Here is a 72089-nt window from a genome sequence, read left to right as displayed (position 1 = left end):
TATGGCAGCACCAAAAATAGAAGATAACTCTTATCATTCACGGATGTCCTCCTCATCCCCAGCCATGAATCCAGGTGGCTGAAGAAATGCCTTTTTTCTCTTCCCACTGTCTATTCTCTTCTTCTGTTTTGTCCTTTTGGACAGAAAATTAAATCTAAAGTTTGCTGTTCCATTTAACTGTTCGCTAATGGTTAAATTTAATTTTTTAAACTTGGTTTCTCTAGATAAAAATATCAATCTCTATTGTGCACTTGGTTTGAAACTACCCCAAGGGGCAAAGATTATAAGCTTCCCCAGTCTTTAGATTGACATTTTATGATTGCAACTGTGGGGCTGGAGCTTTAGGTCAAGACTCTGCTCTGGTGTTAGGGGCCAGGGAAGGAAGAGCTGGGACTGTGACCAGTGTTTCCCTGAACTTGAGGCATATGAAGGGGCATCAAGGTGGCGCAGTGGATAGAGCACCAGGAAGACCAGAGTTCAAATCTGGCCTCAGACACTTAACATTTCCTAGCTGTGTGACCCTGGATAAGTCGCTTAACCCCAATTGCCTCAGCAAAAAAAAATAAAATAGGAAAGTTGAGGCATATGAAGATCAAAACTAGAGTGGTTGGATCTGGCAACTATTGAAAATCCCATTAGTTGCTGAAATGAAAAATAAGGTAGCTCTCTCCCATGGTGCTTACCATATATTTCCTAAAATCCTGAATAAAATGGCCTTTAATCTCATTCATAATCTGAAAGTATGTGATCAGATGGGAGCTGGGGGTAAAGGGTGCCATTTTAGAAGCACATTATTTTTTTCTCTTCATTTGTATAGTTGTATGTCTTTTATAATTATATGACCAGAGTGTCCTTTGAATATGGGAAGCAAATGTAATTGATTGACAAAAGAAATCCTAAGAAATCATAATCTTAACATGTATTTTGAAAATAAGAAGCTACTATTAAAAAAAATTCAGTGCCTCATCTGAGTCCCCTTAATGCCTTATTTCTGAAGTGTCTCCAACTTGCAAATTTCTTTAGCCTTATTTTGATCATTAGAGACATGACCAGAGTTCGTATTTGGAATCTATTTGGAAGTCTCTGATATTGTGTGGCTTTGGGTCTCACAAAGAGAAGAACTTAATAATCATTCTTTCTCAAATAGTAATAGTAATAAACTGTTTGTATAACAATTTGAAAATTGCAAAACATTTTACAGACCTCATTTCAAGTGAATCTTTTTTGAAACAGACATTGATTGAAGCTTTTCCAAAATATTTTCTGTTGCAAATTTGTTACACTCCAAATATTTGTGGGTTCCATCACTCCAAAACAGGTTCAGAGGCTTGATATAGTATTGATCTTAGGGAAAGCAGGAAGAGGTCAGACAAAGATCTATGTACTCTCTGCCATCCTGGCTCTGTTCCCCTCAAGGAAATAATAAAACAGTCTGAGTTGAAGGTTGAAGATCTCTTATAATCTCCATTTTAAAACTGAATTTGATAATCATCAAAGACTTTAAGGTCTTTTCCCCATACTCACAGAGTCTGAGTCACCAGCAGGATATGAGCCCATGTTTTCTGGATTCCAATTTTCTATCCACCACCTCATGTGTTCTCCACTCATGGATATTTCCCACCTCTGCCCCAAATTCACACACACACACACACTCTCTCTCTCCCTCCCTCCCTCTCTCTCTCTCTCTCTCTCTCTCTCTCTCAAACACACACACACACACACACACACTCACACACATTCACATACACACACTCTCCTCCCCTAGCAGACACCATGGACCTCCCAGGAAGTCCTCTCTCAAATCATCAGGCTTCCTGGTCCATTTCCTTCAATAAAGTATTGGGAAAAGGTTAAATGAGGGAGTGGGAAACCATACCATTGAGAGTCACAAAGATGAATGGGAATTTGGAGATTATCAAATCCAACATCCTCCTCTCCTCCCTAAACACTCACACCTGGAATGCCATCTCACTCCACATTCACCGAGTCCACATCATTTTATCATAGAAAAAAAAAACACTCAAAAGACAGAGGAGGCTTACAGAAGGTCACACATGATATTTGTTACATTCCCTACCTTGGCATCCAGAGGAGATCTCCTACAGCATGGCTATCCTCAGTGTTCTATCTAAAAGTGAAAGTTCAAAAAATATACTAATTCAACTCAATATTGTGAAATAGCAGAAGCCCATTGGATAGGGGTGGGTCAGATGACAAGCCTTGGTTACTGTCATCAGGTAGGTGGAGCTCTAGAACAATTTCTGGAAGTAGAAAATGTGAAAGATCTCTGCAGATGGACTCTGGGCTGGAAGCAGTCTTGTGAAAAAGGTGATGTGCAGGAGTAAAAAGCTATTGTGAAGGGAAAAGTGAGGCTCAAGATAACGTACAGTGGTTGTACAAGGCAGTATTAGGGACAGTCTCTGAAGAAACCTTAAATTGGTGGTGTCTGGTGCCATGGGTTATTCTTCAGTCTATTCATTGTGATCTCTCCATCCTATTTGTGCTCAATGATAAAATGGCCTCTGGTTTGTGACAGGCTGTAATTGACTGGAGCTGAAGGAATAAATAGCATAGAAACGGGGGGGGGGGGTAGAAAGGGAAGATACTCACTTATTGAAAAGGTGAGCTGCTCATCCAAAGCATTCAGTTTCAAGAAAACAAACATGTATTAGGTGCTTTCTATAGGAAGGGCTTGTTTTTCACCGATGGGAGACATAATAGAGGGGGAGAGACAAAGAGACACGCAGGGAAGGGGAGACAGACAGACAGACAGACAGAGACAGAGACCTAGTAAGAGGAAGAGACACAGAGAGAAACACTGACAGGTAGATTCAGAGACCCAGACAGACAGACAGAGTCAAAGAGAAATAAAGACAGAGATAGAGAATTATGTTACAATATGTTAAATGGATAGGGGAGGTCAAGCAATGAAATGAGAGACTATGGAGAGAGGAATCTCTTCTAATCTGTGGAATCAGGAAAGGCTTCTTGGAAGCAGAAATGACTGAGCTGGGTATTAGGAAGATAAGCAATGACAAAGATGGTTCTCAGACTACAATAATGCAAACTGTACCTTTACTCAGTCTCACTAAATGATGCAGGAATCAAGGACTTTACAAACCTTAAAGTGCTATTTAAACGCTAGTTATTAGAAGGGGCAAGAAGTGAATAGATATAATGTTGGACCTGGAGTCAGGAAGACCTGGAAAGCAATTTGGGAACACAAATTTGCCTTGGCAAAATCACATCATATACCCTAATAAGTTGGACACAGATATGTGATTTAAATATTAAAGAGCATGTCATTAAAATGCTTATATGTTTCACAGTTATAGGTGGGAGATGGAAAGAGAGAGGGAGAGAGAGAGGGAAAGAGAGAGAAAGAGAGGGAGAGAAAGAGAGGAAGGGAGAAAGGAAAGGAGAGAGAGAGAGAGAGAGAGAGAGAATGCAAAGAAGAGGGAGGGATATAGAACAATAGTCAGTCAGAGAGGACTACACTGATCACCAAAGAAAACATAAATAATCTTTGTTACATGTAATTGACATTGTGTTATGTAAATAAAATGACCATCACAAGGATTTAAAAAAAGGGAAGAATATGCATCATGTTATTTCTTTTCTAAGATTATGATAGCCAATATGTATAGGGAACCAATAGAAATATAAGAGGCTAAAAGCCATTTCCTAACAGATAATTGGTCAACAAATATGAGCAAAAGGATAGTAAATGATCAAATACTGTAAAAATTTGTACCAGATCAAATTTCCCCTAGTAAATTGGCAAAGATGACAAAAGTTAGGAGAATTCAATATTGCAGCAGTCGTAAAGAAATAGTCACACTGAGGCACTGCTGGAGGGTGTACAATTTGGTGTAAGTATTCTGAGAAACAATTTGAAATAATGTTACGAAAATGACTAAAATGTCTATACCTTTAATACAGATTCCTCCACTAGGGAAAATGCCATAAGGAAAACAAAGACAGAAATATAAGTATATTTATATTTACCAAGATATTTATGGCAGTGTTTTGTAGGAGAAAAGAATGGGAAATAAAGGAGATGCCAACTGATTGTGGATTGGCTAAAAAATTGTTACACAGGAATTTATTGGAATATTACTCTGTTTTAAGAGTAAATAGGAAAAATTACCCTGGCATGGATTCTGTCAATATAAAGTTATTATAAAATAAAATAAAATATTAAAAAAAGAAAAAAAAAAGAGTAAATAGGAAGAATATCAAGAAACATCAGAAGAAATAGAGATTGATGCAAAGGGAATTAAGGTGAACTGAAAGAAAACTGTATATACAATGAATACAGTAAAATAAAAGGAAAATAACCATAAATAATCCTTGTTTAATTTTTTAATGTAAATTGGTCTAAAAGAAGAGATAGTGTATTTCTAAAAGTGAGGGGCATTTCATCTGTTGGGAAATTTGGTTAATTTGCTGGTTAGTTTTCCTGTGCTGTTTTTCTTTCTCTTATTATTTGTTATAGAGAATACTTGTTAGGCAGACGAAAGAGATGAAATGGGAAAATAAAGTGATATAAAATCAAAAGATAGCAATTTTAAAAAATTAATGGTCCAAATTGATTATTATATGCCTTCGACAATAAAATATATTTTCTCTTTCTTCAAGTGGTTCATAGAGCCTCTTATTTTGCAGTATTTATTGAAAAATTCTAGGCCACATTATTTTCTGTTTTGTGGGATTCAAGTTTTCATTTGTTTTACATCTCTTGGGGAAGGCTATGATTCTTAATTTGTTTTTGCACATCAGGTCCACTAGGTTACACTATAGTTAATAAAGTTGTAGAGATGGATTCTAGCATATATGATAGCACTGTTCAATTAAGTACTTAAAAGTCTGCCCATGTTAAAAATGAATTAATTTCTTCACTACCTGGGTTCAGTAGATAGACATTATTTAGAATCATATTTAGGGCTGATGTGAAGACAAGCTCCCTTTCAATTAGAGCTGTCCCAGAATTGGGATGGGGAGACTCAAGGAATAATTGAAGCAATTGAAGCCATCAAGCAGAGGCTGGATGGCTGTTTGTCAGGCACACTGGAATTTGTATTTCTTTTTCCAAGACAGATTGTCTCTTATCACAGAATTACATAATTAATTAGAGTGAGCAAGGCTTTAAGAGACCACCTAGTGGATCTATGCATAGAAAACCATTCTTACTACCGAATACCCAATAGGCTTTTGTTTAATGATCTTTTGCATTGGTTCTATAAGGCAGCTCATTCCACTGATGGACAGTTTGAACTTTTGAGAGGTTTTCTCTAGCATCAAGCTGAAATTTGCCTCTTTGTAGCATTCACTCCCTTTTCCCTACCACCACACCATGTGGTCAGATAGAATAAGCCTAATCTCATTGAGGTCTCTTCTAAATCTGGCATTCTGTTATTCAAGAACAACAATACTAACTGATTAGGGCCAATTATTTAATTTTTGAAAAAATAATGCACTAAAATTTTATTGCTACTTGTTTGAATACTCATAATATTCTAACTACACAGAATGAATGTTTTCAAAACTTAAGAATCTAGCGGAAGACATCAGAACCATGTGGGAATAAGATAAAGTATATATAACTCCCATTATCCTCTCTGTTATCAGAGGTGTCCTGAAGGTACCTTCAATGAGCCTACCAAAAATACAGCTTACATGCCAATGCTTCTATTACACTGCAAAGATCAGTCATATTAATCATCTGTGTAATAACTGAAAGAAATTTGATTTGCCCTTAGCCTAGAGTGCTAGATGAGAGACCTGACTGCAAGTACTGAGTAAAGGTGATGAAGAATCAAGTAGGTAATTCAGAAGATCTTCAAAGACCACCAGACTGCAGGGATAAATCAGGTCAGGTTTCAGAGTGCATTTGGTGACCAATGTCAACAATCATCTCAGAGTACTATGTCCCTGAGGAAAACATGAGACCTGCAATTCCTCAGGATATATCCCAAGACCTGTTCAGAGTCCTGGAACTTTTTGCTGAGAAGAATGAAGGGTGAACAAGAGAGTGATCAAAAGAAACAGAGATTTAACGTGGAGTTATAGGTACTGAGGCAAATTCCCTGGGGGTGGAAAGGGTAGGGATATGATGTATGTGTTACTTAGAAGTAGCGTCTAGGATATAATAACTACTCCTATGCATTGTTGATACAAAATGGAAATATTATTTTCTGATACTAACTGATATCAACCGTTTCCTTGAGATAGGAGAAGAGAAGTGCAGTCTTCTTTTCCCCTTTGGGAAACTTCCCTAGGGAAGGAGCTTGTCTACCATGAAGCACTGGGGGTTGGAAGCATGGTGAGATTGTGGACTAGGTGGTACTAGAAGAAGATATGACAGAAAGGGGAAGCAACACCCCTTCCATCCCAGGGAAGGATGTGGGAATGAGGGACCTTGTCCTGATTGTTAGGTGCTAGTTCTAGCTTTAGGCAAAAAGAAGGAAAGAAAGAGTGAGCAAGAAGGAGAGAAGAAAATTGGTAGAATGACAGAAAGCTTTAAAAAAGGAGGCAAAGAGTAGCGATAGGAAACAAAAAAAGATTGTGATATTATTTTTTATCATAGTCCACACTGTCTTCCTTAGATGATTTCAGGTCATGTGCTGAGACTCCTCAATTACTTTCTTCCTTGTCATCCTTTTTTCCCTTATTTCATTTTTGGTTGCCTCCCCCTTCCGACCATTCACCCATTCCCTCCCAAGTGGAGCATCAGTGACTCTGAAGGTGAAGCTCTTAATGACCCTAAACTTTTTCTCCAGGGCAGTCTGGCTATTTTAGCCAATCAAGCCATTCAAGGGGATAAGCCCCAGTTACCTAAATTCCTCTCTTGTGGAGATAAACTGACTATGGATTAAAATTATCTTTAGTTCAGGCAGCACAAGGATTCTGCTCTCAATATTGGTGAAACTTGTGGAAAACATCAGTATCATAAGAAAGAAGGAAAATATCTAGGAAGAGTTTCTCAAATTATTATTCTTAAAAGGGTGATAAAGATCACCATGAGGCTGCAAGCAAGTCAGTCAATCCAATCCTTGAGAATAATCCCTGCAGAGTTGACCAAGTCTTATTACCTCTCAGAGAGTGCTCCAACATAAACTATTTAATTTCCTTTTCTAGTTTCCCTTCCCTTCTATAGGATTTCTGGAACCACATGTCTGTTCTTCTACCTCCAGTCACAGCTTACAGTTGTCTTTCTGTATCACCCCTGGATTAACTGATACACCAAATTATACACAAACTGTTCCATCCTTAGGAACCCTCCCCTCTCTCCACCACCAAATTCCTCATGACATATCTAGCTCAGTATCCAGGTGACAATGAAATCCACAGGAAAAGAGAAATCCAAATGCTGCTATGGTAACCTAGGATGAGTCATACCTGCCTTTGAAAAGGAAAAAGAGATACTTGGGGTAAGGATTGTTTAGATATTGAAGTGAGGATAGAATGAGTGTGGATAGTTGATACCCAATGAATTTTTCATGAGGACTTCCATTCAATATTATCCTTAGAGTGAGGACACCCCAGAATGAGGAGTCAGGCATCTGATTTTGGGAAGATTTAGGAAACCTTTGCTGATAAGGAACACCAAGCCCACCTGTGCTCATGTAATTCTATAAAGGAAAACCTTATATGAAAAGGTAGAGAGTAATTATCTTATACACATGAGAAATGCAAGGAATTACTAAAACAGAGGAATTAGATAGGGGAGAAGGTTTACTGGTTCTATAGCCCTACTCTGGTCAAATTTATAAGAATACAAATCATTCCTCATAGGTCAAAGGATATGACCAATTTTCAGATGACAAAATTAAAGTCATCCATCTTCATATGAAAAAATGATAATTCACTATTAGAAATTAGAAACAAAAATTAAAATAACTCTGAAGTACCACTTCACATCTCTCAGATTGGTTAAGATGACAGGAAAACATAATGATAAATGATGAAGGGGATGTGGGAAAACTAGGTCATTAACACATTGTTGGTGGAGTTGTGAAATGACCCAACCCTTCTGGAGAGCAATCTGGAACTATGTCCAAAGGGCTTTCAAACTATGTATATCCTTTGACCCAGCAGTGCCATAACTAGGTCTGTATCTCAAAGAAATCATAAAGGAGGGAAAAGGACCTACATGGACAACATTTTTTGTTGTAGGATTAAATCAATGCTAAACTAGATTTAACCATTGTCTCCTCACTTCCACTTAGTACCTTATTTCAAGTCCTGGCCCATTACATCTCCTTCTACGATTAAATTACTCATACTTAACCATGATAAATTAGATGACTATTGTCTTCCACTGACTTAGTACCTTGTAAGAATCCTTTGTTTCAAGTTCTGAGTTCTGGCCCATAACAGGTGAACCTTCCGGACTTCTCACATTTCTGGTAGGACAGTTGCTGGATAGTTAGTATGATGGGGGGGAGGGGGGAGGGGGGAGAGAGGGAAAGGAGGTTTGATGGGTAGTCTGAGTCTCCTGATCAACAGTTTGGATGGTCAACTTGAGTCATCCCCAGGGAGTGAGCACCACCCAACATCAGTGCACAGTCGGACTGGAGGGGCCACGGGGGCTCTAAAGTAGAAGCAGGGAGCCAGGGTGGGATCTACTGTCAGAGGGTTCTAAACCTGAATAATAGGTGGCAGAAAAGGAGGGACCTCCCTCCAGGTCTCTAAAGATCATAATCCATGTGTTTGGGGACTTATGGGTTTCCTGATTAGAAAGCAGAGGGAAGAAGAGGAGAACTAAGGAAAACCCCATGGTGTGGTGCTGGAATTACACTTCTGGAGAAAGGATGAGGGGGATCCCTTAGTGAATGAGGTTGCCCCTATACAGACAAATAGGGTAATCACAAACCATACTAACAAAGCAGTGATTACAAGGATAAATCCTCCCAGGATTTTTCCACCCAGTGTTTTTCACAGATTTGAGGAAAATCAAGTACCAGAGGAGCGGATCAGTAGCAGTTTCCGAAGATGTTCACTAATTTCCACTTTCCATTCATTGGGGACTGCTGACTTAACTTAGTTATAATGAAAGTAGGTGGGGATTAACCACCTTTACAATGGTGGGAGTGGTGAGGATCACAGTATGAGGTCCTTTCCACCTGGGCTCCAGACTGGAGGTAGAAAATCTCTTTATCAGAACTGCTTTGCCAGACTGGACTGGATGAGCAGGTTCAGTAAGAGCAACAGAAAAAGCCTCTCAGAGGAGGTGTGAGAATTCTTTCTGAGTTTTCTGCAGGGCCTGTAGGAACATGACAAGGGAGGAGTTAGAGACTGCAGCAGTTATGTCCTCTCTAACCAAGGGCAGGATAGGTAGTGGTCTCCCAAACAGAATTTCAAAGGGAGTTAGACCCACTCTGTGGGGGTGCATCTATTTCTAAGCAATGCTAATGGCAGCAGTGACACCCAGGAGCTTTGGGTCTCTAAGACAAGCTTTGTAACGAGCTCCTTAAGCATTCTATTCATTCTTTCCACTTGCCCAGAGCTCTGTGGTCTGTATGCACAATGAAGTTTTCACTGTCTCCTGAGTGTCTCGCTAATGCCTTGTGATATTCTGGCAACAAAGGCAGGGCCATTATCAGACCCTATGACTACTGGAAGACCCAGGTGGGGCATTGATTCATTTACTATCTCTTTGACCGCTGTGAGAGCTGTTCCATTCTGTGTGGGGAAGCTCTCTGCCCACCCTGAGAGGGTGTCTACAAAAACTAACAGGTGTTTGTACCCAGGTGTTGAGGGCTGTATCTCAGGATAATCTCCCTCCCATCTCTCCCCTGGGATATGTCCCGTAAGCCTTATTCCCACACGGGCCTCTTTGATTCTTTTTACACTTACTAGGGTGCAGGTGTTACATCTATAAATATAACTTCTGATCAATTGGCTGACATCCTTTATGTAATATTTGCTCAATAACTGTTGCATTTTCTTTCCACCCAAATAAGTGAAATCACGCAAGCCCTTCACCAGCATTCTGCTTAATGCTTGTGCAATAAAGTTTTGTCCTGCATGTACCACCAGGGACCCTCCCTCTTTCCTCTCTGAGATGGGAAGGTTTCTTCTGAAGGAGAATATATAGGTAAGGGAGGAAGTGGGGATTGCCAGAGGCAGGGAAGAAGTGGGGGAGGTGGCTGCTGACTGAGCCACTGCATCCGCAGCCCGATTTCCCACTGCTTCCATTGTCTCACCAGAGCGGTGACCTGGGCAGTGGAGAATAGCAACAGAGAGGGATAACCAGACAGAGTCTAGTAAGGAAAGTGCTTCTGCCTTAATTTCCCTCCCAGGGGAGGTCAGCAGGCCCCTTTGTTTGCAAAGAGAGGAGTGGATGTGAGCTGTTGGAAAAGCAAAGTGATTGTCAGTGAAAGTGTTATCGGTTTTCTTTCTGCTGTGCAGGGCCTGTGTTAAGGGGATAAGCTCCGGCTTCTGGGCAGAAGAGCCAGAGGGAGGGAAGGAGACCACAGGGTAGAGAGGGAGGGATAGTCCACCACTGCTGCCCCAGAAACACGGGCGTCCCCACAGCAAAACTGCTCCCGTTGTCTGTGAAAAGCATCAGCTCAGGGTTCCTCAGCGGGGGGTCAGACAGGCCCGGCCTTGGTGACTGGGACTCCTCAAGGAGCTGGAAGCAGCCATGCACGGGCCGGGTCAGAGGCAGGATCTGGGAGCCAGGTGGCAGGGCTTGGGGAGCACGTTCGGAGAAAGTGGGGCGGGGATGGTCGGAAAGCAGGGCCTGATAGTGGGTAATGCGGGCGTCAGAGAACCACCGGTCAGGGGCGGACCTGAGCAGAGCCTCAGCAGAGTGAGGGGCAGAGATAGAGAGAGACTGGCCCAAGGAAAGCTTGTCAGGCTCCTCCAGCAGGAGGGCGCTCACAGCCACAGCCCTAAGGCAGGGGGGCCTCCCAACTGCCACAGAGTCCAGGCCTTAGAGAGATAAGCAACAGGGAGATGCCCGGGGCCAAGCGTTTGGGTCAGATCGCCCTTCGTAATACTCCCAACCCCTGACACAAAAAGATGAAAGAGCTTTGTGACATTAGGGGCCTTGGTGAGGGCCATCCTGAGACAATCAAAGGCAGCTTGTTCAGGGGATCCCAGACAAGGGGGCCCTGCCCAGCTGTGGCAGAATGAAGGGGTTTTGCTATCTCAGCAAAGGAGGGAATCCAAAGGTGAAGATCATCTACACACTGGACCAGAGAGAAATAAGAATGTTCCCGGTGGAAGGGTTGGAGGTCCAGATGGAGAGCTTCACCAATCAAGGTAAGGGAGGTTTTAAAACCCTGTGGGAGCCTGGTCCAACTGAGCTGCCCTGAGAATCCCCTTTTGGGGATCTACTGGAGAAAAGACACTGACTAGCCAGTGCAGTGGGGTATCAAAAAGAAAGCATCCTTTAGGTCCAGAGCAGTATATACAGTGTGAGTAGGAGGCAGCAAGCTGAGTAGGGTATATGAATTTGGAACCATGGGATGGATACTTTCAACCCATTTATTAACTTCCCTAAGATCCTGAACTGGGCGAAAGTCCTGCAGTCCCAGCTTTCCTGGGATGTTCCAAGGGGACTTGCAGGTTACAAGATACCAGCATTTCTCAATCGGTTAATGTGAACACAAATTCCCAGGAGGACTTCCCTTGGCACGGGGCACTGCCTGACAGACACAGGAGAGACAGTGGCCAGAAGCTGCCCAGGCACCGGTGCATGATGAGCAGCCAGGTCTGGAGGGTTATTTTCTGCCCACACCTGAGGGAAATCTGCCTGCACCTGAGAGAGAACAGGGGAGGGAGCGGGAGCAGGAGATGCAGGGGAAGCCACTAAAATATGTGCAAACTGGAAGGGTAGGATGACAAGAAGATGCTTTGGACTGGGAGGATTTAGGGTCAGAGAAGCCTGGTCTTCAGAGAAGGAAATGGTTGCTTAAAGTTTTTGAAGCAAGTCCCCACCAAGAAGGGGATATGGGAAGTCTGGCATGACTAGGAAGGAGTGGGTGACCCTACCGAGCCCTAGATGGATTGTATGTTCAGTAGTCCAGGGGCAAGAAATGATTTTACCAGTAGCACCTTGTAGAGGGGTGGATTTTGGAGATACTGGATCCAGAGGTTTTGTTAGAGCAGAGGAAGTGGCTCCATTATCAACCAGGAACTTGAAGCAGGTTGTGGTCCTTTTAAGAAATTGTATTTCCTATTGATATAAGATTCCTTTCAGATTCTCAGCCTCTCCTGGCTAAGGTATATCCTCCCCAGACAAGTTGCCTTTCCAGGATGCCAGAGCCTTTCATTCAATTACGAATCCTGGTCAAAAGCATCCCTTTGAATTCTAATAGGAGATCCGGGCTTGTCCCACCTCCCCACCCGCCCTGGATCTGATCCAACTTGGGTTCTCCCAGCCCAGACTGGTTCTGATCCAACTTGAGTTTTCACAGCCCCCACTGGTTCTGATCTGCTTGGGTTTCCCAACCTCCACCATGACACTCCATATAATAACTTCCATCATTGAAAATCTTTGCAGATAGACCTTGGCAGCTCCCTTTGCTGCCAGGATCTTCTGACCACTGAAAACTGAATTCTCAGTGCAAAATACCATTTTCCATAGATCTGGAATAATATTCTTTTCCAGTGTTATCCTCTCTTTATCTTCACCTATTTCCCTAACCAGACTTTATGCCTCTCTGTCAGGATTTCTAACTTCACTTCTAGTCCTCATAATAAACTTCTTTTATTAATCTAAGTTTTCGGGTCTATAAATTCCTTTACAGAAAATCTCTGCGCCGCCAGAAAACTCCCTAACCTTGTGCTGAATCCCAAGAGGTTGCAGGGGAGCCAAACCTCTCCCTTTGGTTCCCTGAATCCCTACTCTGCCACTAGACCTTATCATTTAACTCCCTAACCACCAGAAACCCTAACCTCATTCTGGTTCCCTAAATCTAGATCTTATCAAAATGACTCCCAATTTGTAAACATACCCTAGATACTCCAGGGTCTAGAAAAAGAGAAAGAGAACCAGGGCTGCCTCAGTCTGGCCCCTCAAGAGAGAATATACTCTCAGGTCGATTTCAGATCAGACATTTGTTTTTCCAATGGCCTGTTTCCTTTTACTAGGCAAACTAGTCCAAGCCCAATGACTGCCATCCACAGGGGCGTCAGGGAGGACCCTTAGAGGAATTACTTGATTTTCTCATGGCTGCTACAACTGCCTGGGCGTACTGCTTACCCGCTTCCTTAGTCAATGGGTTTCAGGTATTAAAAACTTTCAGAGCTCAACTAGCTGAGATATATTCATGCCCTCAAACCCCTCCTGCTTCTGTAGCTTCCTACATGTAGGGGGGCAGACTGACTCACAAATGCAATATTCACACATCTATAATTCTCGGGAGCTTCAGGGTATATAGTACTATGAGTTCAGTAAGTCTCATATAAATATTGTAGGAATGCACCAGGGGATTCATCCAAACCCTGAACAACTTCGGAAATCTTAGTCATGTTAATAGGTTTCCAGGCTGCAGCTTTAAGACCTTGGAGAAAGAATCTATACTAAGCAGAAAGCACTGTGCGATCAATGGTGGTGGGAGTTAGAAACTTAGGAAGGCCTTTCAGAGGGAAAACTAGCTTCTATCTAATTACGACGCTCTTCTATTGATCCCCCACCAGGTCCAAGCACAGCTTTCCTAGCCTCCCGTTTAATCTTGTCTCTCTCCTCAGTAGTGAAGAGGGTGGTGAGAAGCTGCTGACAGTCATCCCACATGGTTGGTGAATATGAAAAACAGATTCAAGGAAGTTAATCAAAGCTTGTGGTTTCTCAGAAAAAGGGGAATTCTGATGTTTTCAGTTGTATACATCATTCCTAGAAAAAGAAACATAAGCTAGGAAGGGGACTCCCTCTGAGCCCACCATTACCCTTAGAGGTAGAACAGGCTTTGGGAGGACTGGAGGTGGCTGGACAGGTCTTAAAGCGTTGTATGAGACTTTATCTCAGGTACAAGAAGGAGAGAGGTAAAGGCTTTGAAGGGGAAGGTGGAGTGGGAAACAGTGCAGAAGAAACAGGGGAGACAGGAGACAATGGGGCTGGTTCCAGTACTTCTGTGCTGGCTTTATGAAGCCCCTGTTTTCAGGGAGGAGGAGAAGGGGAGTCCAGGGAGGCAAAAGGGAGTGGAAGAGAAGCTGACAAGGGGACTGGTGCTGAAGAGCAAGACTCAGGAGGTTTGAGTTTTTCAGGTGGCAATTCCAATGGAGATGAGGAATATCCAGGCAAGGGTAGATTCAGGCTCAAACCCAGATAAGGAGGTGAGGAGTGGGGAGGGGGATTATCTAGGGGATCTTCACAAGTGTCCTACAGGACTTTCTTCTCCGATTTTCCTTGAGCAATCAATAATCTATGACCTTTCTTGTCTGTCCCCGTGTATTAGGTGACCAAAATGAGAATACCATTTTTCATGGTCACAGCCCCCAGCCAGGAAAGGGGATAGGAGACGATTTGCAGCCAGACATCATTAGAGGGGTACTGGCCTGGTTCACCAGTGATTATCCACTGCATAGCCTTCACTATATTTTTATCATATGTGCCTTCCAGTGTCCATCCATCCCAAAGGAAGGCCTCTCCTTTTGGCAAAACAGTTTCAGTTTATCCTTTCTCCACGATATTCCAATAATCATGATGTTTGAATGTTTCAGAGAAATCATTAGGAAGGTAATCAAATGGAGCTCCTGCCTTTGAAGAGGAATTTCCCATGATAAAGCAGCTGAATTGACAGATAGCCTTATACCACTGGGTGTGAAGTCCTAATATCTTAAGAATGTCACGGCCCCTTTCTTATTGTTATTCTTCCAGCAGATTTCTTTGAAGACGGCTTTTTCTGACAGAACAGTCAAAATGTTCCTGTACCTTTTGTGACCAATTGCCAAATTTCTCAATCACAGTTCTTAAAACTTACCAGAACTCCTTAAATCAACAAAACAGACAGACAAGTCACAAACACTGACCACACAGACACAACATTTAACACTACAAGCTAGGAACGTGCTCCTGATACTGCCGGAATGCCGTGAGGGGAGCTTTCATGTTGACAGTCTCTCCCTCTCAGAAATTCAAATGGAGCCTTTTAAATAGGCTTCCAAACTCCAGCTTGATGCGTTCTCTGGCTACACGGAGAGTGCCCAGATGTAAAAAAATACCCAGAACCCAGACTTGTGTCCTAGGACACCCAGAGTTGTGCCAACAGCTCAGCACCCAAAACCAAACAGTGCTTAAATAAACACCCAGATTGATTGTCCAAAGACATATTCAGACCAGACATGTGTCTTAATAGACACCAGAACAGATGCTACCACAGCAGCATCCCACTTGGTACCTCCCAAATTATCTATGGTTTGTCAACCTAGTCTATCTTCTGGAGACTTAAGGAGCTAAGAAAACAGACAGACAGAAAACCACTTACTCTGCAGGAATTTTAAAACAGACGCTCCTATGGCCAGGTGCAGGTGATTACAGTAAGTCTTGCATGGCTGAAAACTGCTCTTTTCATGGGAACTCGAGAACAAGCCAGAAGGGTTAGCCTCTCCAAAAAAAGAGCCCAGTCCTCAGTCACCCTGAGGCTCCAGGTGAAGACCTGAAGGTCTCTATTCTCTAATCCTGCTCTCAGATCTCATATCTCACAGGGAACCTCCAAAATGTAATTCTGGAGATATTGAGGCAAAATAGAGATTAGAGTTTTAAATATTTTATTAGTGGAGAACTTGACTAGTTGACTGGATTAAACTTTTGTCTCAAAGTATCCAGCAGGGATCAAGGGATTCAAGAGATTCTTATAGGGCTTCAGTGATAAGGGACAACAAAAGCAAGGTAGGGATAGAGAACTGGTGAGCAGGAACTTCCAGGAACAGATCATAAATTTGGTTCTGACAGGTTGGAGGTTAGGAAGGATCATAAATTCTGATAAGTTGGAAGGCTAGGAGCCAGGAGACAGAAGATATGCTCACCTATCTTGAGATAAACTATCTGCATTTTATGACTCTCTGGAATGCTAGCAAACAGGACCCCCAGCCCTAATTATCTCAATCTCAGGGGCCAGGAAGGGGGGTTGCCACCAGGGAGACTGAGGCAGAACAATTCAGGGAAACTGAAGCAGAACAATTTAGGGACACTGATGCAGGAAATATAATGAAACTGAGGCATAAAAAGAAGAGAAAGAGAGGAGAAAGAAAACAAAGTGGGTTGGAGGAAAATGCAAAGTAATCATAACTGTGAATGTGAATAAGATTAGCTCACTCATAAAATAAAATAGATAGCAGAGTGGATTAGAAATCAGAACCCAAAAATATAATATGGACAAGAGATGAACTTCAAGCAGAAAAACCACTCCAAGGTAATCCCAATAAACTTTGGATAGAAAACACCATATGCAACGAGAAAGAGAATTATGGAGATTGAATGTAAATCAAGACATGCTATGTCCACTTCTTTTTTCTGTTTTTTTTTTTTTTCTCTCCTGTGGTTTTTTCTCTTTTGTTCTGATTTTTCTCTCAAGATGATTCATAAAGAAATGTGTATTTTTAAAAGTTAACATACATATATAATCAGAAAAAATAAGTAAGTAAAAAGAAATGTTTGTGGGGAGAGAGAGAGAGAGAGAGAGAGAGAGAGAAAGAGAGGAGCAAAGTCTAAGAGGCTTCAGCTAAATTTTAAAAGTTCAAGAGTAGCAGGGATAACCTCAGACAAAAGTAAAATTTGGTCAGTTATGTCTTACATGTTATGATCTCGTGTGTGTGTGTGTATGTGCGTGTTTTGTCAAAGATACTGGAATGGTTTGCCATTTTACAGGTGAGGAAACTAATGCAAACCTTAAGTAATTTATCCAAGGTCACACAGATAGTAAGTGTCTGAAGCTCTAATTGAACTCAGGAAAATAAGTCTTCCTGCCTCTGGGCTTAATATTTTATCCATTGTATTACCCAACTACCCCAAAGTATAAATAGAACTAATTAAAAGGGATAATTGTAGAGGGCCAGGAGGTAAGAATCCATTTCAGGTTTTGAAACTTACACTCTCTTGGCTCACTGATTTCCCTTCCTAATTTATAATAACAGAGACAGACCTATTTAACACATTGATAAAGATGCTTGTGACAGAAGCAAAATGCAAATTCATCTATATAATAGATCAAAGACATACTTGGAACTTAGGATAGGAAAAGCAGTCTACAATGAAAACTAAAGGCATTTGAGAGAAAGGTACTTGAGGACATTGGAATGATCATTTCACTCTAATGTGTATCATGTATAATGTGTAGCAACTATTTACATTTCTGTTAAAGTAGACAAAATCTGGGCTTAATTATTTGCATCTCAGTAGATTGAGCTGTTAGAAAGGATACAGGAATATCAAAGAACATAACTTGTATTGTATCTATAAGTATTGAATACACACACACACATATTTGTGTGTGTGTGTGTGTGTGTGTGTGTGTGTGTATGTTTGTCTCTCTGACCAATACATTTGAATATTTCATAAGGAAGTCTTTCACCTGGCCCCTGATTTTCACACCCTTATCACTACTGAAGAAGGACTTCAACAGATAATCAAGGAAAATACATTTATGGTGGAGTAGAGAGCTGGTTCAACAATTTCAAACTCTGCTCAAAGGGCTATAAAACCATGTATATACTTTAGCTCAACAAACCACTATTAGGTATCCCAAAGATCTCAAAGAAACATGAGAAAGAGCTATAGGTTCAAAAATGTTCATGGCAACTCTTTTGTGGTGGCAAAGAATTAGAAATCAAGGAGATGCTCATAAATTAGGGAATGGCTGAACAAGTTGTATATACTGTGATGGAGTACTATGGTGCTTTGGGAAATGTTGAGGGGGATAGTTTTTAGAAATACATGGTAAAAACCTATGTGAACTGATGAAAACTCAAGTGAGAAGAACTGGAAGATCATTATGCAGATTATAAGCAATTTAATAATAATTACCAACTGTGAAAAACATGGCTACTCTGATCAATTTAATGATCAAAGATAGTACACAGGATGAAAAAATTATATGCAGCCCCAAAGAAAACTGAAGAAGTCTTAGTGCAAATTATAGTATAATTTTCTCACTTTACTTAGCTTGATTTTTTTGTCTTTTTAAAATATGGCTAATGTGGAAATCTTTTTTCAAGATTTCACATATAAAACCGATACATATAATAGCATACTTGCTTTCTCAGTGACTAGGTAGATGAGGGTTAGGAATGAAGGAGAAAATTTGGAACTAAAAATTTTAAAAGAAAATAATGTTTAAAAAAATTGTAAATCTAAAAAATACATTTTAGAAAATATCAAATAAATAAGAATTTGATTTCTGTAGAAGATGTCTTTTATCTGTAAGAAATGGCCCCTCCCAGTCTTAAGGGAATATTTCTGTGTGTTGACGGGGGGCAACCTGTTTGATTTTAGAATTTTAAATTCTAAATTGTATTTCTTTTTTGAGATTGTATTTAAACATTATTTTAACACATTTTTACAAAATTTGGAATTCCAAATTTTTCTTTCTCTCCTCCTCTCTTTCTTAAATGATAAACAGTTTGATATGTTATAATTGTACAATTATGTAAAACACATTTACACATTAGTCATGTTGTAAAAGAAGAAAGAGAACATAAGAAAAAACCCACAAAATAAAGTGAAAACAATATACTTCTATCCGTATTCAAAGTCCCTAAGTTCTATGAATTTCAACAACATTTTTCATCATGAAATCTTTGGAATTGTATTCTTTGTTTTGCTAAAAATAGTTAAATCAAGCAGAATTGATCATCACACAGTATTGCTGTTACTGTATAATGTTGTGGTTGTGTTCATTTCACTTTGCATCATTTCATGTAAATCTTACCAGCTTTTTCTGAAATCTGGCTGCTCATCATTCTTTACAGCACATTAGTATTTTATTATGCTAATATGTCCCAGTTTGTTCAACCATTTCCCAATTAATGGGCATTTTATCAATTTTAGCCACCATAAAAAGAGTAGATATAAATATTTTTGACATGTGTTTTCTCTTTTTTATGATCTATTCATGGTAGACCTAGCAGTGTTACTGCTGACCAAAGGATATACACAGTTGGATTGCCCTTCAGGCACAGTTCCAAATTGCTCTCCAGACTAGTTGATTCACTTCACAACTCCCACAATGCCTTATTGTCTTAATTTTGCCACATCCCCTCCAATATTTATCACTTTCCTTGTCTGCCATATTAGACAATTTTGTAGGCATGTGGTTGTACCTTAGATTTATTTTGATTTGCATTACTCTAATTAAAAGTGATTTAGAGCATTTCTTCATATGACTATGGATAGCTCCGATTTCTTTGTCTGAAAAACTGCCTCTTCTTATCCTTTGGTGAATGACCAGTATTCTTATAGATTTGACTCATTCTTTATATTTTAGAGAAATGAAAACTTTATGAAAGGCCTTTACTTGCTGCAAAGACTATTTTCCAGATTACTGCTTTCCTTCTAAGGTACATTGTTTTCATTTGTGCAAAATCTTTTAAATTTGATATAATCAAAATTATCTACCTGACATTTTGCAGTGGTCTCTGTCACTTGTTTGATCGTGAATTCTTCCCTTCTTCATAGATTTAATGGATAAACTATTCGATGCTCTCTTGATTTGCTCATGGTATCACTCTTTATGTCTAAATCATATACCCATTTTTAAACTTAGATTGGTATAAAGAGTAACATTTTGAGCTATACCTAGTTTCTGCCATATTGTTTTTCAGTTTTTCCAGTAGTTGGTCAAATAATGAGTTCTTATCCAAGAAGCTGGGGGTTTCACATTTATCAAAGTATATGTTATTATGGTCACTTATTAGCATGTCTTGTGTACCTACTCTTTTCCATTAATTCATCCCTCTATCTCTTAGTATCACGTAGTTTTGAAGATTGATGCCTTGCAATGCAGTTTGGGATCTTGTTCTGAGATTTTCTCAAATTAATCAATTTGACATTTTCTTAATATGTATCCTTGTTGAGTATTCTTTTCCTGCTATGGCTAAATCAATCTTTTGGTTAACTGTTGAAAAGCTTACAAGTATTTCATTTTGTTTCAATGTTAAAATAGTCTGAATCAGGCTAAATTTGGAACATATCCATTAGAGATTCCCCAGCAAAGGATAAATGACTATTTATTAGATATTTTTTCTTAGATTTTACTTTTCAGGTATAGATTGAATTATATAACACAATTACAGAATTTCAGAGTTAGACAATATTTCAGAAGCCATTTAGTTCAATCCATATATGCAAAAGAATCTGCATAACAGCATGACAATTAAGTCTTTGATTAATCTCTAGTTAAAGGAAATTAAGTGGTGCACTGGGCTCAGCATCAAGAAGACCTGACTTAAAATCCAATCTCAGAAAATTCCTAGTTGTGAGTCTATGAGCAAATCACTTAATGTTAATTGCTGTTCATCGAACAGCTGGACCTGAACTTTATTTAATATTCTATAATTATTATATATATTATCATATAATTATTATTAAATTATCTGGGTTACCTGCCTCCCTGGGAAACACTTCAATAATATGTCAGAAACAAATAATATGTCTAAGTGTAGGCATAGACATACACTTCATATCCCATACCAAAATGTAATCAAAATGGATACATGATTTGGGCATAAAAGGATGATATCATAAACAAATTAGGGGAACAAGGGATAATTTACCTATCAGATCTTTGGAGAAGGATGAATTTATGACCAAAGTGCATTCTTCCTCAGGGAAGGAACCTGACTATCTTGAAGTTTTGGGAGTTGGAGGTGAGTATAATAGGAAATTGAGGATATTTCAGATAATTCCAGACCCAATTTCAAAGGTCTGTTAATCATTAGCACTCTGGGAAGGAGAACAAAAGATTTGCTCTTCTAATAGAAATATTTGACCTCCTGAACCTCTACTTAACTTCTTAGAAGAAGCCAACTAATGAATGAACTGGAGATATTCTAAGGGTTCTATAAACTGGGTAATCTCTATTTGTTGAGGAAGTCTGAGGTAAACCAAGTCTCCTTAGTTATTCTAGTTTAATGGATTACTTACCTCTAAACAAATCTCCTCTTTGTGAGGAAATTATATGATTTCTTATAAAATCATTAAATAAGGTAGATTGAATTTATAGCTTAGATTCAGTCTATCTGGGGAATTTGGGAAATAGAGTGCTCGTAATGCATAAAGTAAAACAGGTGTAAAACTGTCAAAATGAGCATCATAAAATTCAGATCAAAATTTAACAAGTCCATGTTACTTCCAGATATTAAGCAAGATAATGAGAATAGACCAGATTTGCGGAGGTGCAGGGTTTGTTGTCATGATTTCTTATGGCTTATGACTGTATAATCTCCCCTGACTCCTGAAGGGGTGGCCTCATTTTTCCTGGGGAACCCCAGTTTATTGGATGTCTGGTTTTCATGACATTCCTGAATAAAGCTTCTATTCTTCACTTTGAGAGACCTCTGAGAAGTCATTTTGACTTAGGATCTGCCGACCATACAGAAGGATAGTGAGATTGTGGACCAGCTGGCATTAGAAGGGAGAAAGGACAGAAGGTAGGAAGCAATCCCCTTCCCTTTCCAGGGGAGAATATAGGAATGAGGGGCAGAATCCTGTGTAGTTTGGGTGCTAGTTCTAGCTTTAAATGGAAGAAGGAAGCAGAGAGTGAGCAGGAAGAAGATAAGCAAGGAGAGAAGAAGAGAAAGAAAAAAGATGGAGGGAGAGAGTAGAGATGGAGAAAAATATCTTGTTCTTCAAAATAGCCCAACTTTGTTCCTTACCTGACTCCAGATCAGGTTCTAAGCCTCCTGGTCTCTCTTCTTCCTTGGACCCTCCCTTTCCTCTGGCTTCATCTTTGTTAGCCCTTCCTCTTGGGACCCTCCCATTTCCTAGCAAACTAAGCATCAATGGCTCTGGGGGATAAGCCTTGAATGATGGCCAGGGCAGTCTAGCCATTTTCTGCATGCTAGCAAGTCTAAAAGAGAAGTTCCAGGTACTTAAACTACTGTTTTGTGAAGATAAGCTGAGTACAAGTTAAAAGTACACTTAGTTTGAATGACTTAGTTATTTTCATCTTGACAACAATTGAAGATAATCCCAAAAGAATAATAATAAAACACACTATCCACCTTCATAGAAAAACTCATACTGGCTGAATTCAGGGTGAAACATGGTATTTATCTCTTTATTGCTTTTTTTTCTTTCATTTGAGTCTTCTTGTACAAAATGACTAATATGGAAGTGTCTTACATAGTTGCACATGTATAAACTATTTCTGACTGCTTACAATCTTGGGGAGGGAAGAACAGGGAGAGAGGGACAGAATTTGGAACTCAAACTTTAAATAAGAAGAGGAAAAAAAGACTTCTGAGGTGGAGCCAAGATGGTGGAATAAAGTCAGGGAGCTGCTCCAGTTCTCCCAGTTTCCCTGGAAAATCACATGAAACCAAGCCTCTGAATAGAGTCTAATGGAATTTACTTAATTTTCAGCTCAACATAGACTGGAAAAGAGTTCAAGAAATGTCAGTCTCATTGGGGTGAAAAGTATGTTCAGGGCAGCTCAGATAGACTGGGAAAGTTTGGTGAGAGGGTCTTAATGAAAGCAAATCACACTGAAGACCCTCAGCCCTGACTCAGTCTAAGAACAAATCAGTAGGGTAGCTTCCAATTCCAGCTCAGAAGGCAAACTCTGGGAAACAGGCTGTTTGCTGAATAGCGCAAAGTTTCCCCCTGCAAACCCAAGGGGCCTTTGTGCTCAAAGCCAAAGTTCAGAACTGCACAGAAAGGTTGGGACAGGGCCCCTTATTTCCGAGAAGCAGAGCGCATTTTTGAAAGAATAAGGGGAAGAAACCACACAAAAAATAACCTAAATATAGGCATCGAAAATATAATGTCCTCAATATTGGCGAAATTCACTGAAAAGAGCAGTATCATAAAAAAAGAGGAAATATAAATAGAGAAAAATTTCAAAATAATCATTATTATGAGTATGTAGAAGGTCAAAATGAGGATCCAAGAACACCAGTTCATCCAATCCTCCTTGAGAATAAATCCTGCCAAACAAAGGATAGACACTTCTTAGAAATTGTCCAAGGTAGACTATATAGTTTCCTTTCCCAGATCGCTCCTCTAAGAAGGGGAAAACACTTGTCTCTTCTGCCACCCCCAGTCATCACCCTGAACTCACTCTCTCTACCACCTCTGCATTACCTGACACACTGAATTATACACCACCTATTCCATCCTCAGGAGCCTTTCCCCTGCCCAGCCCCAAATTCCTCAGGAGATCTCTGGGTCACATGTTTCTGTGGAAAGCTGAAGAGAGTCACAGTCACAGCTGTCTTTGAAAGGGAAAAAATGGATACCTGGGGTCAATCCAAAGATTGGAGTGAGATGTTTATGAGGACTGCCCGTTAATATTGTCCAATTACTCTTCCCCTAACCATCCCTGCTCCCAGGTCACCATTACCTGGACAACTGTGCTTTGTCCACAAATAACAAATACAAACACCCATTTCCATTGAATAAGTCACTGACAGGATCCCATGCACGTGCCACATAAAAGCGTTTTTCTGAAGATTTTCTGCAAGAGAACAAGGGTCAAGGGCATAACCACTCAAATGCTCAAAATTATACTCTGGACTGTCAGCTTTGGCTAAAGGAGCTCCCCAAAAACAGAGAGTAAGAGCCTTCTCCAACTAAATCTGTCTCACAGAAGACTGCTGGCCCACCCCTCCCATTGAAGACACAGAAGTAGAGAGACATGAATTGAGATCCCATAGTCCCTCAAAACGTAGCTCATCACCACTTTTCTGTGCTTATGTCTTCTCATACAGAAAACATCCCAAATAAGAAAGAGGCCAGTAGCCTCAGGGATAGAAGGTGTTATTGGGAGTTCTAGGGATCCAGAGACAATTCCTTAGCTCCAGTCTCAGATCTCTGAGGAAAGAAGATTTTTCAGTCTCTGATATGTCTTATAATGCCACAACTTCTCGATCTGTATTAGTTTATAGGCAAAACACTCCAGAAAACCCCAAAAGGTGTTGATTACAGGGATTTATGGTACTATTATTGGCTTAAATTAGTTAGGGGAAGTGTGGAGGCAACTAGTGCTCATATCCCTCTCAAAACTGGCCTTTAGGGCCCTGCTTTATAAGGAAATATTGAAATAATGAAAATTATACTCACGTTTCATTTCAAAAAACATGAACGAACAATATATATATGACATTATCCAAAAGCCAGTGATGTTCCTTATCATATATGCCACCTGAGGATCCATTGGTTTTGTCTCTTCCTTACCTGAAAGACATCATGTAACTCAGGAGAATCTGCCTCACATACTCTGTCCTAGCACAGGTAAAAGAATTACATGTTAGTTTTAGAATCTCCTCCCCAAACAGGTCAATTATAGGGACATCCTTCTCCAGGAGAGGGGAATTGATGGCCCTGTTCAAGGAGGAGGATGGACATCTGAGCATAGGGAAAACAGGGACCATGGTCTTAACTACAGGTTTCCCAACACTAGCTCCATCCCTAGGTCTCTCAGTACCCTGCTACTCCCCCTTCCATTCCTTGCATCCATTCCTTGTCCACACTCATTTGTTCATTCATTTATTCATTCTTTCATTTATTTATTTATTTGATTTTTTTTTTTGCTGAATCAATTGGGGTTAAGTGACTTGTTCTCTGAGATCAGATTTGAACTCAAGTTCTCCTGACTTCAGGGGTGGTACTCCATCCACTGAGCCATCTAGCTGCTCCAGAGCATATGTATTAAGAATAAAGTTAGACTTCAGAGGGGGCTACAAGGAGTGTATTAGTGATGATGACGTACTTCTTTCTATACTCTACAGAGTCAGCTAAGCACTTAGTTAATAACCATTTATTACCTTCCATGTGCTAGACATTGTGCTAAGAGTGCTTAGCAAAGTGACTGACACAGAGTAGGTACTTAATGCTTGTTTCCTTCCCTCCAGTGGAAAATGAAAATCTACCTAAATTCTTTCCTCAATAATAACAAACTCCCTCAAAGTCATATCCCCTTCCCCTTCTCAGTGACTCTAAATCCCTGGTCATCATGCAAACCCCAGTCTCTACTCCCCCTTCCTTCAACCCCATACAAAGTCCTATTCTACAGTAATCCACTCTTTCTACTGTGTTCTCTGATATGCCTGCTCCAAACATATCAATCTTGCTTTCATCTTCAAACCTTTCCTTTCCCGCTCCTTCTATCACTTGACTCTTACTGAGACCTGCCTTTCTCTTGATAACAGAACTCCCTGGCTACTCTTAACAGCCCTGGCTGAATTTTCTTTTTTTCCTTCAATTTACTGATCAAGATGGGATTGTTGTAATACTCATTGCCATCTCCAGATTTTCTCTCTACTACTATCACTCAGTAATCTCTCCTCTTTTAAGGTTCCCTCAATGCATATCTACCACCCACTCATTTATGGGAGCTGTTGATTACAAACCTCCAGTTCTGAGTTCTGTCTTTAGGTCACCATCTCTCCTCACTTCCTTCTTTCATAGTAAGGAACTCCAATATATGAAGTGCTAGTTCCTCATATGCCCTACATACCTCGTTTCTCAACTTATTCATTCCCCATGACCAAATTATTCTTTTAACCAATTTAAGCCATCTATAAAAATGATCACACCCTTGATCTGGTTGTATCTGCAGATATACAAATTCTTTGTTCACAAATTTTAAAATTCCTTTATTTGACCACAATCTATTATCATTTGTTCTCTTCTTCTGCCTTGCAACTCCCAAACCCTGTTCCACATTCAGTTTATGACCCCCAGTTTCTCAGTCTTTCAGTTTCTCCTAGGCAATCACACCTCTACTAATTGGACTCTCCTCCTTTCCCCATCTAGACTTCTTGGTGAACTGGTTTACATTGTTCTTTTTTTCTGAGTCCTTTATATCTCATTCTCTTGTAAACTATTACCTGCCATATTCTCAATATGGGATTACTGAAGGAAAGTGAAAAAGGTGAAAAATTGTGGTCTGATGATCTCCATTATATTTGGAGAAAACAGAAGATGGGGAGAAAGGAGATATTCCCTGGTGATGGAACTTCCAGGGAATTATTAAATGCAATGAGAACATAGGTCAATGTCTGTAATGCGGATATGGAGGTTCAGTCTTTATGATAGGGAGGAGAGTAGAAAAAAATCAATGATTTTATATGAGGTGTGTTAATCAGTAAATGGTACAAGTGGATCACTTCTGGGTCAGGCAGCTGCTAATAATGATCTAGAGTAATTTTCCATTGAGACTCAGGAAGGCACCGAGAAAGAAGCAGATAAGCTAGGCTCTCTGTTACATCTAAATAATTCTGGCTTGAATCCGAATCAAAATCAGCTACCTACTCTGTAGAAGGATGTCTGTGTCCCTTCATACATGGTTCTAACAAAAAACAAGGGACAGAGGGAGAAAGTCTGTGCGAGGCAGGCCCAGGAGCACTGGCCCTAGAGAAACAAGCAGAGATGGTGAATGAGAATTGAGACAAAGAGAGAAATATCTTTAAACCAATTTCATGAGAACTGACCACTATGAGCCTAAGGGAGAAGAAGATATTCCTTGGTCAGAGTGACAGAGATACCTTTCCCCTTACATTCCCACCTTGCCCTCAGTTCTCTAGGGCTCAGAAATGTGAACTGGGATAGAGTGTGATAAGACAAGAATTTATTGATAGTCATGGAGGAAAGTAGAGTTCTGTGCAATGTTCCTTCTGTTTGTGTTAGAGTTGGGGTCAGGTTTTCATCTGGTAGAGAGAAGCAATCTTTCTTCTTAAGGCTGTACAATTTTTCAGATTCCTCCAAATAATATACTTTCTTCCTTTCTAGGAGAGGGTCCCTTGTGGCAATCTCTTTTACATGTGTTTATAAGGAAAAGGGTTGTTTGCTTCTTGGAAGAGAATGAACTCTGTCTGGAGGAGGTGGACCCTCCATCCTCTCCTTTTTAAGAAAGTCTTCTTTTCAAAGAGCTACTATGTGGAGGATCCTGTGCCTGGGCACGAACTATTCCTTCTCCCTTCAGGAGAGCTTCTTAGAGGCCCCTGCCTCTCCCTCTTGTGATCTTTGATCATGGGTGGAGTTAGAAACAGGAAGACAGAGCTGAAAGGTGAAATGTATCCCACCCTGGGATATGGGAAAAGGAACCTGAGAAAGGATCAGGGTGTGAGGCCTGCTTCCAGTTTGTGAGTGAGTCCCATTTGTCAAAAGAAATTTAGCTATCACATTGACTGGCCTGGCAACTGCTAATTTGTACTTGGACAGATAATTTCTTATATTAGTTAATTCCATCTAGGGCTCCTGCCAAATTCTCATTATCCTCCTTTCTCTGCTCTGAAAACATTTTCAGGGACTGGGCTTCACACCCCTTAATGTAGTGTCCCCATGTTTCACATATATTGGATTATTTGCTGTCAAGGGAAAAAAGGAGGGGAGGAAGAAAAAAAAATTGGAATACAAAGTTTTGCAAGGATGAATGTTGAAAACTATTTTTACATGTATTTTGAAAATAAAAAGCTACTATTAAAAAAATCCAATTCCTCATCTCCTGAGTCCCCGTACTCCCCTATTTCTGAAGTGCCTTCAACTTGCAAATTTCTGTTTTGGTCATGACTAAGAGTTTGTATTTTGAATCTATTTGGAAGTATCTGATATAGTGTAGCCTTGGGTCTCACAGAGAAGAATATAATAGTCATTCTTTCTCAAATAATAATACTAATAAATTTTTTGTACAACAATTTGAAAATTGCAAAACATTTTATAGATATCATTTCAACTAAATCTTTTTTGAAACAGACCTTTTATGAAGTTCTTCCAAAATATTTTCTGCTAGAAATTTGTTATACTCCAAATATTTGTGGGTTCTGTCACTCCAAAACCGGTTTAGAGGCTTGACCTGATATTGATCTGAGGAAAAGCAGGAAGAAATCAAAGACCAGTCTACTCTCTGCCATCCTGTCTCTCTCCCCGCGCCCCCCCCCCAAAAAAAAGTAAATCTTAAATAATTCTGACCTGTAGGTACCTTATTATCTCTTGTAAAACTGAGATAACTGATCATCAAAAACTTTAAGGGCTTTTTCCACACACACAGAATTAAGTCACCAGCAGGATATGAGCCCATGTTTCCTGGATTCCAATTTTCTATTCACCACCTCATGTGTTCTCCACTCCCGGATATTCCCCACTTCAACCTCAAATTCTCACACACTCCCCTCCCCTAGCAGACTCGATGGACCTTCTAGGGAGCCCTCTCTCAAGTCATCAGACTTTCTGGTCCATTTTCTTCAATAAAGTATTGGGAAATGGGTAAATGAGGGCGTGGGAAAGCATACCATTGAGTGTCACAAAGATGAATGGGACCTTGGAGATCCTTAAGTCCAACATCCCTCCCTAAACACTCACACCTGGCACGCCATCCCCCTCCCCATTCACCCAGTCCACACATTTCATCATAGGAAAAAACAGCCAAAAGAGGAGACTTAAGGAAGATCCCCCATGGTATTTGTGACATTGCCTACCTTGGCATCCAGGGGAGATATCCCAGAGTGTGGCTATATTCTGTGTTCCATCTAAAAGCGAAAGTTCAAATAATATACAGAAAGTCAACTCAATGATTGTGAAATGGCAGAAGCCCATTGGTTAGGGGAGGGTCAGATGACAACCCTTGGTTACTGTTATCCAGTGGGTGGAACTCTAGAGCACTACCTGGGCATAGAAAATGTGAAACATGAATTCAGATGGACTCTGGACAGGAAGCAGTTCTGGTGTAAAAAAGGTGATATGGAGTCAAAAGCTATTGGGAAGGGAAAGTGAGGCTCAAGATAAGGTACAGTGGTTGTACAAGGCAGCATTAGGGACAGTCTCTGACAAAACCTTAAACTGGGGGTGTCTGCTGCCATGGGTAATTCTTCTGTCTGTTCCTTGTGGCCTCTCCATCCTATTTGTGCTCAATGATAAAGTGGCCTCTGGCTTGTGACAGGCTGTAATTAACTGGAGCGAAGGAATAAACAGCATGGAAACCGATCACAGGATCACAGGGGGGTGAGGGGGAGGGGAAGACACTCATCGAAAAGGTGAGCTGCTCATCCAAAGCATTCAAGTTCAAGAAAACAAACATGTATTAAGTGCTTTCTACAGGAAGGGCTTGGAAGGGCTTGGTTTTCAGTAACAAGAAAAATAGTAGAGGAGGAGAGACAGAGAGACATGCAGAGAAGGGGAGACAGACAGACAGACCGAGACCTAGTAAAAAGGAAGAAAAACAGAGAAACACAGACAGGTAGATTCAGAGACCCAGAAAAACAGACAGACAGACAGAGACAAAGAGACTTATGGTTACAATATGATAAATGGATAGGGGAGGTCATGCAATGAAATGAGAGGCTGTGGAGAGAGGAATCTCTTCCTATCTGTGGAATCAAGAAAGGCTTCTTGGAAGCAGAAACGACTGAGCTGGAAATAAAAAAGTTAAGGAATGAAAAATGATCGTTCTCAGATCACAATAATGCAAACTGTACCTTTTCTCAGACTCATTAAATGATGCAGGAATCAAGGACTTTACAAACCTTAAAGTGCTATTTAAACACTAGCTATTTGAAGGGGCAAGATGTTGTAGTGAATAGATATAATGTTGGACCTGGAGTCAGGAAGACCTGGAAAGCATTTTGGGAACACAAATTTGGCTTAGGAAAATCACATCATATGCCCTAAGAAGCTTGTCATAGATGTGTGACTTGAATAATAAAGAGCATGTCATTAAAAATGCTTATCAGGTATTTTTCACAGTTATAATTGGAAGAAAGAGGAAGAGAAGGAGAGAGACAGAGCAACAGTCAGTCAGAGAGGATTACACTGATCACCAAACAAAAGATAAATAATCTGTTACATGAAACTGACATTGTGTTGTGTGAATAAAATGAACATCACAGGGATTTAAAAAAGAAACTGTCAACTAGGAAGAATCGGCATCATGTTATCTCTTTTCTAAGTGTATGATAGCCAATATGTATAGGGAGCCAATAGAAGTATGACAGGCTAAGAGCCATTCCCTAGTGGATGATTGGTCAACGAATATGAACAGGGGAATGACTAAATACCATAAAATTTTGCACCATCACATTCCCCCTAGTAAATGAGCAAAGATGACAGAGTCATGTTCAGAGTCCTGGTTCCTTCTGCTGAGAAGGATGAAGGGAGGACAAGAGAGTGATCAAGGGAAACAAGAGACTTAATGTGGAGTTATAGGTCCTGAGGCAAATTCCCTGGGGGGGGGGGGGGCGGGGAGGGTAGGAATATGAAAAGTATGTGTTGCTTTAGAGACCAAGTCCAAGGTATACTAACTGCTCCAATTTGTATTGTTAATACAAATTGGAAATAGAAGCACAAATCTTGATATCAGCAGTTTCCTTGAGGTAGGAGGAGAGAAGTGCAGTCTTCTGTTCCCCTTTGGAAGGAGTATATCACCATGAAGAACTTGGGGGTTGAAGGCATGGTGAGGTTATGGACTAGCTGGTATTAGAAGAAAAAAGGACAGAAAGGGGGAAGCAACACCCCTCCCATCCCGGGAAGGATGTAGGAATAAGGGACCTAGTCCTGATTGTTAGGTGCTAGTTCTAGCTTTAGACAGAAGAAAGGAAAGAGTGAGCATGAAGAAGTGAAGGAAATGGATATAATGACAGAAAGTGACAAAAAAGGAGAGAAGGAGTAGGGACAGGGAACAAAAAGGGATTGTCATCTTATTATCATAGTCCACACCTTCTTCCTTAGATGACTTGAAGTTGTGTGCTGGGCCTCCTGAATTATTTTCTTCCTTGAGTCATCCTTTTTTCCCTTAATTCATTTCTGGTTGCCTCCCCCTTGTGAACATTCATCCATTCCCTCCCAAGCAGAACATCAGTGACTCTGAAGGTGGAGCTCTGAATGACTCTAAACTTCTCCAGGGCTGTATTTTAAGTACATAAGTCAATCAAGGGAACAAATCTCAGTTACCTGAATTCCTATCTTGTGCAGATAAACTGATTATGGGTTAAAATTATCTGAAGTGCAGGCAGCACAAGGATTCTGCTCTCAATATTGGTGAAACTTGTGGAAAACATCAGTATCATAAGAAAGAAGGGAAATATCTAGGAAGAGTTTCTCAAATTATTATTCCTAAAAGGGTGATAAAGATCACCATGAGGCTCCAAGCAAGTCAGTCCATCCAGTCCTCCCTGAGAATAATCCCTGCAGAGTAGACCAAGCTTAGTACCTCTTAGATACTGATGCAAGATAAACTATTTAGCTTCTCTGACCAGTGCCCTTCTATAGGATGAATGGAACCACTTGTCTGTTCTTTCACCTCCAGTAACAGCTTAAAATTGTCTTTATCATCCCTGTATTAACTGATATGCCAAATTATCCTTAAGAACGGTTCCCTGTCTCCACCAACAAATTTCTCAAGAGATATCCGACTCACTATCCGGGTGATAGTGAAATCCACAGGAGAAGGAAAATCCAGATGCTGTTATGATAAACTAGGACAAGTCACACCTGCCTTTGAGAGGGAAAAACGGATGCTTGGAGTCAGGGCTGTCTAGAGATTGAAGTGAGGATAGAATGAGGACAGGTAGTTGACACCCAGTTGTAAATGTCCTGACTAGGTCTCTGGAGGACTTGAGTCCTTGGTCTTAGTGGAGAGTGAAGGAGGCAGGAGACTCACAAGGATGGATGATCAAAGAAGAAGTCTGGAGTCTTCTTTGTGTCTGTGGCTGTGGCTGTGGGCATCCTCTGTGTCTATGGCTAAGAGGCTCATTCCCAGTATTTCCAGCCCTTAAATATTTCAATACAATTACATCACTGCAGCAACTGAACATGTGCAACTATTACATCACCATATTACATTGAGGGTATGTTTAGAGAACCATTATCTCACACTGAGTACGTGCTTAACTATAAGCATCCTGCTGTCCTTGATTTAAGTATACCTTTCCAGAGCTCAGGCCCTCTACACCCAGTGAGCATTTGATGAGAACTACCCTTCAATATTACCCACTTTCCCTTCCCCAATTCTGACCTCTGGGTCCCCATTACCTTCGCAACTATATATGTCCACAAGTAACAAATATAAACACTTACTTCTGTTGAATAAGTCACCGCCAAGATCCTGACCAATTGACACCAAAAGGGATGTTTCTGAAAATCTGCAAGAGGTGGCAAAGGATCAAGGACAGAACTACATAGACTCTTTCTCCCACCCTCTGGACTACAAGCTCAGACCAAAGGATTCGAGCTCCCAAAAGACTGGGGTTAGGAGTTTTCTCCAACTAAATCTCTCATAGATGATGACCACACTCAACTCTCCCATCGAAGAGAGAAGGTACCAAAGTGGGGAGATTTCATGGTCCCCAGAGTAAGTTCATTCCCACTTTTTATACCCATATTTTTTCATACTAGGAACATTCCAGAAAAATGATAGAGACCACCAGCCTCAGGGATAGAAGGTGTTAGGGAGAAGGATCCAGGGATGCAGAGAGAATTCCTTAGCTTCTGTCATAGATCTCCCAGGAAAGAGAAACACTGAAATGATAAATCACAAAAAACCACAAAGGCATTTATTCTAAGGGTTACTGGTGCCATTTAATCCAATTAAATGGATTGGGTGAAGTGCACAGGATTCTTTTATCTTTGTACTTTCCCTGCTTAATCTGATCCATAGTGCTCAAGAGGAATTCTCTGCCTTGACTTTTCATCATACTTATCTACCTAAATGAGTAAAAAGAATGGAGAAATTAAATGACTGTCTACTGTTATGGGAGACACCTGCTAGTGGCTGCTGGGGATCTCTGCTGATAGTTAAGAGAAAGATACAGCTAAAACAATTGGGCTATGACTTATGGAAATTGTAAGATTATTAAATTTTGGGGGGTTATCATTATATTGTGACAACTGAAAACTGGCAATTACTGTGTGTGGAAAGGAAAGGATGAAGTGAAATCCTTATCTGGATTGGTTCTGCTTATTCAAAGCATTCCACTTTGGGGAACAGGGGGAGTGAGTTTTTTGAGGAGAAGAAGAAAAGAAAAGAAAATGAAAGATGCTAAATGAAAGTTCTTATGCGTGTGACTCCTGGTAAGTTTCTATTGCTTGTTATTATTCCAAGGGAGTAAAAATCACTGCATTCAGCTTTAAGCTGTGACTAGTAAAATTTGCTATTTGAGATAAAATCTCTTGGAACTATAATTGATACTGTTTCAAGTTCTGAATTCACATATGATTGCCTGATGGGTCATCAAGTCAGTAATCCACCATTCAAGAGAAATGCCATAAACTCCCCAGAGGAAGTGGAGGTTTATACCTGGATAAAAGCTAGAAGGACTGTAACCTCCCACACAGAGGTTATCAATTATCAGTCTTGCCTATTTCCCAGGCCTTCAGAAATCTCTAGCCAGTCTCGTACAGTGGTTCTTTACCAACCTTGCCTAATCATAGGTTGTCAGATATCTCTGGCCAGTGGTTCTCCCATCCAACAGAGCACCCAAAGACAGAGGCTCGCAAGCTAAGGTCTTTATTCTATGTGTTCACATCCTGCACTCTTACTGGCCTCCCGCTGAATCCTGTTGAACTCCACCTACTTCCTGGTCCCCACTGCTTATATGGGATCTACAAGGTCACACACAAAGCCAATAAGGGAAGGAGACATCTCCCATTGATGATGCAATTTCAATGCAACCAGAGCTTCTGCTCACCAGATGGTCCATGTTGATCACAGAGACCACATCTGGGTGTCTCAGACATTAAGGTCTCTTTACTTCCTGATTGCACTGTGTGAGTTTCCTCTCCAGACCCTTACAAAGGACAACCCTTGCTTTGTTATTGCATCATTGGTTGTCATCTTTGCCTCTTACCTGAAGTCAAGCTGAGCTGAGAATGCTTTATTCTGCCACACATGTGTCTTTAAACTTAAGCTGAAGGATCAGTTTGATTCTCTTATAATTGTGTACTTTCTTTTTTCTTTTAAAGCCCATTTCTATAATCAAAGCCCAGTTCTATAATCAATGGTCAGTAGAAGACATGAGCACAAGGAAAGTATTATAGATCTATCTGTTTTCAATCTGAAAATATGTAATTATATCCTGAACAATTAGGTAAATGAGCATTTGGCATAGTCATATTTTTTTTTTATTAACTATATATCTGTAAAAAATCAGGACATTAAATGCTTCAGAATGATGTAAGAATATTTGGGTACTGATACAACCATTGTGGAATCTAGCTGTTATTCTATTGATTATTGAAATTAAATCAGAAACTCCTTTAGTTGGAAGAAGAGAATTTCACTGTAGTTTTCTTATTAAATTACATTTCAGAAATAAGAAAAGAAAGAACTATCCTTGTTGTAGGAAGTGCAAAGATGATGCTCTCAGTGCTGTAGAAATCCAGTGAAAGCATTAGTATAAAAAAAGAAGTATACCCATAGCCACTTTGCAAAACTATTATTCCTAAGAGTAAGATGAAGATCATCGTGACACTCCAAACAAACCAGTTCATCCATTCTTCCTTAAAAATAAATCCTGCAGAGTAAAACAAGGATTGTTACCTCTTAGAAAGTGTTGCATGGTAGACTATTTTCCCTTCTCAGTGCCCACCTCTAGGATGACTGGAATCATTTCTCTCTTCCCTCATTCCCAGTGATAGCCCACAGCTAGATTTCTCCATCTCTGAATTACCTAACACATTGTTATATACAATCTGTTCCATCCTCATGAACACTCCTCTTTCCCTACCCCAAATTCTTCAAGAGATCTCTGGGTCACAATATATGTGAAGAAGAAAAATCCACAAGTGGGAACTTGCGCTAACTTACATCTGCCTTTGAAAGGAAACAAAAAGGACCCTTGGGATCAGAACTGTACGGAGGCTGGAGTAAGAACAGAATGTAGAAAGGGAGTATTTCATGAAGACTGCCCTTTATTATTGCACAATTACCATCCCCCAGTTTCTGCCCCCAGTCACCATTATCTGAACAACTGTGCCTTGTCCACAAATAACAAATACAAATACACACTTCCAGTGAGCCTGTCACTGCCAGGATCCCATTTATCTGCCATGCAGCGGCATGTTTCTTAAAATCTGCTGTAATGCCGGAGAAACTGAGGCAGGAGAGAGATTAGAGAGTTTTTAATATTTTATTAATGGGAGAGTAAAATTGACTGGACAGGACTCTCATCTCAGATTATCCAGTCAGACAGAGATAAGTATACTGGGATCAAGGAATCCATATTGGTCCCAGGGCTGGAGGACCCAAAGAATCCAGCGTCCAGCATACAGCTGCCAGCCGCCATTCTCCAGCCATGAATGGAAGAACCCCAACTTCTTAAATACCTTTTTGGAGAAAAAGAAGAGAAAGGGAGGGAAAGTTTTTATCAGGGAGGGGAAGCCATAAAACCTAAAAATTCCAGAGACAAAGAAGTAAAGATATCATGGGTTAATCTTGGAATATTCTAAAGGAATATTGTAAATCCATAAAAGAATCAGGAGATCTACTCTTTTATCTTGCTAATTTATAACCCGAGAGCGAAGAGACAGAACAGTAAATGAAACTGGGATGGGGAAACTGAGTCAGGACAGTTAAAGAGAACTGTGGCATAACACTGCAAGAAGTAATTAAGAGTCAAGGGCACTACTCAGACTTTCCCCCACCCTCTGAACTGTCAATTTTGTCTAAAGGACTCAGGAGCTTTTAAAAAACTGGGAGCAGGAGTTTTCTCCAACTAAATCTGTCTCATAAAAGATGACCATTAGCCCAGCTCTCCTGCTGAGGAGGGAAGGTACTGAAGTGGAGAGACGTGAATCTCCTATGATCTTATGGTCTCCAAAGACAGCTCATTACCACTTCTTTGCACCCATTTTTTTTTCTCATACAGGGAACATTCCAGAAGAGGAAAGAGACATCCAAGCCCAGGGTTAAAAGACTGGGAGGTTCCAGGGACTCAGAGAGAATTCCTTGACTCTAGCCATAGATCCCTGAGCAAAAAGAACTCTGGGACTGTGATACATCTTGTGCTCCTGTAATTTTCTATATTTATTAGTTTATGAGCTAAGCACACTAGAAAACCCCAAAGATTGTTTATTACAGAGCCTACTGTTGCTATTGTTGTGTTAAATGGCTTAGAGAAAGGGGGAGGCAGTGAGCATTCATATCCTTGTACCTTTCCTACTCAAACTGCCCGATGGGGATCAAGATGAATTCTCTGCCTTAATTTTTATCATACTTACATTCATCAGTGAGGAATATAGCTGTACTAAATATTTGTGATAGTATCCAGAAGCTAATGACATTCCTCATAATCTTTCCCACCTCGGGATCCATTGACATCATCTCTTCCTCACCTGAAACACATCATACCAACTGAGGATAATGTGACCTTCAAACTCTGTCTTGGCACAGAAAAAGGCATTCCATATTGGTCTTTGGGAATCTTCTCCCCAAGAAGGAAAAGGTCAGTTATAAAGACATCCTTCCAGAAGAGAGGAATATTCTGGGTCTAGCTCAGAGAGAAAGGTGAAGATCTAGCTGAACATAGAAGGAAGAGAGACCATAGTCATATAAGTGAGGCTTCCCAACCACTGTGTTCAAGATCTCACTTCCTTAACTGTGTTTTATGGCTCCTCTGAGGAGGAGAACAAAGAAATAATGTTCCGGCCAGTGAGTCTTTTCCCATTAAATTATTAGCCATTAAAATCTTGTATGTATCAAATAAATGTAATACTTTTTCAGATCAGAATAATATCAGCCACTTCCTACATAAAAATAACAGCAAGGTAGCATATTTGGCAATCCCACTGATGAAATATGATTTTGTGGTTCCCTGATTTTAAGAGGGCTTCTGTTCTAACACTAAGTAGAGAAATCTTAAATCTTTTGGTTTTGGAGTCTGCCTCAGAAACTTCCTACAATTCCCAAACTGAGGACAACAATCTGTCTGATTCTGAATAGACTGTTTCCCAGTTCATTGATGACTGATAATCTTATCAATGGAAACCAAGTTCCAGAGCCACCCCTCAATCCATTGCTGACCAATAATCTGGTCATTGAGAACCAAATTCCAGAGATTACTCCCTAGACCTACCCTTGGGCCATAGAATTAATATGCCAATGGTAGAACCAAATTCTGGAGACCACTCCTTCCTATCTATGAGCCATGGAATTAGCATATGATTGAAAGCAGGATAAATGTATCTCCTTGCTTCTCTTTGTGGAAAGCCCTTAGAATTCCAGCCCACAGTTGTAATGGCCTTATTACTACAATAAATTTTTTGCCCCTTAGCTAAGGAGATGTGTTCGAGCCTGCAAATTCTTTTGAGACACCTGGCAACACTGTCTGGGATTCCAAACTTCTGGGGTCCTCCCTTTCCCTAACTCAACATCATCAAGGTTCCTTAATCCTATGCCATATCCCTTGGCCTATTCTAATTAGAATTATGGGTTTTCTCAGGATATTTAAAGACCCAAAGTATGCTTTACTCAAATTGATTTGGGAATGTCTGGTATTTGATACTTCTTCCATCTTATCAATATACTAGCTCCTTCTTCTTTCTGTCTCTCTCTCTCTCTGTCTCTTTCTCTCTCTCTCTCTCCTCCCCCCTCCACTTTATGTATATATGTGTACTGGATAACTAGAAATTGGGCAAAATGATGCTTCTTCTATATCCTTCCCTGGCTACTTTCTTCTTTCTTTCTTGGTTTCCCCTTTTCTCTCTCTTCCTCTAAATCTTCCCCTTTTCTTTCCCCTGTCTGTTTAAGTCTGAAAAATTAACATTGGAACTTAACACTACATTGAAAAAAAAACTGGGAATGAAATCTCACATCTACGTAGGTGCAGGAGAGGTGTAGGAGAGGAATAAGGTATCTTACCTAGAACACACCCTTCATGGTGTGTTTCCCAAGACCAACTTGGGACTAATTTTTTTGACATCAGATCAGAGCTACAAACTCCTTTGCCACACCAGTCTAGCTCTTTAGATTTGGTTATTCTTGGAACTGCCCTGCAACATGCTGTTTATATTCCCTTGGAGTAGAATCCTTTTGTCTCTCTTGTTTAAGAGGACATATTTGTTTAATGAAGAGTGACTCCATGCTACCAAGAGACAGAATTCAAAGTCTTGTCTCATCAGAAAACAGAACAAATCTGTTCCCCCATTCTCATATGACAGATGAAAAAGTTTGAGAGACAAATTTTCTGGGTAATTTATTGTTTTTTAATTGCAACTAGTGAATAATTGATTAAAGGATAGTAATTTGCTGTCTCTCAGAAACCAAAGATGGATCATAGAAACCTATTTTGGCTTATATGCCCTTAGAAGAGTGGATGTTTCAGAGAGATGGCAATCAACTCTGAGTAGTTAACAATTAATGAGAAGAATGAATATCATATTGAGAGACTGATTTATTCTAATGAGGGATGACTTTGATCATGTCACTGTTACTCCCAGACCATCCCAAAGCACTTGAATATCTAAATGAAGGATTTTCCCCCACTCTTAGCCACTTAAGCCTGAGTAGAAGACAATAGGCTTCCCCAGGGAGAAAAGTGGGGGCTAAAGAAGACTGAGGGGCATTTAAGTCCAATTTCCTTATTAGTCCTGTTTTTCAGGGACTGATTTGAGCTAGTAAAGAATGAGAAAATGAGAAGGGGAAAAAACATCCTGGATCTCCTCAATAGCAACTAGTTATCAATTCGAGAGCATTTTGGTTCATATAATGGCAGAATCACATTCAGTCTTTATCTTCTAGATAATAAGAATTCCCAAAACTGTCTTTTTCACTTATGTGACGTCTTAGAAGCAGCAAAAAAGTGGCTAGATATAGCTTAGTGAAGACATGGAGAGAGAAAGAAGAGACAAAGAGAGGAATCCAGGATTAGTTACTGGGAAAGTTGTGAAATAATAATACATTTTATGACTTGAAAGATTATGGGAAGGAAAAATAGAATCTTTCAGCTTTCTTTCTCAGTTTTCAATGATTCCTCTACTCAATTTCTAATCATGTTGTGGGAAATGAATAAACAAAAAAATTTATATATCTGATCCCTTTCTGGATTAAGAGGGCAGTGCTAGAAATCTTATGGGAGAAGTAATGTAAAACTGCTCTGAAAATTCTGTAATTTGGAGTTTTGCCCATTTCCCTGCCCAGGGAAATATTGGGAACTAAGAGATGAGAATGAGGCACACAAGAGATAGTTGAAATGAGGAAGGAGGTTTGACTGAATAAGGAAGAAGACAGAGACAGCCAGTGATTGTGGCAAATATGGGGACCTGGTGTAGAGTCTGGCACCATGGCAACTAAGGCCTTCATCTGCTGTAGGGAGATTCCCGGGATGGCAGCACCAAAATAGAAGATAAGCCTGATCATTCATGGATTCCCTTCTCAGCCCCAACCATGAATCTAGGTGATGGAAGAAGCTTCTTTTTTCTCCTCCCACTGTCTCTTCCCCCTTCTCTTCCACCTTTTTGGACAGAGACTTTAAATCCAAAATTTCTAGTTCCATTTGAATTGTTCTTTAACGTTTAAAAGTAACTTTTGTTAAGCCTTGTTACTCTAGATAAACGAAATTTATCTTCATTGTGCCCTAGGGTTTTGTATACCCCAAAGCTGCCCCATGGGGCAGGGTAATCAAGCTGTGAAGGTCATCCTCAGATTGACACTTTAGAATTGGAACCATGAGGCTGGAATTTAGGCCAAGACTCGTTCTTCTGGTGTTGGGGCCAGGGAAGGAAAAGCTGAGACCATGACCAGTGTTTCCCTCAACTTGAGGCCCGTGAAGATCAAGACTAGGGTGGCTGGGCCTAGCAACTATTAAAAGTCCAATTAGTTGTTGAAATAAAAGAGGAGGTAGATCTCTCCTGTAGTGCTTCCCATTCCCCAAGATACTGAATATAACCGGCCTTTAATCCTACACTCATTACCTGTGAGTGTAGGAGCAGATTGGGGGGGGGGGGCGGGAAGGGGAGGAGGGAGAAAAGGGGGGGATGATAAGGGTTCCATGTAGAAGTACTTGTTTTTTTCTGTTCATTTTTGCTAGGTGTAGTTGACTATATGAACAGAATAAGTTGAGTAACTGAGTCCTTTGAATGTGAGAAACAGATTTAGTTGACTGACCAAAGAGATTTTAAGAACAGGATAGGGCCTCTAGAGGTATCATGGCCAAGCAGATATTTTGATCAAGATGTGAAATGTGTGTGCCCACTGGTGGCCATTTCTCTTCCTCTGAGTCCTTTACCCCTCATCCTCTTGTAAACCTTGCACTGCCACACTTCACCCTGGGATTACTCCCACTCTTTGCTTCCTTGTCTACTACACACTGCTGCTGAAGGAAGCTGGAGAAAATTAGGAAACTCTGCTGACTAGGTTCATTACAAATTGATGTTCTATAACCTCATTTGAGCCTTAAGAAAGGATATTCATTTCCAACTCGCACATCATCTCACTATTCTATTCTCCACTATGGCTCTTCCAAAACTTACACCTCTTCTTTCCTGTTTTCCCCTCCCCTCCTAGCTAAAAACTCTGACCCATATTTTACTGAAAAAAAGAATTGAGGGGATTCATTAAGAACTCTTTTTTCACTCCTCCTCCTCCCACATCACTCAGATGATTCTGTTACTATCTTCATTCTTTTTCTTGCAAAGGCAGACAGCTTACATGCAAAAGTAAGCCCATTATAGTTCAGTTCATTTCTATTATTCTCTCTCTCTCAGTGATGTATTTACTGGCCACTTCTTCAGTTCCCACAAACACCCATCCTCAAAAACCCCTCACTTGGCTCATTGATCCCAGTTATCTCTTCTTTTTTTTGTAGCTAAAATCCACTAGAAGTGGGGACATTTTCAATCATCCTGATCTATGTCTTGTTATTAGACTTTGTTGATTCTGGAGATGTGAGGCAGATTTCTTTGCAGTCCTGTCTCACTTAAATCCAATTCACTTGCAAGTAAAAACATCATCTTATACTGTAACCTTTTTAACATGTAAAGGACTGCTTGCCATCTGGGGGAGGGGGTGGAGGGAGGGAGGGGAAAAATCAGAATAGAAGTGAGTGCAAGGGATAATGTTGTAAAAAAATTACCTTGGCATGGGTTCTGTCAAGAAAAAGTTACTAAAGAAAACAAAATATCATCCTTCTGATGTGTCACTGATCCTCTTCCAGAATAGAAGAGGAACAGCAATCTGTGAGTAGTAGTACCTGCCCTTCTCCTCCTATCTCTCCCTCCCCCAGCACCAAAGTGAGCACTTTCAGTTGAGCAATGCTGCTGTTTCTTCCCTCCTCTTCCTCTTCCTCATCTTTCTTCTCTTGCTCCTATTCTTTCCCCTCTTCCCTTCTCTTTCTTTCCCCCTTCTGTTCACCTGAGAAATCATATACTGACATGTCATTTTGATTGCTTAAACTTTGTGGGATATCTTTGGGTTTGGCAACTTTTTTTTTTCTTCTTCTCTATTTATTTATTTATTTGTACTGTCATTTTCTATGCACACACATGAACAAGGTCAATTAACTCTTTTCAGTCGTCTAGTTTGGGCTTTTTTTTTTTTTAAATAAATAAATAAACCAGGCATTAATAAAGATCATTGGGATTCAAATAGAGCTTCTTGATGATGCCTTTATCACTCTTGTTCTCAATGACTGGACAATAATTGAACTGAGCACAAGCCTCATTTGGTTTTTGATGTTTGTTTCTGATTGGTTTTTGATGGTTTAAAGTAAATATAAAAAAAAAAAATTATTTCTATATTGGCAAAAACACTTGCTGTCCCAGAATGATTCTTTTAAGATGTTTCACACTCAGAGATATTTTGCAATCCTGTGCCACTGGCCTAACTGCAGTTATTCAAATAAGACAATTTATCCTGACCCTTGGCATTTTCTTTGGCTGTTTGCATGACTCTCTGGCATGCCGACTCTTCCTCTCTCCAGCTTCTAGTTTCCTTCAGCTATCAGTTCAAAATTCTTCCTTCAAATGGAAGTCTTTCTCTGTCCCCTTTAATTCTAGTTTGTATGTAAATAAGTATTTATATGTTGTCTTGCTGATTAGACTGTCAAGACCTTGAGAATAGGTACCATATTTTACCTTCCTTTATATCCCCAGCCCTTAGAAAAATGTCTAACACATAACACATACTTTCGATTGACAGAGTGGATACTGCAGTCTTTTGGAAAGATGTCTCATGGCTCACAAGAGACTTCTTGGCTTTAGTAGAGTGTTATCTAACAGATAAATAAGACTGAGCTCTCTCTCACTATGGAATATCATGCCATATGACTCTTTGGAAATTTTAAGGAAATTGCTCAATAGACAATTTATAATGTTTACAAGAAAATGACACCGTTGTAGTGTCTCAAGTATCAAAGTGTGGTGGTGCTGGGGGAAATTTTTTTTATGTCTTCTCCTTTCGGGGGGCAAAGCCGAGGACTAATATATTGTCTAAGGATTTCCATAATACTAGGGATATAATATGAGTGGGACATTCAAAGTTCACCCAATACCTGGGTATGCTACTTGAGCACCTAACATTATGCTGACACTTTCTGATTGTCTATGTTTGAACAAAGGATTAAAGGATGAGTGAAGAACCTCTATCCTGTGTGTTGTAGAACAGATTGGAGGTATGGTGGTGGAAGAGGCCATTCTTAGGATTATATAGCTAGTGCTAAGAGCACCTTACAAGGCATTTATGCCAACACCAGTAATATAGATGAGGAAACATCCGGGGGGGGTTAGATACATAAGTGAGTATCTAGGGAGGTTAGGTAGATAAGTGAGTATCAGAAATGTGACTTAAACCCAGCCCTCTGATTCATTCCAATGTGGCAAGCTCCTTGAATAATCATTCTTTGTTACCAGATAATCACAGAAGAGGCAAAAAAGATTTCAAGAATTCTAACTAGACATAATAGCTAGGAGCTTAAATATCATCATCATGCTTTGTTCAAATGTTGAGATGAAATCCAGGTTTGCTAGATATGTAGAAAAAAGATAGGATCCCAGGAAGAATCCAAGAGGGGGAAAAGGAAAAATAGGGAGAAATATGAAAGAACTTGGAGTAATTTTTGGTAATAAGAGAATTGTTGATTGCAACAAGTGATCATGTGGCAGAGAGAACCAAATCTTAATAGGATCATAATTCAGTTCTCAAGAAACATTTTTTTAAGTCCTGGAAAATGAATAAGAGCAGAAATCTTACCTGAGGTCAATGTGAGCATCTGGAAGAAGGAAATTGAAAAAAGTGAGAAAATGGAGCCCCATGGTCTGATAGTCTTCATTATACCTGGAGGAAATAGAAGAGAGAAGAATGGAAATGTGTGATAGGAAGACAGGGAGTTGGTACTGGTGATGAAACATGGGGTGTTAACATGGTAACATAACTAAGTCCATGTCTATGACAGGGATATGGAGATTTAGTCTTTATGACATGGAGGAGAGTAGGGAAAATAAATGATTTTTATAGGAGGAGTGCTAATCAGTAAATGGTACAAGTATATCAATTATAAGTCTAGGATCAAGTAACTGCTAGTAATGGCCTGGGGTAATTTTCCTTGAAGACAGAGGAAGGTTTTGAAAAAGACACAGATAAGCTGCATTTCTGAGTTAAATGCAAATAACTCTGACTTGAATCTGGATCAAGATCAGCTTCCTTCTCTGTAGAAGGATGTCTGTGTCTCTTCATACATGTTTCCAACAAAGAGCAAGGGAGCAAGTCTGGCCCCAGAGATTCAAGCAGAGATGGTGTATGAAACTTGAGGGAAGGAAGGAAGCATCCTTAACCAGTCTCAGGAGCATTGACCAATATGAGCCTAGGGAGAAGAGGACATTCCTTGGGGAGAGTGAATCCTTTGGGGGAGGGTGACAACACATCTAACTTAAGTTCAATTCCCCAGGAAACAGAAATGTAAACTGGGATAGAGACAAGAATTTATTGGGAGAAACAGAGATAAGTCATGTTCTATACAATGGTCCCACTGTATGTGTTGAAGTTGGGGTGATGGTCAGGGCTTTGTCTGATAGAGAGAAGGTGTCTTTCTTCTCAAGACCATATAATTAGGTTCAGATATCGCCAAATGGGCATGATATACTTTCTTCCTTTCTAGGAGAGGGTGACTTAGTATCTATTTCTTTTCTGTGTTTTATGGGAAGGGAGTTGTTTCCTTCCTGAGAGACAATGTGCCCTGTCTGGGGAAGTGGATACTCTACCCTCTCCTTCTTAGGTAGAAAAGAGCTACGACATGGTAGATCCTGTGTCTGGGCCTCCCCCTTCAGGCTAGCCTCTGATGCTGCCTCTCCCTCTTGTGGATCTTTGATCATGGATGATGTTAGAAACCAGAGAACAGACCTGAGCTCAAAGGTGAAAAGTGCCCCCCTCTGAGATATTGGAAAGGATCAGTACTTAAAGGCTGCTTCCAGTTCCTGAGTGAGTCCCATTTGTGAAAAGGAATTCAGCTTTCACATTGGAAACTGGCAACTGCTAATTTGCTGCTAGAATGATTATTAATTACTAATCCTAGTTACCTTTTTGCAAGAATGAATGTTGAAAACTATCTTTAGGGGCAGCTAGGTAGTGCAGTGGTTAGAGCTCCTGAAGTCAGGAGGATCTCAGTTCAAATCTGGCCTCAGGCACTTAGCACTTTCTAGCTGTGTGACCCTAGGCAAGTCACTTAACCCTAATTGAAAATAAAACAATATTATTTTTTAAAAATTCAGTCCCTCATCTCCTGAGTCTGCTTAGTCCCCTATTCCTGAAGTGCTTTCAATTTGCAAATTACTTTAGCTCTGTTTTGGTCCCGAGTCTTTGTGTCCATTCAAAAGCCTGAAGCATTTCAACGTCTATTAGAGACATGACCAGAATTTATATTTTGAATCTATTTGAATCTAATATCATGTGACCCGAGGTGTCATAAAGAGAAGAATTTAATAGTCATTCTTTCTCAAATAATAATAGTAATAAACATTTTGTACAACAATTAAAAATTGCAAAACATTTTATAGACATGATTTCAAGTAAATCTTTTTTGAAACAGACCTTTTATGAAGTTTTTCCAAAATTTCCTCTGCTGGAAATGTGTTACATTCCATATATTTGAGGTTCCTAATACTCCAAAATCTGTTCATAGGCTGGATGTGGTATTGATCTGAGGGAAAGCAGGAACGGGTCAGACAAAGCCCCGTGCACTCTCCGCCGTCCTGGCTCTGCTCCCCTCAAGTAAATCACACAGAATTCCGAGTTGCAGACATCTCATTGTCTCCGTTTCAAAACCGAATTCAGTAATCATCAAAGACTTGAAGAACTTTTCCCACACTCACAGAGTCCGCTGCAGGACAGGAGCCCGTGTTTCCTGGATTCCAAGGTTCTATCCGCCCCTCCTGTGTTCTCCACTCCCGGCTATTCCCGCCTCTGCTCCACATTCTCACACACACCCCTCCCCTAGCAGACGCCTGGACCTCCCCGGGAGCCCTCTCCCAAGGCTCAGGCTTTCTGGTCCATTCCCTCAATGAAGTACTGGGGAAAGGGCAGATGCGGGCGGGGGCATCACAGCACTGAGCGTCCCGAAGGGACCTTGGAGATGCTTAAGTCCAACATCCCTCCCGAAACACTCGCACCTGGCTCGCCATCCCCCTCCCCCTTCCCCCAGTCCGCCCATCTTATCATAGGAAAAACCCGCCCAAAGCCAGGAGACTTAGGGATGTCTGGGACATTGCCTACCTCGGCATCTATGGGAGAGATCCCAGAGTTCTGTCTGAAAGTGAAAGCTCAACTAAGCTACAGAAAGTCAATGACTGTGAAATGGCAGAAGCCCATGGGGTAGGGGCGGGACAGATGACAAACCTTGGTCACTGTCACCCAGGAGGTGGCGCTCTAGAGCAATATCTGGGCTCAGAACATCTGTCTGCAGATGGACTGGACTGGAAGCAGTTTTGTTGTATTAAAAAAAAAAAAAAGGTGATGTGGAATCAAAAGCTATTGGGAAGGGAAAGTGAGACTCAAGATAAAGGCTGTACAAGGCAGCATTAGGGACAGTCTCTGACAAAACCTTAAACTGGGGGTGTCTGCCGCCGCGGGTTCTTCTTCTGTCTGTTCCTTGTGGTCCCTCCGTCCTGTCTGTGCCCCATGTGGCTTTGTTGGTGACAGGCTGCAATTAACTAGAGCGGAGGAACAAACCGCATGGAAACCGATCACAGGATCCCGGGGGGAGGGGAAGGCACCCACTCACTGAAAAGGTGCGCTGCTCATCCCGAGCATCCAGTTTCAAGACAACAAGCATGTATTAGGGGCTTTCTATAGGAAGGGCTTGGTTTTCAGCAATGGGAGACAGAGTAGAGGGGGAGAGACAGAGACACGCAGGGAAGGGGAAACAGACAGACAGACAGACAGACAGACAGACAGAGACCTAGTAAGAGGAAGAGACACGGAGAGAAACATAGATTCGGAGACCCAGAGAGAGAGAGAGACAGAATTATGATTACAATAGGATAAGTGGATGGGGGAGGTCAAGCCGTGCAATGAAGGACAGGAGAGACAAATCTCAATCGGTGGGAGCAGGAAAGTCTTCTGGGAAGCAGGGATGACTGAGCTGAGCTGAATATTAGGAAGATAAGCAATGACCATTTTCAAACTGCAACAATACAAACTATACGTTTATGGAGTTTCATCAAATGATGGAGTAATTGAGGACTCTGCAAATCTTAAAGCACTTTATAAACGTTGGCTATTTGAAGGAACAAGATATTGGCATGAATAGCTATGATGTGGGACCCGGAGTCAGGAAGTCCTGGAGAGCAATTCGGAAATATAATTGGCTTAGGAAAATCACATCATATGCCCTGATCAGCTTGTCATAGATGTATATGACTTAAATATCAAAGAGCATGTCATTAAAATCCTCATCAGGAATCCTTCCCAGTAATAGGATAGAGAGGAGGTGGGAATGAGAGAAAGAGAGACTAAGTCAGTTGGTCAGAGAGGATGATGCTAATCACCAAAGAAAAGATAAATAATCTTTGTTACATGTAACTGAAATTGTGTTGTGTGGATACAATGAACATCACCAGGATTAAAAAAGAAGCTTCAACTGGGGAGAATTTGCATCATGTTATCTCTTTTCTAAGGCTATGATAGTCAATATGTATAGGGAACCAATAGAAGTAGGAGAGACTAATTTCCTGATGGATAATTGGTCAGTGAATATGAGCAAAAGAAGGGTAAATGACTAAACACCACTAACATTTGAAGCAGATAAATTTCCCCTAGTAACTTGGCAAAGATGACAAAAGTTAGGAATGTTCACTGTTTCAGCAGCCGTGGAGAGACAGTCACACTGAAGCTCTGCTGGTGGATCTGCAAACTGGTCCAGATATTCTGGGAAACAACTTGAAATAATGTTAAGAAAATGACTAAAATGTCTATAGCTTTAACAGTGATTCCAGTGCTAGGGAAACTATCATAAAGGCAAAGACGGGAATATAATATTCCAAGATATTTATAGCAGCATCCTGTAGGAGAAAAGAACTGGAAATAAAGCAGATGCCAAATGATGGCTAAAAAAATGCTACACATGAAAATGGAATATTACTATGTTTTAAGAAATAGTATATAGGAAGCATACAGAGAAGCATAACAAGAAATAAAGATTGATGCAAAGTGAGTTAAGGTGAACTGAAAAAACTATACATACAATGAAAACAGTAATAGAAAAGGAATCCAACAACAATAAACAATCCTTGTTTAATATTATTGATGTAAATTGTTGTAAAAATAGATGTGATAATTATTTCTCAAAGTGCAAGGTGTTGCACCTATTGGAAAATTTGGCTAAATTGCTGGTTAGTTTTGTTGTGTTGTTTTCTTTCTTTCTCTTATTATTTGTTGCAGAGGATGTCTTACTAGGCAGAACAAAGATAAAGTGGAAAATTAAGGTGATGTAAAATCAAAAGATAACAATTTTTAAAACTAATGATACAATTTGATTATTATAGGCCTCAGGCATTAAAATATATTTCCCCCTTTTTCAGGTGGTTCATAAATCCTATTTGTTGCTGTATTTAATGAAAAACTCTAGGCAGCATTATTTTCTGTTTTATGGAATTCATGTTTTTGATTTGTTTTACATCTCTTGGAGAAACTATGATTCTTAAGTTATCTTTGCCCATCAGGGCCACTAGGTGGTACACTGGATAAAGTTGTAAAACAGGATTCTGGAATATGATAGTAGTGCTCAGCTAAGTACTTGAAGGTCTGCCATGTTGAAAATGGATTAGTTTCTTTACTATGTGGATTCAATAAGTGGACATTATTTAGAATCATATTTAGGGCTGATGTGAAGAAAAGCTCCCTACCAATTAGAGGTGTCCCAGAACTGCCTCAAGGACAGATTAAAGTCATTAAAGCCATCGAGCAGAGGCTGGATGGCTGTCAGGCACACTAGAGTTTGTATTTCTTTTTCAAGGACAGATTGTACCATATCACAGAATTAAACAATATTAGAGTGAGCAGGACTTTCAGAGACCACCTAGTGGATCTATGCACAGAAAACCATTCTTACCTGCATACACAACAGGCTTTTGTTTAGGAATCTCTTGCAATGGTGACTCCACTCTTCTGTAAGGCAGTTCATTCCACTGATGGGCAGTTTGAACTGTTGGGAAGTTTTCTCTGGCATCAAACTGAAATTTGCCTCATTGTAGCATTCACTCTTTTTTTTTTTTTAAATTAATTAATTAATTAATTTATTTTTAAATTTTTATTTAATAATTACTTTATATTGACAGAATCCATGCCAGGGTAATTTTTTTTTTACAACATTATCCGTTGCACTCGTTTCTGTTCCTATTTTTCCCCTCCCTCCCTCCACCCCTTCCCCTAGATGGCAAGTAGTCCTATATATGTTGGATATGTTGCAGTATATCCTAGATACAATATATGTTTGCAGAACCGAACAATTCTCTTGTTGCACAGGGAGAATTGGATTCAGAAGGTATAAATAACCCGGGAAGAAAAACAAAAATGCAGATAGTTCACATTCGTTTCCCAGTGTTCTTTCTTTGGGTGTAGCTGCTTCTGTCCGTCATTTATCAATTGAAACTCAGTTAGGTCTCTTTGTCAAAGAAATCCACTTCCATCAAAATATGTCCTCATACAATATCGTTGTCGAAGTGTATAATGATCTCCTGGTTCTGCTCATTTCACTTAGCATCAGTTCATGTAAGTCTCGCCAGTCCTCTCTGTATTCATCCTGCTGGTCATTTCTTACAGAACAATAATATTCCATAACATTCATATACCACAATTTACCCAGCCATTCTCCAATTGATGAGCATCCATTCATTTTCCAGTTTCTAGCCACTACAAACAGGGCTGCTACAAACATTTTGGCACATACAGGTCCCTTTCCCTTCTTTAGTATTTCTTTGGGATATAAGCCCAATAGAAACACTGCTGGATCAAAGGGTATGCAGAATTTGATAACTTTTTGGGCATAATTCCAGATTGCTCTCCCGAATGGTTGGATTTATCCACAACTCCACCAACAATGCATCAGTGTCCCAGTTTTCCCGCATCCCCTCCAACATTCATCATTATTTTTTCCTGTCAGCTTAGCCAATCTGACAGGTATGTAGTGGTATCTCAGAGTTGTCTTAATTTGCATTTCTCTGATCAATAATGATTTGGAACACTCTTTCATATGAGTGGTAATACTTTCAATTTCATCCTCTGAAAATTGTCTATTCATATCCTTTGACCATTTATCAATTGGAGAATGGCTTGATTTCTTATAAATTTGAGTCAGTTCTCTATATATTTTGGAAGTGAGGCCTTTATCAGAACCTTTAACTGTGAAGATGTTTTCCCAGTTTGTTGCTTCCCTTCTAATCTTGTTTGCATTAGTTTTATTTGTACAAAGGCTTTTTAATATGATGTAATCAAAATTTTCTATTTTGTGATCAGTAATGATCTCTAGTTCATCTTTGGTCACAAATTTCTTTCTCCTCCACAAGTCTGAGAGATAAACTATCCTATGTTCCTCTAATTTATTTAAAATCTCGTTCTTTATGCCTAGGTCATGGACCCATTTTGTTCTTATCTTGGTATATGGTGTTAAGTGTGGGTCCATGCCTAATTTCTGCCATACTAATTTCTAATTATCCCAGCAGTTTTTATCAAATAATGAATTCTTATCCCAGAAGTTAGGGTCTTTGGGTTTGTCAAACACTAGATTGCTATAGTTGACTATTCTGTCTTGTGAACCTAACCTTTTCCACTGATCCACTAATCTATTTCTTAGCCAATACCAAATGGTTTTGGTGACTGCTGCTTTACAATATAATTTTAGATCAGGTACAACTAGGCTGCCTTCATTTGATTTTTTTTCATTAATTCCCTTGAGATTCTCAACTTTTTATTGTTCCATATGAATTTTGTTGTTATTTTTTCTAGATCATTAAAATATTTTCTTGGAGGTCTGATTGGTATAGCACTAAATAAATACATTAGTTTAGGGAGTATTGTCATCTTTATTATGTTCGCTCAGCCGATCCAAGAGCACTTAATATTTTTCCAATTATTTAAGTCTGACTTTATTTGTGTGGAGACTTTTTTATTATTTTGCTCATATAATTCCTGACTTTCCTTTGGTAGATAGATTCCCAAATATTTTATGGTATCAACAGTTATTCTGAATGGAATTTCTCTTTGTATCTCTTGCTGTTGGGTTTTGTTGGTGATGTATAAAAATGCTGAGGATTTATGGGAATTTATTTTGTATCCTGCTACTTTGCTAAAATTATGAATTATTTCTAATAGCTTTTTAGTAGAATCTCTGGGGTTCTCTAGGTATACCATCATATCATCTGCAAAGAGTGATAGTTTGGTTTCCTCATTGCCTACTCTAATTCCTTTAATATCTTTCTCGACTCTTATTGCCGAGGCTAGTGTTTCTAATAAGATATTAAATAATAATGGTGATAGTGGGCAACCTTGCTTCACTCCAGATCTTACTGGGAAAGGTTCCAGTTTTTCCCCATTGCATATGATGCTTACTGAAGGTTTTAAATAGATGCTCCAGACTATTTTAAGGAAAAGTCCTTTTATTCCTATGCTCTCAAGTGTTTTTATTAGGAATGGATGTTGGATTTTATCAAATGCTTTTTCTGTATCTATTGAGATGATCATATGGTTTTTGTTTGGTTGGTTATTGATATAATCAATTATGCTAATAGTTTTCCTAATATTGAACCAGCCCTGCATTCCTGGTATAAATCCTACTTGGTCATAGTGTATTATCCTGGGGATGATTTTCTGTCATCTTTTTGCTAATATTTTATTTAAGATTTTAGCGTCAATATTCATTAGGGAGATTGGTCTATAATTTTCTTTCTCTGTTTTCAGCCTCCCTGGTTTAGGTATCAGTACCATGTCTATGTCATAAAAGGAGTTTGGTAGGACTCCTTCAATCCCTATTTTTTCAAATAGTTTATTTAACATTGGAGTTAATTGTTCTTTAAATGTTTGGTAGAATTCACATGTAAATCCATCTGGTCCTGGGGATTTTTTCTTAGGGAGTTGATTGATAGTTTGTTCTATTTCTTTTTCTGAGATGGGACTGTTTAGGATATTTACTTGTTCCTCTGTTAGTTTGGGCAAGCTATATTTTTGGAGGTATTTTTCTATTTCATTTAAGTTGTCGAATTTATTGGCATAAAGTTGGGTAAAGTAACTCCTAATTATTGCTCTAATTTCCTCTTCGTTAGTGGTGAGTTCTCCCTTTTTATTTTTAAGACTAACAATTTGATTTTCCTCTTTCCTTTTTTTAATCAGATTTACTAAGGGTTTGTCTATTTTGTTGGTTTTTTCATGAACCAACTCTTAGTTTTATTAATTAATTCAATAGTTTTTTACTTTCAATTTTATTGATCTCTCCTTTTATTTTTAGAATTTCAAGTTAAGTGTTTGACTGGGGGTTTTTAATTTGTTCTTTTTCTAGCATTTTTAGTTGCAAGCCCAATTCGTTGACCTTCTCTTGCTCTATTTTATACAAATAGGCCTCTAGAGATATGAAATTTCCCCTTATTACCGCTTTGGCTGCATCCCATACATTTTGGTATGATGTCTCATTATTATCGTTTTCTTGGGTGAAGTTATTAATTATGTCTATGATTTGCTGTTTCACCCAATCATTCTTTAGTATGAGATTATTTAGTTTCCAATTATTTTTTAGTCTACTTCCTCCTGGCTTTTTGTTGAATGTAATTTTCATTTCATCGTAGTCTGAAAAGGATGCATTTATTATTTCTGTCTTACTGCATTTGAGTTTGAGGTTTTTATGTCCTAATATATGGTCAATTTTTGTATAGGTTCCATGAACTGCTGAAAAGAAAGTGTATTCCTTTCTGTCTCCATTACATTTTCTCCAAAGATCTATCATATCTAACTTTTCTATTATTCTATTTACCTCTTTGACTTCTTTCTTATTTATTTTGTGGTTTGATTTATCTAATTCTGAGAGTGCAAGGTTAAGATCTCCCAGTATTATAGTTTTACTGTCTATTTCTTCTTGCAGCTCTCTTAATTTCTCTTTTAAGAATTTAGATGCTACACTACTTGGTGCATATATGTTTAATATAGATAGTGCTTTATTATCCATGCTACCCTTTAGCAAGATATAGTGCCCTTCCTTATCTCTTTTAATTAGATCAATTTTTGCTTTAGCTTGATCTGAGATCAGGATGGCTACCCCTGCTTTTTTGACTTCACCTGAAGCATAGTAGATTTTGCTCCAACCTTTTACCTTTAACCTGCATGTATCTCCCCGCTTCATGTGTGTTTCCTGTAAACAACATATTGTAGGATTCTGGCTTTTAATCTATTCTGCTAACCGCTTCCTCTTTATGGAGGAGTTTACCCCGTTCACATTTACCATAAATGTGTATAGAATGACCAATTCTGTATTACTTGCCATCTTGTTAACCCCGGTTTATGCTTTTCTCCCTTCTTTCCTCTTTACCCCCCTTCCCAGTATTAAGCTTGTGAGCACCACTTGCTTCTCACAGCCCTCCCTTTTTAGTATCCCTCCCCCCGCCTTAGAGTTCCTTCTCCTATCTTACCCCTTTCCCTCCCAGTTTCCGTATTCCCTTCCGCTTAGCTTATTCCTTCCCTTTTCACTTTTCCCTTCTCACTTTTCAATGAGGTGGGAGAAGTTTCACAATAGATTGAATATGTCTAAATTTTTTCTCTTAAAGCCAATTCTGAAGGCAGTAAGATACCCACTATATTCATCCCCCTCCATTCTTTCTCTCAGATATAATAGGTTTCCTATGCCTCTTCATCAGATGTACTACCCCCACTTTACCCTTTTTCTGGTACAATGTCCTTTCCACATCAGTTTCTAGAACAAGGTATATATGTATTCCTTATACATCTTTATAGCCGAAATATAGTTCCCAAGATTAATTTTTACCTTTTTAGATTTCTCTTGAATTCTAAATTTGTAACAAATTTTTTGTTAAGTTCTGGCTTTTTCATCAAAAATAGGTGAAATTCGCTTATTTTGTTGAATGTCCATCTTCTTCCCTGGAAAAAGATGCTCATTCTGGCTGGGTAAGTTATTTTTGGTTGCATACCAAGTTCCTTAGCCTTTCGGAATATCATATTCCAGGCCCTTCGATCTTTTAGTGTGGATGCTGCCAGATCCTGGGTGATCCTTATTGTGGCTCCTTGATACTTGAATTGGGTTTTTCTAGCCACTTGCAATATTTTTTCCTTCATCTGAGGGTTCTGGCATTTGGCCACTATATTCCTTGGTGTTTTGATTTTAGGATCCCTTTCAGTGGGTGATCGATGAATTCTTTCAATGTTTATTTTTTCCTCTGTTCCTATGACTTCTGGGCAGTTCTCTTTGATAATTTCCTGGAAAATAGTGTCCAGGCTCTTTTTTTCATCATGCTTTTCTGGGAGTCCAATGATTCTCACATTTTCTCTCCTGGATCTGTTTTCCAGGTCTGTTGTCTTCCCCAGAAGGTATTTCACATTCTTTTCCATTGTTTGATTTTTTTGGATTTGCTTGACCGATTCTTCTTGTCTCCTCGAGTCATTCAATTCCAATTGTTCGATTCTGATTTTCAGTGAAGTATTTTCTTCACTCACTCTTTTAAAATCTTTTTCTAATTGTCCCATTGAGTTCTTTTGTTCTGTGGAATTTTTTTCCATTTCGCTAATTTTGTTTTTTAGAAAGCTGTTTTCTGTTTCCAGTTCACCAATCCTATTTTTCAAGGATTTTATTTCTTTATCCACTCTCTCTTTAACTGACTTCTCCAGGCTCTTTTGCCAAGCCTCCCATTTTTCTTCTAGCTCCCTTGTGAGAGCCTTTTTAATTTCCTCTGTGAGATTCATCTGTGCTGAGGAACAGATGATCTCCTCCTTTGGGGATTCACCTGGAGACAGTCTGTTTTTAGTCTCCTCAGGATTTAGAGTCTGCTCTCTATTTGTATAAAAGCTGTCAAGGGTTAAAGTCCTCTTCAGTTTCTTGCTCATTCTGTCTAATAATCAAAGACAAACTAGCAAAGAAAAACAGAAAAAACTGGAGTCTTTCTTTGGGGGAGGGGCTGGGTGGTGTTACTGAGTTTCCTCTACAGACTGTGGGGGCAGCAACGAGGCACTAGCCAGACTGTGCTGCGCCTGCGCTCTGAGACTCTGAGAGCGTGCTGAAACACTGTGGGGGAGGGGTGGCCAGGTCCCAAGAGACTCCAGCTGTTTGGGGTTGTATTCTTCACCCCTGGTGTTTTTAGCTTCTCTGCTGGGCTGCTGACTTGCTGCCAGGGCAAAGTATCCAGTCCTGTAGCGAAGCTCTCCCCGCAGAGACGGCTGCAATCACTCCCCACCCCCTCTCCAGTCTGCTCCCGTGCTCTCACTGCCGCTGCCCTCCACCTGCACCCGGTCTAAAACTGTCCCAGCCCTCCAGTAAAAACAAACCTTTCTTGGTGAATCTCAAGGATGGTTTCTCTTGGTAACTATTTGTGGGTTTTTTTTTTTTCAGTCAAGCATTAATTCAGAGGCTTGTAATGAAATGGATAGTAAGAGAAAGCACGGAGCTACACAGCTATGTGCCTCCTCTCTGCCATCTTAACCGGAAGTCCCAAGCTTCATATTTATCAAAGTCTATGTTATTATGGTCACTTATTAGCATGTCTTGTGTACTTACTCTTTTCCATTAATTCATCCCTCTATCTCTTAGTATCATGTAGTTTTGAAGATTGCTGCCTTGCAATGCAGTTTGGCATCTTGTTCCAAGATTTCCTCAAATTAATCAATTTGATATTTTCTTAATATGTTTCCTTGTTGACTATTTTCGTGCTATGGCTAAATCAATCTTTTAGTTAACTGTTGAAAAGCTTACAAGTATTTCATTTTGTTTCAATATTAAAAATAAACTAGTCTGAATCAGGCTAAATTTGGAACATATCCATTAGAGTTTCCCCAGCAGAGAATAAATGACTATTTATTAGATATTTTTTCTCAGATTTTATTTTTCAGGTATAGATTGAATTATATAACACAATTACAGAGTTTGGGAGTTAAACAATATTTCAGAAACCATTTCTGAAAAAGAATCTGCATAACAGCATGACAACTAAGTCTTTGATTAAACATCTCTAGTTAAAGGAAATTAGGTGGTGCAGTGGATAGAGCCCTGGGCTCAGCTTCAGGAAGACCTGAATTAAAATCCAGTCTCAGAAAATTCCTAGTTGTGAGTCTATAAGCAAATCACTTAATGTTAATTGTATATAGATAAGGGATCCACTGGAGAAAGAAATGGCAACTCATTCCAGTAGCTAAGAGAAATAACTTAATAACCAATGATTCAGAGAGTCTGACTTAACTTCTTTTTGTAAAGATTTTTAAAATTCAGTTTCTGAAGTTTGAGCTAACTTTCTCCTCTACCTAGTTTCCACCCAGCTAGGGCAGATATTGTATTCTTTTCAGGTTGGGATGGGGCATAAATTCTTTGAAAAATTGCTCTAGGTTGGCAGGGATTTAGAAGTATAAGATATAAATAAAGTTCAGGTCCAACTGTTTAATGAACAGCTGGACCTGAACTTTATTTAATATTATATAATTTTCATATATATTTTCATATAATTATTCAGGTTAACTGCTTCCCTGGGAAACACCTGCTCTTCAATAATATGCCAGAAGCAAATAATATGTCAGAAAAGAATATGTCTAAGTGTAGGCATAGACATACACTTCATATCCCATGCCAAAATATGATCAAAATGGATACATGATTTGGGCATAAAGGATGATACCATAAACAAATTAGGAGAACAAGGGATAATTTACCTATCAGATCTTTGGAGAAGGATGAATTTATGACCAAAGTGCATTCTTCCTCAGGGAAGGAACATGACTATCATGAAGTTTTGGGAGTTGGAGGTGAGCGTAACAGGAAACTAAGGATATCTCAGATAATTCCAGACCCAATTTCAAAGGTCTGTTAATCATTAGCCCTCTGGGAAGGAGTACAAAAGGTTTGCTCTTCTAGTAGAAATATTTGACCTCCTGAACCTCTACTTAACTTCTTAGAAGAAGCCAACTAATGAATGAACTGGAGATATTCTAAGGGTTCTATAAACTAGGTAATCTCTTTTTGTTGAGGAAATCTGAGGTAAACCAAGTCTCCTTAGTTATTCTAGTTTAATGGATTACTTACCTCTAAACAAATCTCCTCTTTGTGAGGGAATTATATGTTTTCTTATAAAATCATTAACTAAGGTAGATTGAATTTATAGCTTAGATTCAGTCTACCTGGGGAATTTGGGAAATAGAGTGCTCATATTGGATAAAGTAAAACAGGTGTAAAACTTGTCAAACTGAGCATCATAAAATTCAGGTCAAAATTTAACAAGTCCATGTTACTTCCAGGCATTAAGCAAGATAATGAGAATAGACCAGATTTGTGTATTTGTGTGTGGGGAGAAGGGAATTGCCATGATCTTATGGCTTGTGACTATATAATCTCCCCTGACTTCTGAAGGGGTGACCTCCTTTTTCCTGGGGAACCCCAGTTTATTGGATGTCCAGTTTTCATGAGATTCCTGAATAAAGCTTCTATTCTTCACTTTGAGAGACCTGTGAGAAGTCATTTTGAATTAGGATTTGCCGACTATACAGAAGGATGGTGAGACTGTGGACCAGCTGGCATTAGAAGAGAGAAAGGACAGAAGGTAGGAAGCAATCCCCTTCCCTTTCCAGGGGAGAATATAGGAATGAGGGGCAGAATCCTGTGTCATTTGGGTGCTAATTCCAGATTTAGACAGAAGAAGCAAGCAGAGTGTGAGCAGGAAGAAGATAAGCAAAGAGAGAAAGAGAGAAAGAAAAAATATGGAGGGAGAGAGTAGAGATGGAGAAAAATATCTTGTTCTTCAAAATAGCCCAACTTCATTCTTTAGATGCCTCCAGATCAGGTTCTAAGCCTCCTGGTCTACCTTCTTCCTTGGACCCTCCCTTTCCTCTGGCTTCATCTTTGTTAGCCCTTCCTCTTGGGACCCTCCCATTTCCTAGCAAACTGAGCATCAATGGCTCTGGGGGATAAGCCTTGGATGATCGCCAGGGAAGTCTAGAAGCAAGTCTAAAGAATAAGTTCCAGTTACTTGAACTACTGTTTTGTGAAGATAAGCTGAGTACAAGTTAAAAGTATACTTAGTTTGAATGACTTAGTTATTTTCATCTTGACAACAATTGAAGACAATCCCAAAAGAATAATAATAAAACACACTATCTACCTTCATAGAAAAACTCATACTGGCTGAATTCAGGGTGAAACATGGTATTTATCTCTTTATTGCTTTTTTTCTTTCATTTGAGTCTTCTTGTACAAAATGACTAATATGGAAGTATCTTATATAGTTGCACATGTATAAACTATATCTAACTGCTTATAGTCTTGGGGAGAAGGGAGAAGGGAGAGGATAGAATCTGGAACTCAAACCTTTAAATAAGAATAGGAAAAAAAGACTTCTGAGGTAGAGCCAAGATGGTGGAATAAAGTCAGGGAGCTGCTTCAGTTCTCCCAGTTTCCCTGGAAAATCACATGAAACCAATCCTCTGAATAGAGTCTAATGGAATGAACCTACTTTCCAGCTCAACATAGACTGAAAATTGTGTTGAAAAGTGTGTTCAGGCCAGCTCAGATAGACTGGGGGAAAGTTTGATGAGAGGGTCTTAATCAAAGCAAATCACATTAAAGATGCTCAGCCCTGGCTCAGTCTAAGAACAAATCAGTGGGGCAGCTTCCAGTCCCAGCTCAGAAGGCAAACTCTGTGAAACCAGGCTGTTTCCTCAAAAGGGCAGGCAAAGTTTCCTCTTGCAAACACAATGGACCTTTGTGCTCAAAGCCAAGGCTCAGAGCTGCACAGAAAGGTTGGGACAGGGCCTCTTATTTCAGAGAAGCCTAGAGCATTTTTAAAAGAATAAGGGAAAGAAACCACGCAAAAAATACCCTAAATATAGACATTGAAAAGATAATGCCCTCAGTATTGGCGAAATTCACTGAAAAGAGCAGTATCATTAAAAAAAAAGGAAACATATTTAGAAAATTTCAAAACAATCATTATTATGAGTATGTAGAAGGTCAAAATGAGGATTTAAGAACACCAGTTCACCCAATCTTTCTTGAGAATAAATCCTGCCAAACAAAGGATAGACACTTCTTAGAAATTGTCCAAGGTAGACTATATAGTTTCCTTCCCCAGATCGTTCCTCTAAGAAGGGGAAAACACTTGTCTCTTCTGCCACCCCCAGTCATCACCCTGAACTCACCCTCTCTACCACCTCTGCATTATCTGACATACTGAATTATACACAACCTATTCCATCCTCAGGAGCCTTTCCCCTGCCCACCCCCAAATTCCTCAGGAGATTTCTGGACCACATGCTCCTGTGGAAAGCTGAAGAGAGTCACCCCATACCTGGGGTCAATCCAAAGATTGGAGTAAGAACAGAATGAGCACAGGGAGTTTACACCCACTGAGATTTTTATGAGGACTGCCTTTTAATATTATCCAATTACTCTCCTTCTACCCATACCTGCTCTCAGGTTACCATTACCTGGACAACTGTGCTTTGTCCAAAAATACCAAATACAAACACCCACTTCCATTGAATAAGTCACTGACAGGATCCCATTCACATGCCACAAAAAAGTGTTTTTCTGAAGCCTTTCTGCAAGAGAACAACAAGGGTCAAGGGCATAACCACTCAAATGCTCAAAATTACCCTCTGGACTGTCAGCTTTGGCTAAAGGCGATCCCAAAAAACTGGGAGTAGGAGCCTTCTCCAACTAAATCTCTCTCACAGAAGACTGCTGGCCCAGCTCTCTCACTGAAGACACAGAAGTGGAGAGACATGAATTGAGATCCCATAGATCCCCAAAAGGTAGTTTATCACCACTTTTCTGCACCCATGTCTTCTCATATAGGAAACATCCCAGCTAAGAAAAGAGGCCAGTAGCCTCAGGGATAGAAGGAATCCAGAGACAATTCCTTAGTTCCAGTCTCAGATCTCTGAGGAAAGAAGATTTTTCAGTTTCTGAATATATATATATATATATATATATATCTTCTAGTCCCACAACTTCTCTCTCTGTACTAGCTTATAGGTAAAGCAGCCCAGAAAACCCCAAAAGGTGTTGATTACAGGAATTACTGGTACTATTATTGGCTTAAATTAGTTAGGGGAAAGGTGGAGGCAACCAGTGTTAATATCCCTCTCAAAACTGGCCTTTAGGGCCCTGCCTTATAATGAAATATTGAAATAATGAAAATTATACTTACTTCTTCCTTTGAAAAACATGAACGAACAATATATATATATGACATTATCCAAAAGCCAATGATGCTCCTAATCATATATCCCACCTGAGGATCCATTGGTTTTGTCTCTTCCTCACCTGAAAGACATCATGTAACTGAGGAGAATCTGCCTCACATACTCTGTCCTAGCACAGGTAAAGGCATTACATATTAGTTTGTGGAATCTCCTTCCCAAACAGGTCAATTATAGGGACATCCTTCTCCAGGAGAAGGGAATTGATGGCCCTGCTCAGGGAGGAGGATGGACATCTAACTGAGCATAGGGAAAACAGGGTCCATGGTCATAACTACAGGTTTCCCAATCACTAGCCCCATGCCTAGGTCTTTCAGTACCCCTCTGCTCCCTCTTCCATTCCTTGCAAACATTCTTTGTCCACATTCATTCATTCATTTATTCATTCTTTCATTTATTTATTTATTTATTTATTTATTTTTTGCTGAAGTAATTGGGATTAAGTGACTTGCTATCTGAGACCAGATTTGAACTCAGGTCCTCCTGACTTCAGGGGTGGTACTTCATCCACTGAGCCACCTAGCTGCCCCAGAGCGTTATTTATTAAGAATAAAGTTAGATTACAGAAGGGGCTACAAGGAATGTATTAGTTATGATGACGTACTTCTTTCTATACTCTACAGAGACAGTCAAGCACTTAGTTAATAACCATTTATTATCTTCTTTGTGCTAGACATTGAACTAAGAGTAGAGGATAAAAAAAAGTGAAAGACAATTTCTGCTCTGAAGGAAATCACATTCTAAAGGGATGATAACTTACAAACAGCTATGTACAAATATGCTATATTGAAGATAATAAGAAAGTCCTCTCTTCATTTATACCTTCTTTCCTTCATTTTTCCTTCTATCATTTCCTTTCTCTCTCCTTTTCTTCCTTCTTCCCTTTTGTATTTTTTTCTTCCTTCCTTTTTTTCCCCCTTCATTCCTTTGGTTTCCCTTCCTCTCCTTTCTTCCTTCCCTTTCATTCATTTGCCTCTCTCCTTTCCTCCCTCTGTTCATTTATACATTCCTTCCTTCCTTCCTTCTCCTTCTTCCTTTTCTTCCTTCTTTCTTTCATTCCCTTATACTTAGCACAGTGCTTGGCAAATATGAGGGACTTAATAAATATTTATTGAATTGAATTATTTTCAATTGCACCTCAGCAATAATGCCCTATGGTATTGCTGTTATTAACTCCATTTTACATATGAACAAACTGAGGCTGAGAGCAAGGGAATGACATAGGATCACATAATTAGCAAGCTGATGAGAAAGTGAACTCAGATCTTTCTTATTCCAACTCTGAGCACCTACTACGCCACTCAGCTCCTTCTGAACAAGGCTATATTCATACTCTCAGAATTCAAAATCTTGTCTCGCCAGAAATCAGAACAAATCTCTTTCCCCATTCTCATGTGATGTATTAAAAGTTCAAGAAATATAATTCTTGGGGAATTGATTATATTATTAATTGTGGCTAGGAAAAATTAATAAAAGAATAGTCATTTGATTGCTTCTTGTAAGCCAAAAATAGATCATAGCAGCCCATTGACACATATACCCTTGGTAAAATGAGTATTCCATGTAGATGGCAATCAACTTTGAGTAACAACTAATGAGAAAAATGAAAATTATAATGGTAAATGGAGTTATTCTAATGAGTGGTGATTTTAATCATGTCCCTCTTACTCCCAAACTTTTCCTAGTGTGGTCCATCAAGAAAAATTATCTATGTCCATCTGTATTAAATACAATCTTATTATTAGAGCTATTTTTCATGAGCTAATTTGATCTAGTAGAGAATGAGGAAATGAGAAAGGAAAAAAAAATCCTGGATCTCCACTATAAGTGGAGCCATAATCATTTCTCTTGTTGGATTCATAAAATAATACAATCATTCACATATTTGTAAGCCTTCTAGATCATATAGACTCTAGAGTTCATCTTCTCCAATTATCTGAAGTCTAAGAAGCAGCAATATGACTCCATATGAGTTACTGAAGACATGGAGAGAAAGAAGATTCAAAGAAAGCGAACCAAGAATAGTTGCTGGGATTTGTCAGGTAGTGAGATTATGGGGAAGAAAAAGACCAGAATCTCCCAACTGTCTTAGCTCTCAGTGATTCTCTTACTCAATTCTTAGTTAGGCTGTGGAAAAGAAACAAACAAAAGATAATGATATATCTGATCCCTCTCTGAATAAGAGGACAGTAATCTCCTAGGCGGAGTAGTTTAAATCATGTCTGGGAATTCTGACATATGGAGTTTTGTCATTCAGAACTAACAGATGGTAATGAGAAAAGTTTCCATGAGTCTTTCAGTCTTTGCATGAGTTTCAGGAAGGAGATAGAAAGGCAGACACTGACTCTGACAGAAGTGGGGAGATGGTGTTGAGCATGGCACCAGGGCAGCCAAGATCTGCATCAACCTTGGGTAGACAGGATGGCAGCACCAAAAATAGAAGATAACTCTTAGCATTCACAGATGTCCTCCTCATCCCCAGCCATGAATCCAGGTGGCTGAAGAAATGCCTTTTTTCTCTTCCCACTGTCCATTCCCTTCTTTTGTTTTGTTCTTTTGGACAGAAACTTACATCTAATGTTTGCTATTCCATTTAAACTGTTCGCTAATAGTTAAATTTAATTTTTTAAACTTGGTTTCTCGAGATAAAAAATATCAATCTCTATTGTGTCCTTGGTTTGAAACTATCCCAAAGGGCAAGGGTTTTAAGCTTCCCCGGTCTTCAGATTGACACTTTAGGATTGGAACTGTGAGGCTGGAGCTTTAGGCTAAGACTCTTTCTTCTGGTGTTGGGGGCCAGGGAAGGAAGAACTGGGAAGGAAGAACTGACCAGTGTTTCCTTGAACTTGAGGCATATGAAGGGGCATCGAGGTGATGCAGTGTATAGAGCACCAGGAAGATCTGAGTTCAAATTTGGCCTCAGACACTTAACACTTCCTAGCTGTGTGACCCTGGGTAAGTCACTTAATCCCAATTGCCTCAGCCAAAAAAAAAAAAAAAAGGAAAGGTGAGACATATGGAGATCAAGTCTAGAGTGGTTGGACCTGGCAACTATTGAAAATCCCATTAGTTGCCGAAATGAAAAAGAAGGTAGCTCTCTCCCATGGTGCTTCTCATACATTTCCTAAGATCCTGAATAAAATGGCCTTTAATCTCATGCAGTACCTGAAAGTGTGTGATCAGATGGGAGCTGGGGGTAAAAGGTGCCATGTAGAAGCACATTATTTTTTTCCTCTTCATTTGTATAGTTGTAGTTAACCATATGACCAGAATATGCTGAGTGTCCTTTGAATATGGGAAGTAAATTTAATTGATTGACAAAAGAAATCCTAAGAAATCCTAAATCTTATCATGTATTTTGAAAACAAAAAGCTACTATTAAAAAATTTCAGTGCCTCATCTGAGTCCTCTTAATGCCCTATTTCTGAAGTGCCTTCAACTTGCAAATTTCTTTAGTCTTAATTTGGTCATTAGAGACATGACCAGAGTTCATATTTTGAATCTATTTGGAAGTATCTGATATTGTGTGGCTTTGGGTCTCACAAAGAGAAGAACTTAATAATCATTCTTTCTCAAATAATAATAGTAATAAACTTTTTGTATAACAATTTGGAAATTGCAAAACATTTTACAGACCTCATTTCAAGTGAATCTTTTTTGAAACAGACATTGATTGAAATTTTTCCAAAATATTTTCTGTTGGAAATTTGTTACACTCCAAATATTTGTGGGTTCCATCACTCCAAAACAGGTTCAGAGGCTTGATATAGTATTGATCTTAGGGAAAGCAGGAAGAGGTCAGACAAAAACCTATGTATTCTCTGCCATCCTGACTCTGTTCCCCTCAAGGAAATAATAAAACAGTCTGAGTTGAAGGTTGAAGATCTCTTATAATCTCCATTTTAAAACTGAATTCGCTAATCATCAAAGACTTTAAGGTCTTTTTCCCATACTCACAGAGTTTGAGTCAAAAGCAGGATATGAGCCCATGTTTTCTGGATTCCAATTTTCTATCCACCACCTCATGTGTTCTCCACTCATGGATATTTCCCATCTCTGCCCCAAATTCACACACACACACACACACACACACACACACACACACTCTCACATACACACACTCTCCTCCCCTAGCAGACACCATGGACCCCCCAGGAAGTCCTCTCTCAAGTCATCAGACTTTCTGGTCCATTTCCATCAACAAAGTATTGGGAAAAGGTTAAATGAGGGAGTGGGAAACCATACCATTGAGAGTCACAAAGATGAATGGGAATTTGGAGATTATCAAATCCAACATCCTCCTCTCCTCCCTAAACACTCACACTTGGCATGCCATCTCACTCCACATTCACCCAGTCCACATCATTTTATCATAGAACAAAACACTCAAAAGACAGAGGAGGCTTACAGAAGGTCACACATGATATTTGTTACATTCCCTACCTTGGCATCCAGAGGAGATCTCCTACAGCATGGCTATACTCAGTGTTCTATCTAAAAGTGAAAGTTCAAAAAACATACTAATTCAACTCAATATTGTGAAATGGCAGAAGCCCATTGGGTAGGGGTGGGTCAGATGACAAGCCTTGGTTACTGTCATCAAGTAGATGGAGCTCTAGAACAATTTCTGGAAGTAGAAAATGTGAAAGATCTCTGCAGATGGACTCTGGGCTGGAAGCAGTCTTGTGAAAAAGGTGATGTGCAGGAGTAAAAAGCTATTGTGAAGGGAAAAGTGAGGCTCAAGATAACGTACAGTGGTTGTACAAGGCAGTATTAGGGACAGTCTCTGAAGAAACCTTAAATTGGTGGTGTCTGGTGCCATGGGTTATTCTTCAGTCTATTCATTGTGATCTCTCCATCCTATTTGTGCTCAATGATAAAGTGGCCTCTGGTTTGTGACTGGCTGTAATTGACTGGAGGTGAAGGAATAAACAGCATGGAAACCGATCACAGGATCACAGGGGGGTACGAGGAGAAGGGGAAGATACTCACTCATTGAAAAGGTGCGCTGCTCATCCAAAGCATTCAGTTTCAAGAAAACAAACATGTATTAGGTGCTTTCTATAGGAAGGGCCTGGCTTTCAGCAATGGGAGACATAGTAGAGGGAGAGAGACAAAGAGGCACGCAGAGAAGGGAAGACAGACAGACAGACAGAGACAGAGACCTAATAAGAGGAAGAGACACAGAGAGAAACATTGACAGGTAGATTCAGAGACCCAGACAGACAGACAGAGTCAAAGAGAAATAAAGACAGAGATAGAGAATTATGTTACAATATGTTAAATGGATAGGGGAGGTCAAGCAATGAAATGAGAGACTGTGGAGAGAGGAATCTCTTCTAATCTGTGGAATCAGGAAAGGCTTCTTGGAAGCAGAAATGACTGAGCTGGGTATTAGGAAGATAAGCAATGACAAAGATGGTTCTCAGACTACAATAATGCAAACTGTACCTTTACTCAGTCTCACTAAATGATGCAGGAATCAAGGACTTTACAAACCTTAAAGTGCTATTTAAACGCTAGCTATTAGAAGGGGCAAGATGTTGTAGTGAATAGATATAATGCTGGACCTGGAGTCAGGAAGACCTGGAAAGCAATTTGGGAACACAAATTTGCCTTGGCAAAATCACATCATATGCCCTAATAAGTTTGACACTGATATGTGATTTAAAAATCAAACACATGTCATTAAAATGCTTATAAGATATGTTTCACAGTTATAGTTGGGAGATGGAAAGAGAGAGGGAGAGAGAGAGGGAAAGAGAGAAAAAGAGAGGGAGGGAAAGAAAGAAAGGGAGAAAGGAAAGGAGAGAGAGAGAGAGAGAGAGAGAGAGAGAGAGAGAGAGAGAGAGAGAGAATATGCAAAGAAGAGGGAGAGATACAGAACAATAGTCAGTCAGAGAGGATTACACTGATCACCAAAGAAAGGACAAACAATCTTTGTTACCTGTATTTGACATTGTGTTATATAAATAAAATGAACATCACAAGGATTAAAAAAAAAAAAGAAACTGTCAGCTAGGAAGAATATGCATCATGTTATTTCTTTTCTAAGGCTATGATAACCAATATGTATAGGGAACCAATAGAAGTATAAGAGGCTAAGAGCCATTTCCTAACAGATAATTGGTCAATGAATATGAGCAAAAGGGTAGTAAATGATCAAATACTGTAAAAATTTGTACCAGATCAAATTTCCCCTAGTAAATTGGCAAAGATGACAAAAGTTAGGAGAATTCAATATTGCAGCAGTCGTAAAGAGATAGTCACACTGAGGCACTGCTGGAGGGTGTACAATTTGGTGTAAGTATTCTGAGAAATAATTTGAAATAATGTTACGAAAATGACTAAAATGTCTATACCTTTAATACAGATTCCTCCACTAGGGAAAATGCCATAAGGAAAACAAAGACAGAAATATAAGTATATATATATATTTACCAAGATATTTATGGCAGTGTTTTGTAGGAGAAAAGAATGGGAAATAAAGGAGATGCCAACTGATTGTGGATTGGCTAAAAAATTGTTACACAGGAATTTATTGGAATATTATTCTGTTTTAAGAGTATATAGGAAGAATATCGACAAACATCAGAAGAAATAGAGATTGATGCAAAGGGAATTAAGGTGAACTGAAAGAAAATTATATATACAATGAATACAGTAAAATAAAAGGAAAATAACCATACATAATCCTTGTTTAATTTTTTTAATGTAAATTGGTCTAAAAGAAGAGATAATGTATTTCTAAAAGTGAGGGGCATTTCATCTGTTGGGAAATTTGGTTAATTTGCTGGTTAGTTTTCCTGTGCTGTTTTTCTTTCTCTTATTATTTGCTATAGAGAATACTTGTTAGGCAGACGAAAGAGATGAAATGGGAAATTAAAGTGATATAAAATCAAAAGATAGCAATTTAAAAAATTAATGGTCCAAATTGATTATTATATGCCTTCAACAATAAAATATATTTTCTCTTTCTTCAAGTGGTTCATAGATTCTATTATTTTGCAGTATTTATTGAAAAATTCTAGGCCACATTATTTTGTGTTTTGTGGGATTCAAGTTTTCATTTGTTTTACATCTCTTGGGGAAGGCTATGATTCTTAATTTGTTTTTGCACATCAGGTCCACTAGGTTACACTATAGTTAATAAAGTTGTAGAGATGGATTCTAGAATATATTATAGTACTGTTCAATTAAGTACTTAAAGGTCTGCCATGTTAAAAATGAATTAATTTCTTCACTACCTGGGTTCAGTAGATAGACATTATTTAGAATCATATTTAGGGCTGATGTGAAGACAAGCTCCCTTTCAATTAGAGCTGTCCCAGAATTGGGATGGGGAGACTCAAGGAATAATTGAAGCAATTGAAGCCATCAAGCAGAGGCTGGGTGGCTGTTTGTCAGGCACACTGGAATTTGTATTTCTTTTTCCAAGACAGATTGTCTCTTATCACAGAATTACATAATATTAGAGTGAGCAAGGCTTTAAGAGACCACCTAGTGGATCTATGCATAGAAAACCATTCTTACTACCGAATACCCAATAGGCTTTTGTTTAATGATCTTTTGCATTGGTTCTATAAGGCAGCTCATTCCACTGATGGACAGTTTGAACTTTTGAGAGGTTTTCTCTAGCATCAAGCTGAAATTTGCCTCTTTGTAGCATACACTCCCTTTTCCCTACCACCACACCATGTGGTCAGATAGAATAAGCCTAATCTCATTGAGGTCTCTTCTAAATCTAGCATTCTGTTATTCAAGAACAACAATACTAACTGATTAGGGCCAATTATTTAATTTTTGAAAAAATAATGCACTAAAATTTTATTGCTACTTGTTTGAATACTCATAATATTCTAACTACACAGAATGAATGTTTTCAAAACTTAAGAATCTAGCGGAAGACATCAGAACCATGTGGGAATAAGATAAAGTATATGTAACTCCCATCATCCTCTCTGTTATCAAGAGTGTCCTGAAGGTACCTTCAATAAGCCTACCAAAAATACAGCTTACATGCCAATGCTTCTATTACACTGTAAAGATCAGTCATATTAATCATCTGTGTAATAACTGAAAGAAATTTGGTTTGCCCTTAGCCTAGAGTGCTAGATGAGAGACCTGACTGCAGGTACTGAGTAAAGGTGATGAAGAATCAAGTAGGTAACTCAGAAGATCTTCAAAGACCACCAGACTGCAGGGATAAATCAGGTCAGGTTTCAGAGTGCATTTGGTGACCAATGTCAACAATCATCTCAGAGTACTATGTCCCTGAGGAAAACATGAGACCTGCAATTCCTCAGGATATATCCCAAGACCTGTTCAGAGTCCTGGAACTTTTTGCTGAGAAGAATGAAGGGTGAACAAGAGAGTGATCAAAACAGAGATTTAACGTGAAGTTATAGGTACTGAGGCAAATTCCCTCGGGGTGGAAAGGGTAGGGATATGATGTATGTGTTACTTAGAAGTAGTGTCTAGGATATAATAACTACTCCTATGCATTGTTGATACAAAATGGAAATATTATTTTCCTTTGAGATATTAACCGTTTCCTTGAGATAGGAGAAGAAAAGTGCAGTCTTCTTTTCCCCTTTGGGAAACTTCCCTAGGGAAGGAGCTTGTCTACCATGAAGCACTGGGGGTTGGAAGCATGGTGAGATTGTGGACTAGGTGGTACTAGAAGAAATGACAGAAAGGGGAAGCAACACCCCTTCCATCCCAGGGAAGGATGTGGGAATGAGGGACCTTGTCCTGGTTGTTAGGTGCTAGTTCTAGCTTTAGGCAAAAAAGAAGGAAAGAAAGAGTGAGCAGGAAGGAGAGAAGAAAATTGGTAAAATGACAGAAAGTTTTAAAAAAGGAGGCAAAGAGTACAAAAAAAGATTGTGATATTATTTTTTATCATAGTCCACACTGTCTTCCTTAGATGATTTCAGGTCACGTGCTGAGACTCCTCAGTTACTTTCTTCCTTGTCATCCTTTTTTCCCTTATTTCATTTTTGGTTGCCTCCCCCTTCCGACCATTCACCCATTCCCTCCCAAGTGGAGCATCAGTGACTCGGAAGGTGAAGCTCTTAATGACCCTAAACTTTTTCTCCAGGGCAGTCTGGGCATTTTAGCCAATCAAGCCAATCAAGGGGTTAAGCCCCAGTTACCTAAATTCCTCTCTTGTGGAGATAAACTGACTATGGATTAAAATTATCTTTAGTTCAGGCAGCACAAGGATTCTGCTCTCAATATTGGTGAAATTTGTGGAAAACATCAGTATCATAAGAAAGAAGGAAAATATCTAGGAAGAGTTTCTCAAATTATTATTCTTAAAAGGGTGATAAAGATCACCATGAAGCTGCACGCAAGTCAGTCAATCCAATCCTTGAGAATAATCCCTGCAGAGTTGACCAAGTCTTATTACCTCTCAGAGAGTGCTCCAACATAAACTATTTAATTTCCTTTTCTAGTTTCCCTTCCCTTCTATAGGATTTCTGGAACCACATGTCTGTTCTTCTACCTCCAGTCACAGCTTACAGTTGTCTTTCTGTATCACCCCTGGATTAACTGATACACCAAATTATACACAAACTGTTCCATCCTTAGGAACCCTCCCCTCTCTCCACCACCAAATTCCTCATGACATATCTAGCTCAGTATCCAGGTGACAGTGAAATCCACAGGAAAAGAGAAATTCAAATGCTGCTATGGTAACCTAGGATGAGTCATAAACAATAAGGATTGTTTAGATATTGAAGTGAGGATAGAATGAGTGTGGATAGTTGATACCCAATGAATATTTCATGAGGACTTCCTTTCAATATTATCCTTAGAGTGAGGACACCCCAGAGTGAGGAGTTAGGAAGATTTAGGAAACCTTTGCTGATAAGGAACACCAAGCCCACCTGTGCTCATGTAATTCTATAAAGGAAAACCTTATATGAAAAGGTAGAGAGTAATTATCTTATACACATGAGAAATGCAAGGAATTACTAAAACAGAGGAATTAGATAGGGGAGAAGGTTTACTGGTTCTATAGCCCTACTCTGGTCAAATTTATAAGAATACAAATCATTCCTCATAGGTCAAAGGATATGACCAATTTTCAGATGACAAAATTAAAGTCATCCATCTTCATATGAAAAAATGATAATTCACTATTAGAAATTAGAAACAAAAATTAAAATAACTCTGAAGTACCACTTCACATCTCTCAGATTGGTTAAGATGACAGGAAAACATAATGATAAATGATGAAGGGGATGTGGGAAAACTAGGACATTAACACATTGTTGGTGGAGTTGTGAAATGACCCAACCCTTCTGGAGAGCAATCTGGAACTATGTCCAAAGGGCTTTCAAACTATGTATATCCTTTGACCCAGCAGTGCCATAACTAGGCCTGTATCTCAAAGAAATCATAAAGGAAGGAAAAGGACCTACATGGACAAAAAATGTTTGTAGCAGCTCTTTTTGTGATAGCAAAGAATTGGAAACTAAATGGATGCCCATCAGTTGGGGAAAGGCTAAATAGGTTGTAGTATAGGAAGAAAATGGAATGTTATTGTTCCATAAAAAATGAACAACAAGCTGATTTTAGAAAGACCTGGAAAGATTTACATGAACTGGTGCTGAACAAAACAAGTAGAACGAGGAATACATTGTAAGCAATAATAGCAAGAGCATGTGGTGATCAACTATAAAAGACTTGAAGGTTCTTCTCAATGGTTCAGTGATCCAAAGCAATCCTAACAGACTTTGGACAGAAAATGCCATCTGTATTCTGAAAAAGAACTATGGAAATGGAATGTAAATAAACACATGCTATGTTGGCCTCTTTTTTTCTGTTTTGTTTTTAATCTCGTCTATGGTTTTTCCCTTTTGCTCTAATTTGTCTCTCCCAACATGACTCACAAAGCAATGTATATTAACAATAAATTTTTAAAATAGTCTATATTTACTTCTGGCCTTTTCATCAGTAATGTTTGAAATTCCTCTGTTTCATTTAAAATTAATTTTTCCATTAAAGAATTATACTCAGTTTTGCTGGATGATGATTCTTGATTGTAATCCTAGCTCTTTTGCCCTCTGGAATATCATATTCCAAGCCCTCCAGTCCTTTAATATAAAATCTGCTAAATCTTGTTATCCTGACTATGGTTTCACAATATTTGAATTGTTTTTGGCTTTTTTGTAACATTTTCTCCTGGACCTGGGAGCTCTGGAATTTGATTATCTTTTCTTGGGAGTTTTCACTTGGGGATTTCTTTCAGGAAGTGATTATTTTTTTACATTTCTATTTTACACATTGGTTATAGAATATCAGGACAGTTTTCTCTGATAATTTCTTGGGAAATGATGTCTAGGCTATTTTTAAAAATTAATTTATTTTATTAAAGATTTTTATTTTCTGTTTGTGATAGCTCTTTTTGTCGTAATTAGAAATTGGAAATTGAATGAATGACCATCAATTGGAAAATGGTTGGGTAAATTGTGGTATATGAATGTTATGGAATATGTAAAAAATGACCAGCAGGATGAATACAGAGAGGCCTGGAGAAATTTATATGAACTGATGCTGAGTGAAATGAGCAGGACCAGGAGATCATTACACACTTCAACAATACTATATGAGGATGTATTCTGATGGAAGTGGATATCTTCGACAATGAGAAGATCCAATTCAATTCCAATTAATCAATGATGGACAGAATCAACTACACTCAGAGAAAGAACACTGGAAAATGAATGTGAACTACTTGCATTTTCGTTTTTCTTCCCAGATTATTTTTACCTTCTGAATCTGATTTTTCTTGAGCAACAAGAGAACTGTACAGATCTGTACACAAATATTTTATTTAATATATACTTTAACATATTTAACATGTATGAAACTGCCTGCCATCTAGGGGAAGAGGTGGAGGGAAGGAAGGAAAAAGTTGGAACAGAAGTGAGTGCAAGGGACAATGTTGAAAAATTACCCATGCATATGTTGTCAATAAAAAAACTATAATAAATAAATTATTTTAAAAGCTTTTTATTTTCAAAACATGCATGAATAATTTTCTACATTCACCCTTGCAAAAGCTTGTGTTCCAAATTTTTCCCCTCCATTCCCCCTATGCCATCTCCT

The 72089-nt window shown here is 39.2% G+C and overlaps 1 long non-coding RNA gene across 1 annotated transcript; it reads right to left on the bottom strand.

Annotated features, from left to right (window-relative positions):
• Positions 1 to 22201: 22201 nt before the first annotated feature.
• LOC127544657 (uncharacterized) lies at positions 22202 to 59010 on the bottom strand. Its single transcript, XR_007949505.1, has 2 exons — positions 58917 to 59010; positions 22202 to 23243 (listed from the first exon to the last, which is right to left on the bottom strand). It is a non-coding gene; the product is annotated as an uncharacterized LOC127544657 (long non-coding RNA).
• Between the last annotated feature and the right edge of the window lie 13079 nt (positions 59011 to 72089).

The sequence above is a fragment of the Antechinus flavipes genome, chromosome 1 (genome assembly GCF_016432865.1).
Source record: "Antechinus flavipes isolate AdamAnt ecotype Samford, QLD, Australia chromosome 1, AdamAnt_v2, whole genome shotgun sequence".
Classification (NCBI taxonomy): Eukaryota; Metazoa; Chordata; class Mammalia; order Dasyuromorphia; family Dasyuridae; genus Antechinus; species Antechinus flavipes.
This window is presented reverse-complemented; position numbering and strand designations above follow the sequence as displayed.